This window comes from Nelumbo lutea, chromosome 8, assembly GCF_056320005.1.
Source record: "Nelumbo lutea isolate HS-2025 chromosome 8, American lotus-T2T, whole genome shotgun sequence".
NCBI lineage: Eukaryota > Viridiplantae > Streptophyta > Magnoliopsida > Proteales > Nelumbonaceae > Nelumbo > Nelumbo lutea.
In genome coordinates, this window is record NC_142691.1 from 30565956 (window position 1) to 30638044 (window position 72089).

The following is a 72089-nucleotide window of genomic DNA, read 5'->3' on the forward strand; positions in this document are numbered from 1 at the left end:
CTTCAGAATTCATACAATAAAAGAACAATGACTATCATGCTTCAAGCTGAGTTAGGCCCAATTAATCTCAAGGGTCCATGGTGGGATCCATTGAAGGATCAGTCCTAATCCAAGTAATCATGCCCATGTAATGCAACAGTGCATGCATATCGACTTCTGAGAAAGTTAAAATGGTTGCATACCTTTTCGACATTTAGTAAAGCCAACAATGTTTGCAATGCTGAGGCTCAAACAAACTCCTACAACTAAGAGATAATCTGCCTGAAACCTTATGAGTGAAAATATTCCAAGGAAGATCCAGGCAGCTGCCTGCACAGTGAGTAAGAGTGATAATAATAGAAATCTAATATCCAAAAAGGAAGTTAACAAAAATGCATAAGATAACACTGCATATTCATCAGTTCTACCTTATGTTACCAGTGGATGAAACAGATACAAATGGTTCAGCCTTTTAGATATAAAATGAAATATAACACAATCACAAGTTCCATCTTGAAGCCCATACTATATATTAGTTCCATATATTAAGGTCCATCATAGTGAATGCAAGATGGTAACAAGGAACATAATTGTTGAAACATCAATCATGTTACGTGTATGCAAAAAGTAAGCACACAGATCCTATTCCTGTATGTTGTATGACACCAAATTTGGCTTAATGACACTGATACACCCTCCTCCAAACACTCTACATGTCATTAATTCCTTTTCAGTATGAACTTTGGGTTTTCCATATAATAATCAAAACATCAATGAACTTACTGCAAGATAAAGGGTCCACCAGAAAAGCCATGAATCCTTCTTATTCATTCGAGCCAATGACTGCAGTGCAGACACAATAACAATCAGCAGAAAGAATGAGAAACAGGTAACCACTAAAATATGTAGCAATCCAATACAAGATTGAACAAACTTTTGCTGACAAATAAAAGCACATCATTAATATACAAAAGACTATATGTGTACAACCTCCTGGTCAAGGCACTCAAACTTCCACACACTCTCACCCAGATCATTTATTTCATTCCACCACCTCAGACCAACTAGTATTCGTCCACTGACATTTTTCACTACCCAAAAATCAAGAGAAGCAAGAAGAACCGTAACCACAAAAATGATTACAAAGCTGTCAAAGAAAAGGGCCGAAAGAATGTAAAATGCCAAAGCCGCAGCCTGTCAAAGTATAAAAACAGATTGTTACATATCAAATGGAATTAGGCAAACAAAACTTGTCAAAAGCAAAAGATAGAATATTGGACCTTGAAGATAACATGAAAGAAACATGTCCTTGGGTTGGCATAATTTTCTCCTGCAGGCTGAACCATAAAGTAAAACTAGATTACTTAAAGAGGGAATAACAGGTGTAAACAATATCCATCAAAACCAAAAAGCCAAATATAGTTCTAAAGCGGGAAAAATGGTTAGGGCCAATTAGGACATCCAACTAGACTTATCCAAATTCTGAATCGCCAATCCTCCTTTTAATCAGGGATGGCCACCCAAATCACATCAAGGGCCCAAAACCAGATTATCTTGGCTTGATCATACTTTTTTTGCATTGGTAGAAAAATAATAGGCAGTGCTTATGACTTTCTGAACCACAATGTTTGTATGCCTAAACATCCATTAAATACATCAGACCAGCCCCTTCCGACATACGTAGGAAGTGGGAATGGAAAAATTAGGAAGTCTTTTAGCTTCTAGTAGGCACGGACAACGGAGACATCGTAGATGTCCTTCTATACAACAAAAAATCGAACTCCCATGCAATGACATTGTTAAGACATAAATCCAGCCAAGAAATAAAAGCGAAATACAATCCTCAGGGAACAGATTTATAAACCGTGAAGCTCACATAATTTAACAGGACAATACTCGAATGCCTTAGAATTAATGATAATTATATCAAAAGTGTGAACTACAACCCAATACAACGTTCAAAACCTGATAACTTACAACAATTATACCAAACAGTGTTAAGTGAAACATTTGGTGGTCTCAGAAGTCCTAACTACTAGCATTTTAACATAGCAAAGAACATTCAACTGCTTCAGAGTTTACAAAAATGAGATCGAACTGTAAGAACTGGGATACCAAGCAGCCTTAATAACCCTAATTCATAGCGTACCGAAATTGATCATTAGTGAAATTGAAGAGAACTATGTGAGTAGAAACAGATAGGTTGCCCTAATACAAGAAAGTTAGACTCTGCTACATAGATGGAAGTGAAAATTATACTAAAATTTGCAGCAAATGGAGATGTTGGTGACAGATCTGCTTGTATGGTTCACCTGATTTAGATCCATAACGAGAGATGTAAACTTGTCCTATCAATATTCCCTGGGAATCTACGAGTTCATCACGGACCGGACACAGGGTTTAGATCTCCCCCTCCTCCAACGCCTGCTCCGCAATGACTTTTCTTTTCTCTGAAGCTTACTGTATTCAGAGCACGACTATATCTTCTAATGGGAGAAATCCTGTCACGACGCGCAATTTTAGCGTGTTAGCGAGTCACTGACGGACTTTGGGCGTCGCCAAACGGCTCAGTGGGACTTTTTAGCGGTTTTTTATTAGTTTGTTATAAGTTATTATTAATATCAATGACTTAATTAACAATTTTTTTTTAATTTAATATTAATTATTTATAATTTTTTTCTTCTATGATTAATTATTTATTGTAATTAAATTATTAATTATAAAATAATTATTTATTTATTGATTTGTTAGTAATTAATTAGTAATATTTTTATGATTTATTACTAATTATTAATTTGATATTAATTAGTTAATTAATTATTAACATTAATTAATATTTTTATTTTATTAATACTTATGAATTAATTAAGAATTTTAATATTTTATTCTGAAAATAATATAATTATTAAATTATTTTTTATTATAATTATTTATATTATTTGGCAAAAGGAGGAAGAAGCAGCTTCATTGATAGTTACTAGCAAATATTTGTAGAGTAGGAGCCTTAATTTTCATGGCGATAGGTTATGGGTTATGGCCAGATGGCCTTTGCATGTAGTATATGCAAGTACATGAGCAACTCTCTTGTTAAGTTGTTAGATGAGATGTATTTACATGGATAAAAGATATATTAACAAGAAGTTCGCTGATCACCGATCAGAGTTGTGTTTTGCCCGGTGCAGCTGCTCTGCTGACCAATGTTTAGATGTGGGAGCTTTGAGAAATTGACATAGCTTATTAACAGAAAAGGCTATGTCAGGTCGTGTAAGGGTGACATATTGCAGTGCACTCATGACACTGCGAAAGAGGGAAGGATCTTCTAGAGGATGACCAAAATCAGCAACCAATTTAGTAGAAGAAGCCATAGGAGTAGGCATGGATTTAGTTTTCGTGTAGATGGGTGCACATCAAGAGATCTTGCACATATTTGTTCTGAGATAAATGAAGTCCAGTGGTAGTATGATGCACCTCTAACCCAATGAAATAATGGGCCTCACCAAGATCTTCCAAAGCAAATTGGGAGGACAATTGAGCAATGAGAGAAGAAAGCAATGAACTCCGATATATAGTTATTAAGATGTCATTCACATAGACAAGTAAGATAAGAATGTCACCCCTCTCACGCTTAAAGCAAAGAGAAGTGTCAGCCTGGGACTCATGAAAACCCAAGGACAGTAGATAGTCTCGCAACCATGTGAACCATGCACGAGGAACTTGCTTTAACCCATACAATGATCAATTCAATTTGCAAACATAAGAGGGATGACGAGGGTCAATAAAATCCGCTAGCTATTTCATATAAACTTTCTCATGTAAAATGCCATTGAGAAAGGCATTATTGGCGTCAAGTAGACAAATGGGCCAATGGTAGGAAACAACATGAGAGAAAATAGTCCTGATAATAGTGAGTTTAACTAACAAACTAAAAGTCTCATCATAATTTAGGCCTACTTCTTCAGTGTACCATTTTGCAAAAAGGTGGGCCTTGAAGCGCTCAATAGACCCATCGGGTTTGCGCTTGATCTTGTAAACCCACCAATTTCCAACAATATTCCTATTTAAAGGTGGTGGGACTAAAGGGATGAGAGATCCATCATATGGATGGTCGAACCCTGCAGGAAGGTAGGGCAAAATTTTCAAAATTTCTCTTTCCCATCTGGGAATCGCATCCCCTGTTTTAGAAAATCTGCATTTTCAATGATCAATCTTGAATCAAGAACCGAACCAGATCTGTAAGCAAAAGGTAGGAGAGAGAGATACCTGATACGAAGAAACGGTATCCTCCAATGAAGGTGTTCACGCCCAAGGAAAGGTCCAAAGACTGCTTCCACTGAAGATGACACAGTGCAGGATGGAGCAGAATCAGTAGTATTCTTCCCAAGAACTGAATCCTTCAGCAAGAATTCGATGGAGGTTGTGAGCACGACTTCATATCAGCCTTTCTCCAAAGACTGATATCAAGAACCTTTCTTGATCGCTCCTACAAAAATGGAGATCGAACTGGCAATTGGCGGCAACTGGAGAACGCAGGGAGAAGATGACGCAGTCACACTGTTGTTGTCTTCTCTTTGTGTGATCTGAGATCAGATTTCTGGGGTGTTGTCTAGAATGGTCCGCCCCCTCCTCCTTACTTAAAGAGAGCTCATAATCTCATTAGGAGTTTCCTAATCCAAATCTGTATTTGGATTAGGAGTTCTCTTTAAGAGATAAAGATAAGCCCTTATCTTATCTGCAGATTAGATCAGCCCTCCTAATCTTATTAGGAGTTTCCATATCCAAATATGTATTTGGATCTGGACTCTCTAAGTGGATAGGGACAACTCCCTATCCTATCTACTGATCCAATCCCAGATCCGCCCCTCTCTTTAACTAATCAAATTAGACCAGTTCGAATTGGGCTTTAGGCCCATTAAGTTTATGTGCTCACTTACCTTCCAGACTGCTGCCCAGTTGGGTTTCCTTGTATGGCGTGAGACCCAAACATTGATCTACACATCAACCACATGGGTTCAGCCTAGCCCCTGTTACAAGGCCTGGCCAAATTCACTGTTATGGGTAGTGAACCCCTGAGCCCATCACCATGGGCTCTTAACGGGCCCAACACTTACACTAAGTGGTCCCTAGGCCAATCCACCTTATAAAAACCCAGGGACTGTGGGCAGATGCAAGATTAGCCCATCAGGCATTACTTTCAATGGTCTTACACTTAACCTCTCAGCCCATAATGACCAAACACTGTCCGACAAGAGAAGACCTCTCCCTTGGCTGCAAAGAATAGTGTTGCACTCTCTACTCACATGGATACCGGGAATTAAAACATTCTGCAAATATTTTGAAACCATAATATATATGTATATCCGTATATAAATATATTTTGCAAAACAAATTTCAACGATTGAAATCGATTGTCGGCAGTCTTGGTTTCCATCAGAGAGAGTGCATCCCCAATCATTACATTTGTCCAACAAAGGGGCTGATCCTGTCACTATGATCACCCACTCAGATGAATTCCCGGACTGTCCCAACATACCCAGGTTTTGACCCCCTCTAAGGATCTCACTGATTGGCATATCAAAGACGGTCCAATCCGACACCTAGTGTAGTATCATAATCGAGTCTAGGGGTCAGGTGTAACATTCCAGTTTTTGCCCACTAATCACCAAGGTCCAGGGCAATACTGGAATTCTGGTTTGGTTCAGGGTTTCAAGTAAACCTACACTGCATGTACCTCGGGTCTCACCCTGGCAGCTGAGACAGGCTACCCCAACCAACTTGACGGCACATCAGTGTCAACCTTAGCAAGATTAATCTCCCCATACTTATCCAACGGATATGAACATTCTAAACTAACATGAGTCTCATATGTGTCCAGTTTAAGGGTATTACACAGAAACACACCATAATAACATGAATCAAATATGTACTTTATTCATTTACAATAAATGTCATAATGCACATCATTCCGATTGGAGCTAAGGTCATACACTATCTAACAGGGACCAAAGTCCAAGTATTGTTACTAATGAGGGCTTTGAATTCGTCAGCCATGGCAAGAACCCATTTAGGGTCTTTAGAAGCCTACATATAACACGTGGGTTTTGTCTCACAAAGTGGGCTGACAGTAAGGGCATACCAAGGATTGGGCTGAAATACCCCTTTCTTGGCACAGGTTACCCTGGGATGAGTTAATGCATGGGTCATGGATGGTATTGTAAAAATATTAGTAGTAAAGGAAGGCCCAACAAGAATAGGTGAAGAAGATTGTAGAGGTGCTGATGAAGTGGGGGCCAAATCAGAAGCACTTGACCCATTATTAGTTGTAAAAAAAAAGGAGCATCAATGAGGCCCAAGGTAGATGAAGTAAGCCCAATAGGAGTGAAAGAGCAAGGAAGAATAGTAGTGGGGCCCATACTAGAAGAAGTTTAACCAGCATTTGTAGGAGAAGGTGTGGATGGGCCAATTGGGTCCAAAGCTGAAGAATGTAGCTCATTATTAGTAGAAGTGCATGGATACAAAATCGGAGGTGCCCCTATAGCCAAATACGACCCAGGTGGACGAGTATCATATATAGCATTGGTAGAAGAAGCCCGCTCAGCATACGGGAAAGATTTTTCATCAAAAAATTACATTATAGGAAATGTAAATCCGATTAGTTTTCAAATCCAAACACTTGTAGCCCTTGTGATGCCTACATTGAGTGGAGCAGGGGTCTAGCTTGTCATGAGCATAAGGACGTAAATGCGGGCAGCAAAAGCATCCAAAAACCAGTAAGAAGCTATAATCAGGGGTGTACGATAAAGTTTCTACCAATGAGACATCATATGGAGAACTGGTGAGGGAATGCAGTTAATGAGAAATGTAGCATTATTATCTCTGCAAAATTGGCTAACAGATAACAAGTTGCCTGTAATATGTGGAACCCGTATGATATTTTGCAATAAGAATGAACCAGAATGAGAGTGAATCATAGAAAGACCCAACGTGAGAAATTCGCAAGCCTGTTCCATCACCAACAGCAATATGATCATTACCAGAATATTCATTGGAAATTGAAAGTATTTAAATCTAAGGTCAGGTGATTGGTAGCCCCATAATCAGGGTACCAATTCAAGTCTCTATGTGAACCAGTAGAGGTTGTATAGGTTGTACCAGTAGTCTTCTACGGACCACGTCCCATTAGTTCCAAGTATTGACAACACGTTACAGTTGTGTAACCAACGCATCCACACAATTGACAAGTAATAGAGTAATCTTTGCTTCGTCTATTATTGTTTCCAATGGCCTGATCAGAACTAGAAGAATTGTTGCGCCAATTATAGCGATCGATTTTAGGTAGCCTGTAATGATTAATTGATTACATGAGGTCGGTGGGCTAGGTTTAACTTTATTCAGCGGGTTCATTCTTGTCTACCCATGCATGGTACCTGTAGATTGTGCGGGCATACGAGCAAGTAAAAAATAAATTGTGAACAGATTCTATACTTTGCTTGTAGAACGAACAGGTCTATTCTTCAATAGATAGCCATGAAGCACATTTATCTTTGGTAAGAACTCCATCCCATAGTAGTTACAAAACAAAGATTTGAAATCGGGGAGGAATGTCTTGTTTCCATAAGAATTTCCAATTGAAAAGAGCTCTTGAAACTTATGGTGAGCCGAGGATTCCATTAGGTGTGTATGTAAACCGATGACACTGTGAGGATCCCTTTACTTTATGAGACTTCTTCCATATGATGAGGTCCAAGTCAAGTTCTAGGTTGGGGTGTAATTCCAAGACATGAGAGAGATATAACCCCAAGTATTTTGAACCCACCATAGGTTTATTGACATGTAGAGATACAAATTAAGATAAATTTTTGGTGTTGCCTAAGAGGGCTTTAAATTCTTTGACATGAAGGACATTCACTTAGCAAAAGAGGATTACATCATCTGCAAAGAGAATATGGTAGATTGTAGGACCATTACGGCTGAGTTTTATTCCTTAAACTTCCCCATTTGAGATATCTTTGTTAAGCAATTGGCTTAGGATTTCCATTCCAATAATAAAGAGGTATGGTGAGAGGGGATCACCTTGTCGCAGGCCTCCTCTGCTTAGATGAAAGTGTTCATGGGCCTCACTCCCTAGATTGATTGAGTAGGTTGGTGTGGAGGTACATTGAAATATGATGTTATACCATTTTTTAGGACTTCTCTTATGAAGTTCCACCCCATTCGATCAAAAGCCTTGGATATGTCTAGTTTAGCTGCCACATAGTCTTTTCCCTTCTTTTAAGTTCTCATGTGATGTGTGATTTCTTTAACTAAGAGAATATTATATGTGATTTGCCTATTTTTTCAGAAGCCAACTTGTGAGGGGGAGATTAACTCCTACAAGATAAGCCGTAATTTTTGAACTAGCCACTTTAAGATGATTTTGTATGAGAGATTGCAGAGATTGATTGGCTTGTCATTTGAAACCTCTACCGGAGAGCTACACTTTGGGATGAAAACCAAATTTGTGTTATTGATTTCCTTGGGGAATTCCTGCTTAATGCGGAAAAATTCCTTTTCTATGGCACATAGCTTTGTGGGGATTCATATGTTTTACAACTTAAAAATAAAAGAGACTCAATCTGATGTGATTGCAGTTGGGGGAGATTGAAAGTTCTAGAGGTGTAGGTTCAAAAAGTTTAGGGATATATGCCTCCAGTTTGCACAATGGATTGCAAAATTAGCTTAGAGACTTCTTTTTTGTCAAAGATCCAACTGCCATCTTTCTTTTGGCTACCTGATGAGAAAATTTAGGATTTTCGTCATCGTATTTAAGCCATAGATGTCTAAACTTGAGTCACCATAATTGCTCTTCTTTCTATAGCCAATAATGATACTAGTGTTGAAGAGATTTCAACTCTCTTGCATTTAAAGGTCAGTTATAGGACATTTGGAGAACTGAGATATGTTGTGATAGTCTTTGGAGGTGTTCATGAATGTGGGTGAAGCATTCTTTGTTCCATTCTCTAAATGCATTTTTCATTCTTTTGAGTTTGGTGGTGACTTTGAACCATGGACGACTCTAGAGTGGGTTAGACCAGGCTTCAGAAATTATTAAGTGACAATCTGGGTGTTCAGTCCAAAATGGTAAAGAATGGAACTGAGACTTGAATTGAGACTAGGTTGGATTGATATTTAGTTTAATGGGCACATTATCAATGGAAATTATTGGGAGATGGAAAAGTACTGCTTGAGGGAATAATTGCACCCAATCTAGAGTAGCAAGAGCTCAGTTTAATCATTTGAGAACTTTGGTTGAGCTGATTTGATAGTTTGTCCATGTGAACAGAGGGCCAATGTAGTCAAGATTGGCTAGTTGATAGAGCTATGTATGAACTATTGCATGGACTTAAAGAGTAGCAAAAGCTTTTTGGAAGCTTTTCCATGGTTCATGTGAAAAAATGGTAAGGTCAGAAACAAATATGAGAACCCAAGAGAGTTGATATTAAGGGGGCATTCTTTCTTTGGATTTTGAGAGTGGGGGAAAGTTGGTTAATTTACCCACCCATCTCCTAGGTGGGTAAACTTTCCCATCTAGAGGAAATTTGTCAATACTTGGATGGGACAAAAATGCCCCTTTTAATAATGGAATTTTTATGGCTAAGATGGTAATTGCCTTATTTACATGGGAAATAAAAGAACATGGATAAATGCACTTACTCGGGTAAGTCTTTTTTGGGAAATACTTACCTAGGTAAATGCATTTACCCGAGTAAGTGACTTACCGAAAAGCGAACAGGGCATAAGAAAGAGAGAAAACTACAACAATAGCAAGATCGAGAAAAAAAAAAAAGGCATAGTGGACCATGCACGACTACCCTACAGCAGGGTATTCAGAAGAGCATTGTTGCTAGAATGGATTGGAAAGTTGTTCATAGGATTATAGCATCAAGTGGACAAAAGTAAAGGACACAGATACTGAGGTTGAAAGAGATTTGCAGAGATTCACATTTATTTATCCTCATGGATCTAATATTAACTCTTAGAAATACTACAAAGAAGGTTTTTCTTTTTTTGTAAACAAGTTTTCCCCACATTCCCACTTGTTTCCTATCAAAATGGTGGAATTCCACATCCCAACATTGGGATCTATGATACCACCTTCTTCCCATCTTATCTCATGACATTTCACAACCCTTTTTCCCATCTTATCTCATGACCTTCCACAACTCTTTTTCCCATCTTAGCACCATGAGAACGAATCAATCTAACCTTTGGCTTCAAACACATTCGATACAATTGAAATTATAAGGAACACAATGAGCCTCAATGGCTAACAAAACACAACAAGCTCAACAAGCACAACAAATTATTGTTAATGAAACAGTTAAGCAAAAAGGATGACGCAATAGGATATCAAACACACCAGCCCTCTTATTCAAACAGAATTTAATTTTTAAAGTAAAAAAGAAAATGAAAACACAATAAAATAAAGGGAAAATCAATGATGCCAGAAAGGCATCATATCATAAAAGCTTAGATCAATCACAACTCCCATGAATTTTGGTGAAAATCAACCTATTGGTTCCTACTTCTATGATGTTGGTTGATTGGTTGTAAAAAATTCCAGCATCATACTCGAACCCCTAAAATGAATAGCAATGTTATCAACAGCAACATCAATAGAGAAAAAAATGATAGCTGAAAATGAAAAGAAATAACTAGACTTCTCTCTAAATAATTACCAAGATGCCCACCTCTCTAAATCCACATACAGTAATTCCATTACCGTCTCCAATACCTAATGATAGAGATCCCATTATCGCCTTCAATGTTGACCATAAACTTAAGACTGCGTTTGGAAACAATGCAAATGGAATGTAAATCTTGGTTCAGGGTCAATTTGCACTTTTTTTCACTTTTGCCTGTGTTTGGAAACATTACATTTATGCATTGACAAATGATAGAAAACACATTTTTCAATGCATATTTACATTGATAATAAGATGTAAAAGTACAATAAAAAAGAAGTAAATTTGCATTCAAGTTAGATTTTAATAAAAAAAGCATATGATTTATTGGAATTTGTGTTTGCATCCATTACAGCTAAAAATCTATTTGGTAAGAAGGTAAATTTGTCAGTGCAAAGCTAACCCAACTTTCCAATTTATATGGACCATTTTACACTCTACATATTTGTATTCACACTTATTTGCATCATTTCCAAACACAGCCTAAAGAAAACAGCTCTGCAGAGTTTCACTACCGTCCCCAATAACCAATAGCCAGGTGGAGAAAACAAAATCAGAATGAAGAGAGAAAGTTACAGGTAAGAATAGGATTTACCTTAATAGCATTTTAGCCTAAATTCGAGCGCCAAAATAGGGGGTTCCGAGCTACTTTTGTTTTGGATTGTTTTCTCCAGCACAACAGCTTCATATGGATTGTTTTCAAGAAGAATTGGCAAATAAATTACAACAGTAATCAAATAAATTTGAGAGATTCATTCCTCATGCTAGATACATTGCAAATACATAGGTAATCTGAAATGAAGAAGATATAAATAATTCAAAGGTGAGGTTACCCGAAGTCCAATATGGGTTGGCAAGAACAAGGAGAGTGTATTGTTGACATGAACAACATTTATATATACATATAATTACATATACATATACATACATACATACATACAATATTTGGGTTTGACTAAGGCATCAACCCTAATCCAATAATTCAAAGTTAAGTTAAGTTGATACTTTTCAACTATAACCCTAACCAAATGTCAATCCATCCCAACCCAATCCAACTTTTTCATGTTGATTTTAGGGCAACCAAACCCAAGTTGCGGCAATACCACTCTTAATTCCCATGTAAGGCATAATATGAAAACCAAAAAAAGAAGATATTGATCATATCCCTTTTAATTTCCTTAGGGTAACTATAAGTTTTCTTGGCATTACCCTTTACAGATATGGATACGATCAACCCAATTTATTCCCATGTTGTCATACACATAAAACATCCAAGCATGAGCACAACCCAAGTCTTGTTACACTAACTCAAGCTACAATTGTCTGGACAGTTTGAATTTGAGTTAGGTTAGACTTGGAACCAAAATACAAGTTTAGGTTAAGGTTGACCCTAAACTTGGCCAAACCAAGGTTTAAAATTTCGATACAATATGCCTGATACGGGGTGTATCGTATCGTATCGTATCTTTGAAAAATAGATATGGGATACGCATGGAAATTAGACAATTTATTTTTTTTCATGCGTATCAAACTTGTATCGGGGTGTATCGAAGCATACCAAAGGCGTACCGGGGGTGTATCGATAGCGTATCAACAAAAAAGATATGGCCAAAAACTAAAAAAAAAAATTAAATGGGGAAAGCAAGCTTCTTTTCCCCGAAATAAGCTCCCTTTCACCCTAAAATGACTCTAAAACTTTCCAAAAGTTTGCAAGAAACAAGTGTGAATCATTAATTTTTTAAAGATTTTTCAAATTTTGAAAAAATATGGCAAAAATAGGTAATTTTTTTTCAAATTTTTATAATATCTTGTGATTTATTTTTTTCTTGATTGTTTAAATTTATGTTGATCTACATTTATTACATTCAAAATCACATTTTTTTTGTGATATCAGTAGATTTATGAAAATTTCATGAAGATATTTGGGGAAATATAAATTAACAAAAAATTTTAAAATGTAATTTTTTATCTGCCTATAAAGATTAAATATGTTTTAAATCTATGGATTTATCTATCATATCCATAGAGCAATGAAATTTATTCTTTAATATTTTTTATTTTTTATATTTTTAGAATTAAAAAATAAATGATAATTAATTATATTTTATCATTTGATCATAACAATTGAATATATTATAATTCTATGGATGATCTATCATACCCACAAAGCAATTGAAATTTATTATGTAATAAATATTTTTTGAATATATTATATAATATTTATTTATTTTTTATAATTTTTGGAAATGAATAATAAATAATTATTAATTATATTTCACACAAAAGCTGTGCCAATGCATGTTTATGGTTGGATAGGAGAGTTGTGTTTTTCCCATCCCATAAAACATTAAAACTTAAGAATTATAATTTATAAATTATAGGTAAGCATAGGATTTTTAATGAAATTATAAAACTACAATATATTTCTTCATAAAACCATTAAAATATAATTTAATGTATATACACCTCATTGAGGCTTTTAATTTAGTGTTGTTGATGTATTTTTATGATTAATTAAAGTATTTATAGTCTTTCCAAGTGTATCTTAGTTTTTCTCCGACACACATGCATATCCAAGGAGCATCCCGATACGTCTCTTAAAATTGCATTTCTGATACATTTGGCGTTTCCGATACTTTGAACCTTGGGCCAAACCGCCCAAATGCACATTCTATTGATGTAAATGCATATTTGGCCAAAGGTTCACTTTTGCATTGATAAAGTTTTGTATTGTCTTTGGTTGTGATGGATTGATCTTTTTAACCTACCTATTTTTAACTTATCTTCCTAGAGTCTTGCTAGCCCAACTATGGTCATGACTGCGGTTGGCATCTAGGCCTTCATTTCTGGTCTGATCACCTCTTTTAGACACCCTACAAAGTTCCCAACTACAGCCTTTTTTGATCAGCTGATGGCCCCTGTAACAATCTTCTCGAATTCAACCCAGTGATAGGAGTAGTGAGCCTGTTTGCCTGAGTTTTGATAAGGTCTCATCAAAGTATTCAAATGTCATTGATCCAAATCTGGTGCACATAGTACATTTGTAAAATTTGCCCAGTTGCATTGAGAGTGGGATATTCAAAACCACTGAAGCCATGAAATTGCCTCTCCTTCCATATAAAGGGATGCAAGTAAGACACTTTGAAAACTAGGGGCTTCATCTTTCATGGTATTTGAAATATCTTTTAGCTTAGGCTCAGTTTGGAAGGAGTACAAATGCAAATATGTAGAGCGCAAAACCTTATATTTTGCACTATTTTGTATGTATTTGCACAATACATATTTGCATTTGTATTCTTTCCAAACTCAGCCTAAATATCCAAGACATGGGGTCCTCACTCCTCACCTTAGAAACAAGGAAAATCAATCTTCGAAAATTTAACTGGTGTTCCAATGTTGCACCCAGAACTGTCACAGTGTCACTGCTTAAGGCCTCTTGTTCATTCTCTCAGCCTGCAGTAGGTAAGGCTGTCCAATGCTGGTTGGTTTCAATTCCTAAATTATGATAAGTGGAGAGTTCGGATTGGTTTAGGTTAAGTCATGTGTAAATTGGCCAATGGTTTGACATCTAGGATCTTCCACAAAAAAATGGTAAAAACATTAAAAAAAAAGTAAAAAGAGTATGAATATCATAAGTTAAAAAAAGGCTGGCATTGACATGTTATTCAATTATATCTTAATAAAAAGAGAAATTGTCTAAAACTCACCAAAACTTTTCAACATTTCTCTTAAAATTCACCATAACTTTTCAAAATGTCTAAAACTCACCATGTCAGTAAGTTTTTATTTTCTAAATCTAACTTTCCATTAGTGCATTGTTAATGCTTCTTAACAGAGGTGTCCATGTCAGCATAAATAACAATTTTCATGACCAAATTACCCTTGAGTAGTGAGTTAGAGGAAAATTGGTCTTTTTCAGTTTTCAATTTTCTTTTTTTTTTTTTTGCATTTTTAGTGTTTTGTTATAATTTCCAATGTTTTTTATAATTTCTGTTTTTTTACATTATGATCTATAAATTTTCCTGTATTTTTTTATATATTTGCAGTTTCTGCGTTTTTCTATAATTTTTGGTGTTTTTTCTACAATTTTTATTTTCTGATTTTGTTTTTCAATTTATATAGTTTCTATAATTTGAAAATAATTTTTTATTTTGTTTGAAATTTCTATAATTTTTTATATTTTTTATAATTTCTATGTTTTTGTGTATTTTATATTTTAAAATATTTTTTTGAACTTTTTCCTTTTTTCATGTCTAAATATTAAAATGGTAATATATTAACACCCATTAATTTATTTTGTATATATTTTATATTTTTCTATGAAGGTTAAAATGGTAATATATTAACACTCGTTAGTCTACTTAACGTCAAATTAGTGACATGGTGAGTTTTAAACATTTTGAAAAGTTGTGAGTTTAAGAGAAATGCTGAAAACCAAGGTTTTTAAAAATGAACCAAAAACAAAACCGATTAGGAGACCGGTTTCCGGTTAAGCGGTTCAACTGTCCGAGTCGAACGGTTCGACCGATGATGTCATAAATAAATTAAAAATAAAACATATATTTATAAATAATAAAAAAAATATCATAAAATTAAATAAAACAGAAAAAATACAGAAAATAAAACTATCTAAATACAAAAATAATACAGTACAAACACATAGAAAATATAAAAATAAAATACAAAAAAAAATCTAAAAAATACAGAAATAATAGAAATAAAACTATCTAAATACAAAAATAACAAAATACATAACAAATAGAAAATACAAAAAAGTACAAAGACATTCTAAAAAATACAGAAAAAAACACCAAAAATAACAGAAAAAATAAAACAACAAAATACAGAAAAATAAAACAGAAAAGTGCATAATATAAAATGAAAGATAAGTAAACTGATTTAAAGAGGGCAAAATATGAGATGAAAGATAAGTAAACTGATTAAAATGGATAAAACTGAGGATTTTCCCTTTCTTATAGAAACCACTTGATCTTTTCAAGTAATGCTGGTTTAATGGCTTTGTTTGAGGATTTCTTTTCAAGTAATGCTGGTTTAAGGGTTTTGTTTGAGGATTTCTTTTCAAGTAATGTTGCTTTAAGGACTTCGTTTCATTTCACTTTAGGTCTACAAATCTTGAATCATGGACTCCAGAGCAGTTGAAGATCATGAGTTTTGGGGGAAACAACCGTGCGCAAGTCTTCTTTAAGCAGCATGGATGGACTGATGGAGGCAAAATTGAGGCCAAATATACTTCAAGAGTTGCTGATTTATATAGGCAACTACTTTCAAAAGAAGTTGCTAAAAGCTTTGCTGAGGAGTCTGGTTTGCCCTCATCTCCTGTTGCTTCTCAGTCAGCTCATGTATCTAATGGACTACCTGATGTCAAGATTAATGAAATCTCAAAAGAAAATTCTTGTGAAAAGCGTAAAACTCCTGAAGTGACTGTATCACCTAAAGCTTCTACTCATACAGTTATTACCACCATTGTTAAGAAGCCTTCTGGCGCAAAGAAGACTAAAAAGACAGGAGGGCTTGGAGTTCGACGGTGGGCTCGGGCTTGGTCGCAGGTGATTGCCGCTGCAAGTGTTGCTGCAAGCCTGCAATTTGTTACTGCTGCTAGAAAATAGAAACCCCCGCAAACCGCCGCTGCAAAATCGCCGGCCGCCGCTGCAAGTTGGTCATCGGACCTGTTACTGCCGCAACTATTACTGCTGGACGGCTGGACTGCTGCAAAATCAATGCTGCCACCGTAGATGAATCTCACTGCCGTCGCTGGTCATCGTGAATTTCCATCGGTCGTTGTGTATCGTCATCAGACGCCGTAGGTGTGGCTGCCGTAGGTGGTCGGTTGGGTGTGAGGGCTGAGAGGAGGGAATGGTTAGAATGAAAATGGGGGTCGTTCTAACCCTAAGCATGTAAGATTTGGGGTCGGGAATATGGTAGTCATTTAATTTTTTATTTTTTTTTATTTTATTGAATCAGCGAAAATAAAAAATTACGGTTTAGCGGTTCAACCACCTGAGTCAGCAATTTTCTGACTTTTTCAATGCTTTTTAAAGAATTTTCGATTTATAATATAACCGGACCTGGGGGTTGACCAGTTACCCATTTTTCCGGTCCGATCTTCTGGTTTGATATGATTTTAAAAATCATGCTAAAAACTCATGATGAGTTTTAGACAACTTCCCTAATAAAAAAGAGAGGCTACATGTCAGAAGGCTGACAATATTCAAAGCTGTTATTAATAATATTTTACTTAAAAAAGAAAACTTGCTAATATTACATCAGACATTGTTTTTGGATGGTCTGGTGCATGTGAAAACTGATAAGTGTCTTTTTTTTAAACTTGGGCTAAAAAACAGAAGAATTTCAATTTGATTTCAAAACTGATTAAGCCGACCTCTAGTGCATCAAATTTTTGCTCAATTTTTATTTGGACGGGTTAATTGCTAGTGGTATATGATTTTGCTTTAGATTTTCCCCTAATAGCAGGCTTAGTCTTAGGAACCATTAATAGCAATGTATACTATTGATAGTAAATTCCATTTATAGCGGGTTATACACAAGACAAGAGGGTTGTGTCTGGACCACTCCACTCCTACTCATCCAAAATATTTTACACGAGTCGTAGCATAAATACCTAGATATTCTCCTGTGAGATGGAAAACACTGAAAACCCAAGAAACTAAATTTGCATGTAGAAGATTAATACAAAGCTGGCAACCTCTGATTACCCTCACCCCTTCCTCTTCTCCAGGTTTTCAATGTTGGATAGGATCCTGAATCATGACATTCGAAATATTCCTTAATTTGTTGAAAAAAGTGATTGCCCTTGCATTCAGAAGTCGCAGCTCACAACTAATACCAAGGAACACACCACAAGGTTGATCCTTGCTAGAGGCTTATGATGACTAGGGCAAGCCCTGGACTGCCTCAAGAATCAGGATAGAGGTGCAAACGGGCCGGCACGGCAAGGTCCACATGCGGGTCGGGCCATCCTGAGCCGTGCCTCTCTCCTTTGGGATATTTTTGGGGTCAGCCTGGCACGGCCCATGGCCCAAGCCCATACAGGCCCATGCCGGGCCAGGCTGATCCATGGCCAAGCCTTAGGTCAGGTCGAGCCGTGGACCAGACCAAAGTTATTTATTTTTAAAAAAAATTAAAAAAACTTAAAATTTTAATTTTATATGAATTTTGATGTATACAATTACTTATATATACAATAATTAAATAAATTAGTATAATAAAATTGAAAAAACTTGTTTATTTTATTAATATATTATATACTTTATATTATTATATATTATATATATAATTATTATAATTATTATATGTAATATATATAATATATATAATACATATAAATATATATAAAATATATATGGGTCGTGTCAGGCCGTGCCAGCCCACGGGCCACTAGTGGCATGGCATGACAGTACAAGCCATGCCAACCCGACCCGCTGACCTGAAACTCCAAGTCCAGCACGGCCCATCGGCCCATACAATCGTGCTAGGCCATGGCACGGCCCATGGACCATTGGGCCAGGCCGCGGGCACCACAGCCCAATTTACAAGTTACAAGTTACATAAGACTAATTTGTGCATACGAGTCACACCAAAACCATGCTTTCTCCTGCGAAATGGTCCAAGCCCCTAAACAATTCATCCACATTTCATTGGATAATGAGAAAAGATTGATTAATTCCAAGTATGATAATTGCAGTTACCTTATTACAGTGTAATTCCCACTTGAACAACCAAAAAAGAAATGCCACCATTGTCTGGGAACATAAAATCTTACCAAAAGAAGAATAAACCCAGTGTTCTAATAGAAACAGGAAGCCCCATTGAGACACACAACCCTCCACTCCAGCAAACAGTTGAGCCACCAGCTGCCTCCGCTCATTCTTCAGGTGTATCTGAACGAATAGCTAATGAAAACCACATGAAAGGATTAATAACGGAACTATTGTATCAAACAAATGGTAGAACACAATTAAATCATAGACTATATATAGAAGTACCAAGAATAATAGAATAGAACATGCATACATTAAACAGAGGTGTACATGCATTATAATGGTATTCACATAGTACATATGCTGCCAATGAAGGAAAAGAAAAAGGGATCATAAAATTGATAATCAGAGTCTACAAGCTTCATCCCTCCTTCCCTTCTCTGTGTGGGTGAAATAAAAGGCAAATGCTAGCTTTTGTGATTATCAGGATGTATGGTAGCACCAAATGATCCCCATGTTTTTGCCTCACCCCCCCCCCCCTGTCGGAAAAAAAGAAAGAAAGAAAAAAGGAATCCTAACTGGAAGATTGGTGATTCTGTGCAAATCCACAAAGCTTATGGGGTTATGAGGTGCTCAATTTTGTTCTTTTGTGATTTAAGGCCTTTGCAATGGACAAGGCCCATAATGCTAGTATTGTTTAAAAGAATCACTTAAAAACTAAAAAACATTGGCAAAACTATAGCTATAGGTAATGCTTTTATTAATTGATATGGTATATTTCATCCAAAAAGTGTACTTTTGTATAAAATGAACCCATGTGTACAAGACCATACATTGAGAGACCACATATGCTCAAGTACTGAGAAAAAATTAGTTCTCACTGTACTATCCATAAAAGGTTGTGATTCAAAAGATCTGTATATGACACTTCCCTGAACTCCTTTTGAATTGATAAACACCACCAAATGGTAGTATCTGCTTTCCATAAAATAGTTGTGCTTTTTCCTCAACCACTCCACACATTCAACATTATGTATCCATTTGCATTCCTCTACACATAAGCTACAGCATTGATAAGCAGTTCCTATGAGTTTCCACATACACCATGAATGCCACACTGACTCCAAATCTGCCTTGATGAAAAATAGTCTACTCTAGTTGTTAATTGTAGCCACCTTAAAATAGAGTGAACCTGAACTGTGAAGATTCCATCAGGTTCCCAAATCCAAATTGTGTTCCCTCTACTGTAGTTTAGGGATGTATTCTTTAATCTTTTGCATCCCTCAGTCATTAAGGATGCACCTAAACCTTGGTGCCCATGAAATACTCTGCTTCTCCTCATAACCATCTCTGATAGCTTAATCGCTAATAAACTTGAATTAATTGAAAAAATTAAATGGTACATGGCTCATAGCCCAAACCAACCCCCACATATATCTTATGAGTACAAATTGTCCTAAAATAATTGCTCCCTTGTCACCCCTTGCTTTGCTAAAGCATCTGTCAGTGCATTTGCTCACCTGTTGACCCACTTAAAAGTGGCCTCAACTCTCAACCTCTTTTGCTAGCCTCCTAATTTCCCTTATCGCCTGTCTGATTAAGGACCCTCGCTATTGTTTACTATCCAGCACATACTAACTTTGATGGAGAGCTGACACTTCCACTGTCAACAATTCTGCTACCCCTATTGGACCAGAGTAGAGTCATTATCACTCCCTTGCCATCTCTAAAGACTCCCCCTATAGCATAGGGGTCAGGATTGCAGGAGCTGCCACTAAAGTTCAATTCAATTTTGCTGTAGCTGGACATAGCCCACACTTCTTGCACTGACACCTTTAATGTAGATGATGCTGATATTCCTCCCCACCCTCTAGAAAGTCATCCACAAAATAGTCGATAAAGATCTCCAATGTCTTAACCCAGTGAATTATCTTCAGTTTAAATCCATGCATAAACAAATAATATGTTTTTTTTTATTCTTAGCAAACAGCACAACCATGTACCAAATGTACTTCTACCATATCCCACCCCTATTTCTCTACCACCATTTTCCAAGCAATAAACTACAACATACTCCACAAGATATTCAAACAGGTAAATTACTTAAACCACCCCTCAGGTTTACCTAATAACTTATATCCCCTTTGACCACAAAACCAGAGGGGCTTTGTTAACAGAAAAGACAAAATTAAGGGGCCACTTGTTAACAGATGAAATGACTGAACTGAACAACTTGCTACTTTGTCTTTTAGTGAAATTAAGGAGGTTGTAAGCTCCCTAATGGCTGAAGCTGAAGTTGGATTGATTAGGACACATTCTTCTTTTTTTTATTTTTGACCAGCACAGAAAATTCATTAATTAATTAAAACGGAGGTTTAGTACAAGAGGGTGGGCCTTGGTGCAACAGTTGGGTTGCTCCATTGCAACCTGGGTGACCAGGTTCAAATCTTGGAAACAGCCTCTCTGTATGTGCAGGGGTAAGGCTGTTTACATCTGCCCCTCCCCAGACCCTGCATTTGGGGGGAGCCTCATGCACACTGGGCTGCCCTTTTTTGTAGTACAACTGTTGGAATATTCCCACCAGCCTTAGTTATATCAGATTACATTTTGGCCCAGAATAAAAGAGGTCTGTCAACTCCCCTGTTTTGCAGCTTTTGCTAATATATCTGCCATCCTGTTTGCAGTTCTTCTCACCCGGCTGAACTTAGAATTAATTCTCTTTCCTAGGAGGTCAGCTTATCTGAAATGTCTATAGTTCCATGCTGAATTGACTTGTTTGGTCCAGGATATGACTAATTGTGAATCTGTTGGGAATCTTCCCAACTCATGCTCCTCAAGGTGGAGTTTCCTCCAAGAACAGAGAAGTGAGAATGAGAGAAATGGCACAAATGTTTCCTTATTTCAATTCAGAATACAATCCTTCTTTTATACATTTGCTCAACTACATGTAACCACTGTAACCTATTCATATCAGCTTTGCAACTTGACTAACTAATTCATTCACAACTTGCCAACTTGGCTAGTCAGGCTGTTATGCTGACATGGCCTTCTCCATCTTCTTCTAGAATAAATCTTCATTTTCCCTGGCTGATCTTTTCCATCCTTAACATCTCCCCCCATCTTAGGATGGCACTCATCCTCAAGGCCCAGCTAAGGGAACTGCTGTCTAAGGCCTGACATGGTTCCCAAGTAGCTTCTTCTGCTGGAAAGCGCACCCAATTCACTAAGGTCTCTTTAGTGAAAGTCGCCCATTCTTCACCCAGCAGTAATCCAACACCGACTTAGGTTGCAAGTGGATCCATCCATCTTCAGTAAAGTCAGGCAGCATGGGAGAAAGCACACTAGGTGGACTCACTTCCTTCTTAAGGAATGACACATGGAAAACCAGGTGAAGATGTGAGTTGGCTGGGAGGTCTAGCTTGTATGCCAAAGGCCCGATGCACTGTAGGAACTTAAAAGGGCCAATAGAAACATGAAAACTTACGGCAAGACCAAAGGGCCATTGAAGATTGCTTGTATGGTTGCAGCAGCTTCAGGTAGGCAGCGTCTCCCACTTGAAACTCAATGGGCCTATGCTTCTTGTCATAATGCTGTTTCATAAGCTGTCAGGCCCGCACCAAATGGGCCTTAAGCTCCCTAAGAAGATAATCGCTGGATGCTAGCCATTCATCTACTGTTGCATTGACAGAAGATCCCCTTTCATATGGTAGGACTGGTGGTGAATCACAGCCATTGAGGGCCCAAAATGGAGACATGCCAGCTGTGACGTGGAAAGAAGAGGTAAGTCTCAATGCACCTATTACACCTCAGTTTGACCATCCAATTGAGGGTGGTAGCTCGTACAGTGATTCAGCTCAGACCCCTGAAGTTTAAAGTACTCCTTCGAAAAGTTACTTGGGAATGCAGGATCACGATCTGAAACAATTGCTTTGAGTGTGCTATGAAGTCATGTGATTTTGCTCACAAATTATTCAGCTACCATGGTTGTCAATTGTCATATATGGGTGGATGAAGATGATGAAATGGCCATAGTTTAAGAGTTGGTCCATGACCATAAAGAGAACAAATTTCCCTTTTGATACAAGTAACTCAGTGATAAAATCAATAGATGTGGTAGGATGTAACAAAGTCCCTAATAGTCCGCTGCATGCCAAGTGCCAGCCCGGCAGTAATGGGTTGCCAATCTTTTAAATGTTTTGAAGACCCCAGAATGGCCTCCCATGGGAAAACTATGGAAGAGAGTGAGGATGTCATGCAAATACGCTGACGTGGCCAAAATAACTAGCCCACCTTTATAAAAAGGGGAGTTAATGACTGAATAGCCTGGGACTGAAGATAGGTCTTGAGCCCACTTCTCATGGATCCTGCTGAGAACCGGGTCTTCTTGGGCTTCCTTCTTAAGACTGTCAAGCAATGGATAATCTGGTATGCACATGGCAAGCTGGGCAAACTCAGCAATGCATGAGAGTGCACCGGCCACCCATGTTAACCACACCAGGTTAGTATTCAAATATATAATCACACCCCAGCAGTTTATGAGCCCAACGTTGTTGCTCTGGTGTATGGATTTTTTGCTCCAACAAAAATTTCAGAATCTTGTGATTTGTACGTATAATGAATTGATGGCCTAGAAGGTAGGCTCAACACTTCTGCACTGATAAAACCACAACCATGAGTTCCTTCCCATAAGCTGACTGAGGCTGGGCATGTGGGGAGAGAAACTTACTGAAATAGGCCAAGGGTTTTCCGTCTTGCATTAACACTGCCCCAAGACCACCCCCTGATGTGTCAATTCCAAGACAAACTGCTTTGAGAAATTGGAAAGACAAAGTGTTAATGGTGTAGACACTGCATGTTTTAATTCTTCAAAAGCCCCTTGGGCCTGGGGGAGACCATTGGAAGCTATTATTGTGCAACAATTGTGTAAGGGGTGCTGCTAGGAGCCCATATTGAGGAATCAACCATCTATGGTATCCTGTAAAGCCCAAAAACCCCCTAAGTGCCTTCAAAGATATAGGAGTGAACCATTGTCTGATGCACTTGAATTTGTTAGGGTGTCATGACCTGACCCGCCCCCACTATGTGGCCCAAATACACACTTTTGATTCCTTAGAGAATAATTTGTGTTGGTGTAGTAAGACCAGTGTGATGGATAGATGTTGCAAATGGGAGGTCCAATCTGCACTGTAGACATGTATACCATCGAAAAAACAAAAACAAAGCAATACAAATGAGGTTGAAATACTTCATTCATGATGGCCCGGAATGTGGATGGCACATTTTTCAAGCCAAACAGCATGAACAAGGAATTCAAAATGCTCGTCATGTGTTTGGAAGGCTGGTTTGGGCACATCAGCTGTGTGCATTCTTATTTGATCATAACCTGACATCAAATCAAGTTTAAAGAATACTATGGCAGCTTGCAAATCATCCATAAACTCATCAATGAGAAGTATTGGGAAATGGTCTTTAACCGCACTCTGGGTTAAAGCCTGGTAATCAACACAGAATCTCCATGATCTATCTTTTTTTACTAGGAGTACTGGCGCTGAATATGGACTGGATTTGGGTTGGATGAATTTCTTGTCCAGTAACTCCTATACAATCATCTCCATTTCTTCTCTTTGAAAATGTTAGTAATGATACGGCTTAACATTGGTTGGTGGTGCTCTTGGCATTATTTCAATACAGTGATCCATGGGCCAAGATGGTGCTAACTCCTTGGACTCTTCAAAAATATCTGAATAGGATTGCAAGAGCTTGATGGGCCTCTTGATTGATTGCTTAATCAGTGGCTGTTGTGAGAAAGGGGCTGGCTGGGTCCAAGCCCAGGTGCATAAAAATATGCTGGTTACCCCCTTAGCATGACTCTTGAGTAATGTCTTCCACCCTTCAAGTTGTGGAGCCCCTGCTACCAAGCCCTCCAATAGGTATGCTACCTCGTTTATACAGAAGTCCATGGTCAGTTGTGACCAGTCATAAATCATGGGTGCTAACTGCTTTAGCCACTAGACCCCTAAAACCTAATTAGCTTCACTGAAGTCCAGTGGATGTAGATCAACTATGAAGACTGTCCTTGTAGCTTGAGGGATAAATGTTTGCACACACTGTCACACCAGATCTGGTTGCCACTTGCCACGTGGACAGCAAGTAGGGTAACATCTTGGATGACTAGGCCACTTGTTTGGCTGTGAGTTGGGTCACAAAATTTACTTCTACCGTCTATCAATACCAAAACCAGTCCACCCAATAATGGTCCCTTCACCATCATAGTTTAGAATGATGTAAGGCTTGTAAGGGCATGTAAGGATATCTGAGGTGGGCTTAACCCATTTTCTGTTACATCTGCAGTAAAACAGTTGTTGGACCTTACACTTGTGGCCTGGACCAAACTTCTTATTGCAATTGTAACAGAGAATCTGGTCTCTGTAGGCCTGTAGTTTGACCCAAGATAATTTCCTGAAAGGTACTGCTGCAAGGATTAAGGCGTTTGACTTGGGCTAGATGGGCCCTTCATCTCACGAGTTAGGCCTAGGAGAGTTTTTAAGGATTGGTGGTTGCCTAGTCTGGTTCAGTCAAGGGAGAACCAATTGGTTCAGCTGAGTTCTCAAAAAGGGTGGATCAATTCATCCTTTTAAGACAGTAAAGTCTTTCTTCTTGCAACCTGGTGAGTCCCACTATCGCCAGTTGGAAAGCTTTGACCTCAACTCTAATTTCTTCCTTTAGGTCATTGATAAAGCAACAAGGGCTTTCTCAGGCCATCCTTGCACCCTCATCGACAACTTCTCAAACTCCAACTGGTAGCCCCTCACAGACCCAATTTTCTTGAGTTGGACAGAGCTTCGTCATGGTCATCGAATCATGTCGGTCAAAACCTAACACATAGGGTTTCTATAAAATCAGCCCAAGAAACTTGGGGATGGGATTGATAGAACCATTGGAACCACATAATGGCCTCACCTTCCAGGTGAAAGGAGGCTATGGGGACTCTTGGTTGGCTAGGCGTTTCATGATATCCAAAGTATCGTTCTTCCCTAAAGATCCATGGGATAGGAACATGACCTGAGTAATTTGGAAAATCCAATTTTGCTATCATTCTCCCTACCAATCTGCCTCATCAACCGCCATGGCGCCATCTTGTTCCCGACTACTCCCTTCTTGCTCACTTCCACGACTTCCTTTGATGGATTGCTTCTCCAATTGCACCATCACTGCTGCTATTGCCTGTTTGAGCTCCAGAAGATCATTAAACATTTTGTGGAGTTGCACCTCCATCCAATTTACTCTATCATCCAGCATCCCAGCTCACATACTAGACATCTTAACTACTTCAGGTATCCTTGCACTGATTCCAAAATGTTGGGAATTTGCCCAACTTAGGCTCCTCTTCGAGGTGGAGCTTCCTCCTTCAAGAACAAAGAGGTGAGAATGAGAGAAATGACACAGATGTTTCCTTATTTCAATTCAGAATACAATCATTCTTTTATACATTTGCTCAACTACATGTAACTACTGTAACCTATTCATAACAGCCTTGCAACTTGACTAACTAATTCAATCACAGCTTGCAAACTTAGTCGGTCTGGTCGTTAGGCTGATGTGGCCTTCTCCTCCACCTCCTAGAATAAACCTTCATTTGACCTGGCTGATCTTGTCTATCCCTAAAAGAATCTCCTTCAATTCCCAAATCCCTAAAACCATTTACCGAATTCCTAACAGCAATCCGTATTGCTATTCCTTGTATAAAGCCATTATTTCAGCCTTGACTACATAACCACCACCACTCCTTGGTGGTTTATCCACTAAAAGACAAAGCAATACGCCATTCAGTTCTACCACTTCAGCTGTTATCAAATAGCCTCGTAGACAAAAATAAGCATTTTACCAAGTTGTCCTTAACAACAAAGCATTAGCTTTGCCTCCAAATTGATAAAAGTGCCATCATTTATAAAACACAAAGTACAGTTTTACCATCTCAATTTTTTATTTTACTTTTTCCTAAAATTACCAAAAAAAAAATAATCATCACCATCTAAGCCTTATCCCAGCTATAGGGCTAGATGAGTCCTGTTCCGCCATTCCATTCAGTTCAATATTATTTCCGTTGTTAAACTACGGACCCTTATATCATTTCTCACCACTTCAGCCAATATCCTTTTTGGTCTGTCCCTTGTTCCTCTAGCCCCTTCAATATGTAAGAGATCACTTATTATGGCTGTTGCTATAGATGCTCTCCTCTGACATGCCCAAACCATCTTACTCTACTTTCCCTCATTTTATCGCCTACTGTAGCTACTAGTAGGTTTCTTGGAATAAGTTTACTTCTTTCTTTTTTTAGTCTCATGAATAAGTTCATTTCTGATCCTATCTTTTCTAGTTTTTCCACTCATCCACCTCAGCATCCATATTTCTGCCAACCCCATTTTTATGGCAAAAAAAATCCCTTAACGAAATACAAATGACAGTATTTTCTTATCCAGTAACTGAAAAGTTTTTATTATAAATAAGAAAGAATGTAGTATTTTCTATGTGTGCATCCCCAACAATGGCCAGATCACAATAATGGCCTCCTTTTCTTCCATTTACATTACGTTTGAGGCTTTGAGCCCAAGATGGATGTTCCCTCTGCACCCCTTGCTTAGCTAATGTGTCAGCTTTCTGATCATTGTACCCAAGTAAAAGTAGCCTCCAACTCCCCCATCAACTGTCTTATCTCCCTTATTACATGTTTTTAGATATAAGTTTTTTTATTTCTGCTGTTAGAATGCCGTCAGCATGTTCTTTTCTTTATTTTTAGGTGTGCCGCCAGGCACCTACTTGTAATTTCTTTATTCTTTATTTTGTTATAACACATTAAGATAAAATAGATGCTGAGCGCCGCCAGCACAATACTTTTAACTTTCACATATTTTTTTCTTCCTCTTTTCTTCTCCTTTCTTCTCTCCTCTCTTCTTCCTCTTTTCTTGTAAGATTACATGGTACCAAAGCACAACTCTGGGCAATAGGAGTTGTGTTTTCTGCTGAGAAGTATCCATTCAACCCAGGCATCAGATTTCTTGGACTGTGAAAAAAAAATCTAATCGGACTGATCAGAAATACCATTTGTCGCTTCTTTTGGGTCCTTCCTTGGTCGTAGCACCAAGGTAACCCTAGTTGGAGGAGGCCGATGCTGTGAAGCTTCCTTTTCTACCTTTGGGCTGATGCTGTGAAGGCCTAGTTGTGTTTTTGTACCTTCATACAGGGGTGTGTGATCCCCTTTGTCCAGGTATGTACTGTTTTTAAATTGGTATGTGAAATGTGGAGTTTACAGCAGTATACTTCTTCTTTCTGGACTGTTTATTTGCTGCAAGTAGCCCTTCAGTAGTGTTTACATGTTTTCAGAAGCAGTGTGTGGAGTTTTGTAACTTAATTGTGACTATTAGAAGTAGTACTGGTGTGAGGACTGGTCTTGTGCACCTGCAGTCGTTCAAGACATACACGTGACACATGTTGGGGGGGGGGGGGGGGGGGGGGAACAGGTAGCATTAGCTGCAATGGGTGGAAATAATATGGGAAAGAAAAATGATTCTAGGAAAGCTGATGATAAGGATAAGTTGTTCTGCACCCACAGCCGTCGTTCAAGACATACACGTGACACATGTTGGGAGCTCCATGGGAGACCAAAGTGGGCTGTAAAGACCCAAGAACAGGGTAAAAAAGTCCATGTCCACATCTTTCCAAGCTCCTAGGCTGGCACTTTCTTGTACCAACAGAATGGTATTAATGGTTATTTGTTTAAAAAATGGAATGAGATTGAGAAAGGAATTTTGATGGCCAACATTTTCTCATTCTATTGGTGTAAGAATGTGCTAACCTAGGATCTTGGAAGGATGCATGCATGGCAATACCTGGATAAAACTCCTAAACAATAAAATACATATGAATAAAACCAATTAACAAAGAAGTTGAGAAATATGAATAAGAGTTAGAGACTTAGAGTTATATGACACAAGGGTTTCATATGGAGCTCCCACAATAGATAAACCTTTCGTAATTAGAATTTCGGAATCAATCTTACTTAGTTTCTTACTAGGGGATACTCTCTTGAATGTATGCATAATACTGACCTGCCTTTTCAAATTTATATGTAAGGACCAACTACTCTATATTCTAGAAACCTTGAATAAGTACAACTCTACTCTACTGAATGTCATACTTCAACTTCCTATACTCAATGGAACCAAGAAAGTATAGATCTATAGTCAAATTCTAGAGCTAGTCCCCAGAACTTTAGAAATTTACAAATTTGACTAAAAATTCTCTGTTCTAAAATAAATCTGACAGAAAGAACCTTTCAAGTTTTTATAAATTCCTGAGTTCCTAAGGACCTAACTGCTTTTTACTATCCCCCGTTAAAAAAAGGACTTGCCTATATCTTCAACAAAAATAGAGTCTTCTTCATTGACAAACCAAGAACTCAGCCCTTTGAACCATGGACTTCAATTTTGGATATGATCTTCATTGTGCGCTTTCTTCCATTTTGTGTATTGAAACTCCTTCCAATCCACATCATCAACCTTAAAACTTAAACAAACGTTTATCTATTTAATGCTCGCTTCACTGTATTTTGCTCTATTTCTTTATTGGAAGCCACTTCATGACTCACAATAGTGATTTTATCCCTTAAGTTGATCTTCATAGTTGTTTGACAACCAATAATGACTACATTGAATAAAACATGGTAACAACAGCTTCAAAAAAAAATAGTCAATCTCCATAGCAGTTTGAAAACTAATAATGAGAATGTTAAATAAAACATATGGTAATGGCAATTCAAATTTGCTGACCAATTCTTTGAGATGTTTTTGAAGGACATAGGCACTTCAACAGTGTGGCCACATGGGCCATAACTATAAAACAAAAAGAATTGGACAAGGCCTAGAAAATAATCCTTTTTTACAGTTTTTTTCTTTTTATCAGCCTCAATTTAAATTCTTCACCAAGTTGCTAGTAGGATCACATTTGGAGACAGTTCCCATCTAATAGTATTTTTATGTTAGTTGAATCCCATTCGGGGTTGTTGTCCAACTACTGATACTTTTGCACTTTTATGCACATGAACTTTTGTCAGATGGCATGTTCAGGTGTCAACACTTTATGAGAAAATGTTGACCACAGAAGTTTTACTCTCAATCTCCTTCAATTTTTTAGATAGCCAACAATAACAAAATTGCGGTCAATAGACATGGGCAACAATAATACACACAAAGAACCTTTTTCAAAACAGATAAAGTTTGCATTTTTTTTATTTTTAAAGAGAGGGGAGGCAAAATTAGGATGGCATATATGTGGCATAGACAATTTTTGTTTGAAGAGGAAATGCTGATTGTCCTTTTTCAAAACAAAATTGGGCAAGTCAGAAAACATAATGAGGTGCATTTACTAGCTCTGACACCATTCTGTTGGTATAAGCCCGCAAGGAAGCACCATTTCAAGATCTTGGAAGGATTCATGCAGGTTGGAATCAACTAAAGGAAAACGCATATTTACTAAAAAGATAAAAGAAATATGAAAGAGAAGAGTTAGAATTGTACATATAGAATCCCCACCACTTATTTAAGAGAAGCCTTCGACAACTAGAACTTTGGAACCCAATTTTACTTAGATTTCTTGCTAAAAGATACTTTCTTGCATCATGAGTCAAATCCAAAGAACTTCGAAACCTCACAAATTTGACTGGAATTTCCTTTCATACATAAATAGGCTCAGACAATCTACAGGAAGTTCCTATAAATTTGCATCCTATCTCAGACAATAATTTTTCCACGACCAATACACAGAGTAGAATCACTCCTTTCACCAGAAATATGCCACAATATCATAATAACAGAAGAGCAATTCAACTAATTCAAACCCCTCAATAGTTTACTATAAACTCGTTCCAAGTTTAATCAGTATGCTAAGAAAAGCAATCTCTGTATAATGCCATCAACTGAAAAGACCACATAAAACCATTGAAAACAAGAAAATCAGAACCCATCGACACAATCAGGAATCTCGCAATTCAGACAGCATGAGATTTTCAAAATGATCTCGGGTAAAACTAAAAGAGAGATCCACAAACAGAACATTAGATTTCATTCCGAATACACACTACACAAGAATCAAGAAAAGAAGAGGAAAAGAAGGGATTTGAAGAAGAAAGTGAGAATGGATCTTACTGGGTTTCTGGGGTTTGCCGTCGGCCCACTTGGAAACGGCGAAATGCACCTTCTCCCGGGTAAGAGCTTCTGTCTTGTATGGCTCTTTCAGGCAGTTACGTACTAGTGACGCGCAGATGTTTGAGTACGTAATGTACGTCATACCCGCTGCTCTCCAGAACGGCACCGCCGCACTTGATCCCGCCGCCGACGCCATTTCTCCCTCTTTCGCTCTCTCTCTCTCTCTATCTTGAAATAAAATCTGTCCCTCTCTCTCTCTCTCTATCTTGAAATAAAATCTGTCCCTCTCTCTCTCTCTCGTTCGCTCTCCTGTATTTTTGTCATTTATTTGCGATTTATGTGTTTTTTATAATTTTTGATATTTTTCTACAATTTTTATTTTTTGATTTTGTTTTTCAATTTCTATAAAATAATTTTTTGTTTTATTTGCAATTTTTATAATTTTTTATATTTTTTATATTTGTATGTATTTTATATTTAAAAATATTTTTTAAACATGTTTTTGTTAAAATAGTAATATATTAATATCTGTTAATAAAGTTGTGAAGAATTTAAGAAAAATGCGAAAAACTTGTGATGAACTTTAGACAATTGAAAGAGAGGAGAGCGAAACAGAGAGAGAAGAAGGGAATTCGCATCTCCGCCCCACCGCCTCTCGCCTCACACGCCGAGTGTCCACCATCTGTCCTTCCACACGTGATCGGCATTCCCGCGTGTTAGCCCAAAACCGAATCAAAACCCCCCATTTACTCATTTCTATATTTCCGCATGCTTGAACTGGCCTCCGCTGACTCCGCTCTTCTCCCCTCACTCGAGCTCTCCTTCTCCGGCAGCGGCGACTGCTCCGGTGAGCTCAGCTTGACCAGATATTCTCCTTCGATGTCAGCATCTTGACGACAATCGACAATGGTGTATTCAAGGTGCTCGCTACCAGCGGAGACACCCACTTGGGAGGAGAAGACTTCGACCATAGAGTGATGAACTACTTCATCAAGAAGTATAAGAAGGACATCAGCAAGGACAACAAAGCTCTGTTGGGAGTGCAAACGCTCCAAGCGAGCACTGAGCAGCTAGCACCAAGTCCGCGTCGAGAACGAATCCCTTTTGATGGCGTCGATTTCTCGGAGCCATTGACGAGGGCGAGATTTGAAAAGCTGAACATGGATTTGTTCAAGAAGACGACTGCAAAATCCATCTTCAGTACGATCCAGTTCCAAAGATTCGTCAATGACACGCTCCAAAAGGTGGTCGACGAGAAGCTTCTACCCCTGCTAGCTCGTGCGGCCAGGGAAGTCTCTACCCTTGATTTGCATGAACTGATCATGCGGTTCACCTTCGACGTCATTAACATTACCATCTCCGGCAAAGATTTGGGTGGGGGGTCTTTATGAAGATTTCCCTTACGACGTGCTTTCGCAGGCCATTGATGATGATCAAGAAGCCATACTTTTCGGGCTTTCGACGCCAAAGTCTCTGTGGAGACTGCTGCAATTGTTGAGGGTTGGGCCAGAGAGGAAGTTGGCTAAGGTATGGGAAACGGCGGATGGCTGCATTGTGGATCTTATCTTGCACAAGAAAGAGCAGTTACTTAAGGGTATAGAAAGCGAACCAAACTCAATTCTCTCCAACTACATCAGATCTTAGGGAGAAAACAGCAATTGGTCCAAGACTAGGGTCATGTTCCTCAGGGACATGGTGCTGGAGTGGTTGGACGATAACCAGAGTGCGGAGGATGATTACGAAGAGAAGTTGAAGGAGGTAGAAGCAATGTGTAATCCAATCATAAAGCAAGTATACGAGAAGAGTGAAAGCTCTTCACGTAAAAGCAATGAGGGTTTTGACTCGGTTTTGGGCTAACACGCGGGAATGCCGACCGCGTGCGGAAGGACAGGTGGCGGACGCTCGGCGTGTGGGGCGTGAGGTGATGGGGTGGAGATGCGGACTCTCTTCTTCTCTCTCTGTTTCGCTGTCCTTTCTTTCAATTGTCTAAAATTCACCATTAGTTTTTCGCATTTCTCTTTAACTCTCCATAACTTTTCAAAATGTCTAAAACTCATCCTATCACTAACTTAAGTTAAATAGGCTGGCATGTGTTAATATATTATTATTTTAATAAAAGAAAGGAAAAAGTTTAAAAATTATTTTCAAATATAAAATACATAAAAACATAGAAATTACAAAAAATATAAAAATTGCAAACAAAATAAAAAATTATTTTTAAATTATAGAAACTATAGAAATTGAAAAACAAAATCAGAAAATAAAAATTGTAGAAAAATATCAAAAAGTATAGAAAAACACATAAATCACAAATAAATAACAAAAATAGAAAAATGTAAAAAACAAAAATTATAAAAAATATTTGAAATTATAACAAAACACTAAAAATGCAAAAAAAAAAGACAAAAAAAAATTAAAAACTGAAAAAGACAAAAAAACTCAAATAATATAAAGATTGGATAATGGTGCACCCTTTTCCTCTAACTTGCCATTTAAGGGTAATTTGGTCATGAAAATTGTTATTTATGCTCACGTGGAAGCCTCTATTAAGAAGCATTAATGGTGCACCAACGGAAAGTGAGTTTTGGAAAATAAAAGCTTACTGACATAGTGAGTTTTAGACATTTTGAAAAGTTGTGGTGAGTTTAAGAGAAATGCTGAAAACTCGGGGTGAATTTTAGAAAATTTCCCTTATTATCTTCTTCTTCTCCTCCTCTTCTCTCTTCTATCCTCTATTCTTAGAAAATTCATGATATGTAAGTTATAGATACCCGTTGGATTGGAATAAGTAGTCAGTGTTGAACCGACTTGGACCCTGGTTTCAAATTGTTGGAATTGGGCTACACTCAATCCATTTCCAGGTTAAGGGTTTATCTTAGCTAAACCAATCGAATGACTGGTCTTAATTGGCCTTGGTGGAATCAGTCTTAGAACCCAACTTGCCTTGAAATAAATCTTAAACTATTTTTGAGGATGTGAAGATTTGAACCTTGGCATTCATGGTTATAAAGGTTATGATCTCACTTGACCATTAAGTTACTTAAATGATTTAGTAGGTGTTTAGCATCGTTGTTGGGAAAGTTGTAAGCACCATTTTTGCTTTTTTTATTTTTTTGTTTGGAAACAAAGTTGCTAGGTAAGATGTTTTCCCAAAAAACAGCACCGCCTTCTATTTGGTATTAATGCTTTCATGTCCATTTTCCGCCCCGGTACCCATTATCTAGTGCTTCTCATGTGTATATGCTATCTTCCTCTAATTGATGATACAGAAATAGCCATAATAGAAACTATGACGGCTAAAAACAACAGTAGAAAGAAGTCTGGCCTCCAACGGCTGAAAACGACAAATGGTCTAAACACAACAGCTTGACCTTGGTGATTCCAAAGAGAAGACAAAATGGTCTGAACATAGTAGCCTGACCTCTGGTGGGTGAAAACAATAAGAAGTCCGGCCTCCAACGATGAGTTCGACGTTTACTACTGACTGGGAGAACAATGACAACAGCCTGACCTCAGCGGTTCCAAAGAGAAGACAAATGGTTTGAACATAGCAGCTTGACCTCTAGTAGCTGAAGACGAAGAAGTCAGGCCTTCAACGGCTAAAAACGACACAAGTCCGACCTCTAGCAATGAGTTTGACGTCTGTTGCGGACTGAGAGAGCAATAGCAATGGGAAGAAAACAAACCATGTTAGGGTTTGTTTAATAGGTGAGAAACAAATTTTGTGGTGCATTAAGATGCACCATATCAGTTCAAAGTTGTGCCACATTAGATGCCATGTAATCACCTCATCATGTCATTGTTAGTAACAAGGGTAAGTAATTTGGGAAAACGTCAATTTTCTCATTGCTTCCAACAATGTCTTCCCGATTTCCAAGGCGTGGTCGTTTTGTCCCCATTTTTTGGAAAAACATAACCAAACGGCCTTTCGTTGTTCCCAGCACCGTTTTCTCTGACATGGCGCCTATATGGCATCATTTTCTCAAAAAATGACACTAATGCCAAACACTGCCTTAATCATTTGTTTTATTCTAATATTTGAATGTGTATAATAAGTAATGTAAAAAGTTAATATTTACAAAATTTAAATTATAGTGATAAGTTTTGAACTATATATTAATATATTATAATAATCTACATACTGTAGTACATAATTTATTAATAAAGATAACATAAGTTTTATACCATATATTATATTTATTAAAAATTAAGTTTTTCCTAAAAAATAAAGAACTTTGTTTGAAGGGTGAGCAAAGAACAAACAAATTCTACGGGTTGACCCTAAAACCGTGAAACCGCCAAGGCTAGAATGTAACCGACCCTTACATTCCAAGTTATGCCATGGTACCAAACTAAACTGACCCATGCTCACCCATAGGAATAACAATTCTTAGTATCAAGATCTTCGAAACTATGGAATCAAAGGCTTACATTTGCCCACGTGTAAGACATAGTTGTTTGGTAGGAGTGCAAATAGTTGGATCGGATCATAAATTAGAACATAGTATATTTGAATTTGATTCAATAAAAAATTTATATAATTCAAATTTGTTAGATTCTTCCCTGATTCGTGTACTACTCAGATTATTTTTCAAACATTCTTTAGTAAATATTCAATTCGATTTAATTGAAAGAGTTCTGAATTGAATATCTAATGATTCAATTCAATTTGATTTCATTCAAACTAATATGGTACAAATTTACCATGTAATTCAGCAATTTGGTCTAGCACAAATTTACTAAAGCCTTATCTATTTTGCATGACTCGAGTAGCGTGTTTCCCCGAGCAAATGATTCCTAGGGAAACATTGCTCAAGTACTCATAAATATAGCGTTTAGTTGGGCAAAATGTTCCCCAAATAAGGCATAAGAATCCATGTGATTTGAGTTTTCACAAGGTGGTTTACCTAGGTAATTAACCAATACTCTCTTAAAAAATGTTTTTCCATGGGCCCCATTGTACCAGTGGCTGAGTGCAAGATTATTGCAATTCCATAGGATCCACCCATTTACCCCCCCCCCCCTTCACCCATTTTTACCAGAAAAGAATGAGGCCTAATTTGTATGGTCACAAATACAAATGAATAATTCAGAAAAAAAAACAATGCACACAAATGAATATTATCACCAATCTGATATAATACAAATTTTAACCTCTAATTTCCTTAGTCACAAATGAATTATCATAAATTTGATCTGGCACAAATTCTAACTTGTAATCTATATAACCATATGATCACAACATGAATATTACCATTAGTCTGATCTAATTACCTGTAGTGATCACAAATTAAATAATTACCCAACCTATAATTTGTATGATCAATGGATCAAATTTACAAATGATTACCATGGACACTTAACTATTATCCATTTATCCAACTTGTATTATGTATGAACAATTGATCAAATTTATAAATGAAAAGGACTATCACCATTGACACATAATTGATTATCCAACCTATAATTTGTATGGTCAATTTATCATAATTCACAAATGAATATTAACATAATGGATAATTAACCAATTATTCAAATCAAACATAACTAACTATTAGGTTATGTTTTGTTTGAAGGAAAAAGTAGGGAAAAGAAAGGAAAGGGAGGAAAACATTTACAAACCTTGTATAGATTTCCTTACATTTCCTTTCCTTTCCCTACCTTTTCCTTCAAACCAAACATGGCCTTAAAGGTCATCAAGTGTTCAACCACCATTATCATCTAATATCTTAACTCTAAAATTAATAAAATTATTACAAACCAACATGATCAAAGTTCAAGTTCTATTGTTCAAAAGATTCTAAATGATCAACAAAAATATCAAACTTTAAGTCCTTAAATAGACAAAGGATTAATCTTAGAAACTTTGCATCCACTAAGTTCTCATGAGCAATGATTATCCATCTTAACAAACTCCTACAACAAAGAAGGGAATTCTTGACTTAGAAGTTAAAGTTGTAGGGAGAGGGATTTTGAGAAGAATTGACCATTTTTAAAAAATTGAAATATTAAAATCCTAAAAAATGTAAATTAATTACCACTTATGTAGTCAAGTGATCCAGAATCCCAACTTGATTTTAATTGATGAAACTTCTAAACCTACCAAATAGCTAACTTGAGACACTTGAGTAAGTCTTCCTCTTGTTTAAACTTGAATAAAGTTGATAATTAAGGACTAAAGAGTAAGAGAAAAAGCAAGAGAGTATGTACAAGGCTAATGTGGTTATGTTGGTCTTTGCTCTAAAAATGTAAGTAGGTAGTAGGAGAAAGGGATTAACAAAAAGGTTTAGAAAAATAAAATGATATCAGAACATAAAAATGGTAGTGTCTTTTTTGTTGTCCGGGACCCCTATTTATAAACAAAAAAGAGAGTTGGTTTTGCATGCACATTTACTAAAAGATTTAGAAATTCCACTAGTCTGTTAGGAATGTAGATCTTTAGGCCATTAAGTTGATGGTTACGAATGTAGATCTTGAGGCCGTTAAGATGATGACATGTGTCATGCAACAATTCACATAACACACTACAAGAAAACAAACATATAGCTATAAACAACACAATTATAGCTATAAATGCCAAAAAAAAAAAAAAACATAGCTATAGGTCTATAGCTATGAATTAGTTACATAAAAAAAAAAAAAAAAAAGTAGCTAAAGCCATGGTGGCTATAGGCAATAGCTATGGATAATAGAATCCATAGCTAAAACTAACCTATAGGCTATAGCTACAATTTATATGTGCACTTTTAGCTATGATTTTTCAATTATCCATAGCTACAAAATTGACTTTATATCTACAGTTTATTTTATAACCGTAGCTAAATGTCACTCTATAGTTACAGTTTTGAGATGTCTATAGCTATAAAATTTGGATCTATAGTTATGATTTTGGGATGTTCGTGGCTACAAATATGAATCTATTGCTACAGTTTAATCTGGTCGTAACTAAAAATATAAATCTATAGCTACGGATTTAGGTTGTCCATAGCTAAAAATAGACGTATTGTGGAAGTTGCAAGGAGTATTCTTTTTGCTACTTATGCTTCTATGCAATTTTGGGGTGATGAGTTTTTAACAACTACTTATCTTATTATATGTATACCTTCCCGGGTATTAGGGTTAAAGTCTCATTTTGGTGTCCTCTTTCCTGGTGTTGAGGTCTTTTCTATTTTTCTATGGGTAATTGGTTATATGTGTTATGTCCACATTCTTAGTTTCAATAGACATAAGTGTGAACCCAAGGCTTGGAAGTGTATCTACCTTGGTTATACCTCCACAAGTGGCTTTCAGCTTGTTTTCATGAATGTCACATTTGTAGAGTCAGTTCCCTTTTATAGTCATCATTTTGAGGGGAAGAGTTCTCTTAAATCATTTTCTTCATCCCTTCCTTTGCCATCTCTGGTTGAGTCTTATGTTGAGCCTTCCACAATTACTCCCATTCTCATGCAGAGTTCTTCTCCTTCTAAATCTCCTATTCTTGTTCCTCCCCCTCCTTCTACTAGTCCTCCTATTTTTTCCACTCATCCTATTCTTTGGAGGTAGTACCAATGACAAAAACAAAGGCAGGCACAAATTGTTCCCACATCTTCAATTGAGTCTTAGATACTCCCAATCATTAAAGAGATGACAGATTTGACATTTCTACCACCAACACCCCTGTTTTCAAACCATAACCTTCCCATTGTTGTGAGAAAAGGTAAGTAAAAATGTACAACTCATTGTATTTCCAAACATGTTTCTTACAACCTGTTGCCCCCATCCTACTATTCCTTTTTAGCCTTCATTTCCTCTTAACCCATCCGAAAGTTAGTGACCGAAGCCCTAGCCAAACCAAATTGGAGGGATGATATAAGGGCTGAAATAGAAGCACTTTATTAAAATAATATGTAGGACATTATTAACTTGCCATATACAAAGGAACCTGTTGGGTGTAAGTGGGTTTATACCATCAAGTGTCATGCTAATGGGTCGATAAAGAGATATAAGGCACACCTTATTGCCAAGGGATGTACCCAAGTATATAGGATAGATTTCACTAAGACCTTTTCTCTAGTTGTTAAAATGACTTTTGCGAGGGTTCTTTTATCTTTGGTAGTGAGCTATAATTGACCCATTTTATCAGTTTGATGTTAAGAATGTATTCTTGAAGGTGACCTCACTAATAGTCCATTTGGTGGTTGAGAAAGGATGGGATGGGATGGGAAGAGAAAATTTTTTTTCTCAATTTTGTCACCTGTGTTTGGTTGTTGATACCAGTTATCCTGCTAAATCTGTTTTCTAGTGTTTGATTGATAAGAAAATTTTACAGGATTGTTAGATCTATCCCAATTTGACAAATCCATGCATTCTTACAATACTTGTTTTGGGGACGACATGGCACAATAGTATTTGAACAATGAAACATGTGAGGTTGAAGAAACCAAAATCCTGGTTTCTAGAGAAGAAAATATACATATTTCCTGCTCTTCTCAGTTTCATTTCGAGTTATTGGCACCTTAATCTAGCATTCTTATCAATATACTACAGCTAAAAACCAGAAAATTAATATCTCAAGATGCCTGTAACCATTAAAAACTATCTTACAGTTCCACAAAGAAAACTAGAAAAACTAGAAAATTAATATGGTAGAAGAAATTATACCTAAACAAAGAATATGGTAAAAATTGGGTCGAACAAATACAATAAGGAAAAGAATCAGCTAAATATGTATTAGTGTTCAGTAGAAAAATAAGAAACAGGGCAATAATAAACATCATTAACAGAGTAAGAGTCAATAGAAAAAAGAAAAAAAAAAACTGTTGTAACCTTCAGTAGCTCAAAAAAAAAAAAACCTGAGATGACTTGAAATAGAGCCATAATAAACATCAAACATCAAACTGGAAGATCTGAACAATGAGTTCCCAACAATAATCAAAAATAGAAAACTAAATATAATCACAATTATTGCAGATTTGGAACAAATAAACAATAACATTAATGAGTTCCCAACAACAAAAAAATGGAAGATTTATTTCCCAACATAACACCAGAGAGTTCCTAACTACAAAAAACGGAAGATCTATTATAAACACAACAAAAAAGCCAGATATGATGAGTTCCAATGTTAAAATGAGAGATCTGGTGCTGAGATCTAGAACAATGGTTAGATGGCACTAGAGATGCTAGATCTTGTGTTAGGATCTGAAGGGGGAACTCGCTCAACGAAAGAAGACGATGGTGAGATGAAGGGGGAACTCATAAAATGAACGAAGACAAAAACAATACCAAAAAGAACGAAAATCTCAAACGGATGTCAGATTTAAGCTAAAAGAAATTGCTAGAGAGATGACTGTTGGACGGCGTGTAGGAAGAACATGACTGTCTTCAAGGTGCTCTCGATAATATTTTCTCACAAATGGCCAAATTTTCTTTTCCCACTGGGGTCTCACCATTTTGGTGCGACCCCGCGTGTCGATTTTTGGGAACCCACGTCCCACCTCTTTCTCTCTCAATCCCATCTTTCCTTTCAAAACAAACACATGGAAAATATAATATTCTTTAAAGATGCTTCCCATTCCATCTTTTTCTCAGCAACCAAACGGACCATAAAGGATTATATATGTCTCTCCCCCTAGCATGTATGGTGATGAAATGCAAGGCAATGTGTTCAAATCGAATAAGTCACTTTATAGTTTGAAGCAATCTCTACGTGCTTGGTTTGACAGGTTTAGGGTTGCTCTTGTTCAGTTTGGATATACTAAGAGTTAATGAAATCATACCCTCTCTATTAAGAGGATAAATACTTTTGTCACATTCCTTATTGTTTATGGATGATATTGTTGTTACTGGTAGTGATACACAAAAAGTCAATGATCTCAAGAAGTTCCTTAACTCTGAATTTTAGATCAAAGATTTGGGAGAACTGTAGTATTTTTCTAGGCATTCAGGTTGCTAGATCTAAAGAAGGTGTCTTCATTTCTCAACAAAAATATGTGCTAGATCTTCTTACCGAGATTAGGAAACTTATGCTAAATCTGCCTCTACCCTTATTGATGTGAATCGTAAAATCTCAACTAGTGATGAAGAGGTTTTAGTTGACAGGAGAGTGTTTCAGAGATTGTTGGGGAAATTTCTTTATCTTTGTATGACTCATTCAAACATTTCATATGCTGCCAATATAAAAAGCCATTTCATCCATGTTCCTAGACACACAACTGCACTATCTTAAGGGAACTCTTGAGAAGGGTATACTATTTGCTAAACATGGTCATATGAAAGTAAAGGCATATACAAATACTGATTGGGCAATAATGTTGATGATAGGTGGTCCACATTAGGTTATTGTGCTATGGTAGCTGGGAATATACCTGTTCATGGGCTGGGTATCCTAACAGACTGACTTGGCCCGGCCCGATCAAAGTCGGGCTTGGACAGAATTTCAAGCTTGCAGGTTTGGGCTCGGGCCTAAAACATCAGGCCCAACCTTTCTTTGGGTCAGGCTTGGGCTTTCTCTAAAAAGCCCAGCCCAAGCCCAAACCCAACTTAATAATGTATTATATAATAAAAATACATTTTATATAATAAAAAATATATAATATATTTTTTCTTTATTATTCTTCTTTTTTTTGCAAATAAAATAGTGAGATATTTCATTATTTTTTAGGATTTGAGGTCTTTTAATATAAATAAAACAATTTTTTATTGAATAAAAAAAATCTTCTTCTAATTTTCTGGTTGGGCTAGGGCCTGGGCTTCAAGCTCAAGACCTAGGCTCGATGGTCGGGTTGGGTCAGGTCGGGCTCAAGCTTGAGTATATTCTAGTAGATATAGAGGCAAAACCTGGCTTGGCCTAACCCATGAACAGGTCTAGCTGGGAATATTGTTTCTTGGAGGAGTAAAAAGCAGACAATGGTTGCTAGATCTTCAGTTGAAGCAGAATATAGGGCTATGGCCCATGAGGTTTCTGAGTTGTTATGGCTTACATCTCTTCTTGATGATCTGAGACACACGACAAGCCACTGATGTTATATTGTGATAACCAGGCTGTTATTAACATTGCTTACAACCCGATTCAACATGGTCAATCTATGGTTATTAAAGTGGGTTTCTTAGTTAAAGATTAAGTAGGTGTTTGGAACCAATGTCGTTTCTTTATGACACCACATTAGTGCCATGTTTGAAATCCATTTTTTTTTTTGAAAAATACTTGATTTTTGGTTATGAGTTTTTCCAAATAAACATTTTCTTAGACCATGCTTTGGAAATTGGGAAAGGTGTGGTCTAAGAATATGCTCTTTTTGGTGTTTTCTTGTTTTTTAACTATTGCTAGCAACAATATGTTGATATGACATTGGAAAATGCCTATATGGCAACAACACTAATAGTACCAAATAGAAAAAAAAAAAAGAAAAAAAACATTTTATGAGAAAATGGCATGCCAATGCAACACCATTTGCTCAAAAAATGCCCCTCTAGCATTGGTTTATAAGATGGGACGGTTGGGTTTAGGCGTGGAACTTGGTGGGCACGCATTGGTCTATTGTCAAATTTTGAATGGCCCTAGGTAGGGGTGCAACTTGGGCGGGCCTAGCCTAAAATTTTATATGGGTTGAGTTTCGGTCCTTGGGCCGGGCTCAAGCCCAAGAAGTCAGACTTTTTTATTTTTTGGGCTGGGATTGGGCCTTCCCCTTAGGTAGCACGAACTTGGCTCGAGCCTGACCCAACTATACATATTTATACACACATATGTATATACTAGTAAGCATGCACATGCTTTGCATGTGGTAATTCTAGATGATGATATTGATAGTAGTAATGTACCCAAACATTTATATAAATATATTTTTATTTTTGTTTTTATTTGTTTTTTGCTTTTTATTATTAATCGGATTCATATTACAAAATCTAAATCTGATTACATAAATATCTCATCTAAATATGTGATAATCGAATCGAGTTGTGAAGTTTCAAGCATCATTGATAGGTCTACTTACTTGGTTAGATTCTTTTTTTTTTAATATTTTATTTTTTTGGTTTTTTTTTCTGTTAATTTATCAAAAAATGTAAGATTTAAATAAAATGGAATTGAATGAGGTGAAAAGTAGTAGTTCAATTTACAATTTAAACCTCACAATTAAATAGAGACTGGATTCAAAAATTAGTATTTTAATCAAAAGAAAGTTCCACAATCTTATTTATATTTTTAACAGTAGTGTAAATATAGAATTATAGATGTGTTCAATTTTTCTATATATATATATATATTATATTTTTGTGTAAAAATAATTCCGTTATGTCACACTTACTTTTTCTTTAATATGATAATTAATTAATATTATACATGTTTTTGATTTTTTTTGCAACATGTATGTATTTTTATATTTTATTAAATTTGATTATTTATTTATGACATTAAATGTTAATACATTTGACCCAAAAGTTGAACTATTGATTTTTTCCAAATAGTAAAAGAATTTCACTTTTAGTTAGTTATAAAGTATGTATTTCATTTTCATTATCAATAAAAATTATTTTTTATTACACTTATTTTTTTAATTTGATTAATAAAAATATCATAAATGTGTCTATTTTTCTATTTTTGTAATTTTATATATTTATTTCTATTTAATTTTTTTTACCTAAGTATGACTTCATAGGTTTATTGATTTGATTCGAATGGTTGAATTACTTATCCATTACTTGGATAAAGAATCTTTTTGTTTTTTAGCCAGTTTTAAAATATATGGGTTTATATTGTTAAAAATATTGATATAGATCTATTTAGTAGCATTTATTAGTGAAAAATAAATTAAATATATGATTTAATAAGAGAAAACGAGAGTTAACACCTTTAAGTATAAGACTTAATGAAAGAGAATTAAATGAGGTAGAAAGTAGACCTGGCAAAAAGTTGACCCAACCCACGAACCCGACCCAACCCAACCCGAAAAAATAGGGTTAGGATCTCATATTTAGCTACCCGAATGTGAAAATGACCCGACCCGATCCAACTTGAAAAAAAAAATGGGTTGGGTTGGGTCATGGGTCAACCTGCTGACCCGATTGTCAAGTTTAATTGGGATTATTTATGCATAATTAGAAGCTTCCACTCTTTAATTTTTTCTATTTAGTCTTTACTTTTTATTGTTTATTCTTTAAATTGTTAAATGTTCAACTTTTTTATTTTATATTTGGAAATTTAAGGTTAATTCTTTTAATTTCGATATTTTTTATGTAAATTTTCTTTATTTTTTTTTAATTTCAATTATTTTTTTGGGATGACCCGAATTGACCCATGGGTCAACCCTAACCTGAACATTTAGGGTTAAGGTCTAGCATTTGACAACCCAACCCGAAATCAACCCGAATTACCTTGACCCAACCCGAACCCAACCCAATTGCCAGGTCTAGTAGAAAGTAATAATTGAAGTTACATTTTCAATGCTTACAATTAGAAATGTAATAAATAGACAAATATGAGCATTTTAGTAGCCATCAAAAGTTGGCATTAAAGCTGTAATAAAATGACTTTCATACCCTTTATCAAACAAAGAAATAAAGGGTAATTTAATCCAAAAAAAGTTCCACTCTACATCTGCACTTTTATATATAGTATATATATCTTTTTTGTTTATTTATCAGAAAAATGTAAGATTTAAATAGAGGGAATTGAATGAAGTGAAAAGTAGTAGTTTAATTTACAATTTAAATCTTATAATTAAATAGGAACTAAATTCAAAAAAGAGTATTTTAGCCAATGTTTTCAAAATCGGATTAGATCAGATAGTCAAACCGTTTTGGCCCGGGAACTGGTCAAGTCGTCGGTTTTGTTTTGGCTATGAACCGCTATTTTACAAAAAAAAAAAAAAACGTTGAAATGGTTAAAGAACTATTGATCAGGAAGTTTTAACTGTTAAAACGCTCGACTCGGTTGACAGTTCTCGAGTTGCTTTCAATTCCAAATTTTTTATTTATTTTAAAATAAAAATTAGAAAATAAATAAATGACAAAAGAAACTTTCATATCTTTAAATCTTATTGGATTGTTCCCAATGGCCAAAATTAGTTAGGGTTTTTAGTTATTCCACTTTGATTTTGAGTTTTCTCATTTCTGTGATTCTTTTTAAATTATAGCAACAAAAAAAAAATTGCAACTCCAATGACGAAGTTGAAAAATTGATGCAGAATATGAGAGATCAAACGCTGGTCTTATATTAAAATATGAGATACACCAATGAATCAAATGATTTGGGATTTGGGAAAGATTTAGAAAGATGAGAGAGATGTAAGAAGAGGGTAAGCGGTGTTGTAGCGACAGTTGAACTGTTGACTCGGAAACCAGAAGCCAAAGTGGTTCCGTTTTTGGGCCGGTTTTTAAAACATTGATATTAACCAAAAGAATGTTCCACAATCTTATTTATATTTTTAATAGTAGTGTAAATATAGAATTATAGATGCGTTCAAATTTTTGTATATTTGTTTTATGTTTTTGTGTAAAAATAATTCTGATATGTCACATTTACTTTTTGTTTAATATGATAATTAATTAATATTATACATGTGCTTAAATGTTTGAATGTTTTTTTTTTTGCAACATTTTTGTATTTTTTTATTTTTTGTATTTATATTTTATTAATTTTTATTTGTATTTATGAGATTAAATATTGATACATTTGACCCAAAAGTTGAATTATTGATATTTGCCAAATAGTAAAAGAATTTCATTTTTGTGAGTTCTAAAGTATGTATTTCATTTTCATAATTCTTTTTATTACACTTATTTTTTTTAATTTGATTAATAAAATTATCATAAATGTGTCTTATTTTTTCTATATTTATGTAATTTTTATATTTATTTATATTTAAAAAAATTTAATACCTAACTATGACTTCATAGGTTTATCAATTTGATTCGAATAGTTAAATTACTTAGCCATCACTTTTATATATAGTATATGTATGTAAATTTTGCATACATATTTACATATATACATACATATTTGTATATATACATTTATATACATATTTACAAATATACATAAATATATGTATAATTTTAGAGTGAGTTCATTGACCAACCTGAGCCCTAACCCAATCCGAGTGCATCAAATTATAGTGCAGGTTGGGCTTGGGTTGGAAAGATTGGGCTTGACCTCAGGCTTGGGCTTTTAGCCCAAATTTTAGGGTCAGGCTTGGGTTGGCCGTAAATCTAGCCCAACCCGCCCAACTTGCACCCCTATCCTTAGGGCCCAAGTTTGATGCAATGTAAAATGTTAACTTCAACAAATAGGGATGGCAATTTCTACCTTTCTTGTCCTATTGCGATGTTTTTTTTTTTTTTTGCTTGAAAGATAAGTTTTGGGATTCTACAACCTGTACTAGTATGAGTAGGTATAATATTAGGCTAAATTTTGGGATTCTACAACCTGTCCTATTGTTGGATTGCATATAAACTTTAATATTATATGTTGAATTTAATAATCTTTTAGATTTTATGCGAAGAATTATTGATAATTTATATGCCTTTTTACATGTCTTAATCAAATAATTAAAAATTTTATTGTTTATTTGTATTATTTTACTTATTTATTGCTTATATATAATAAAAAATAATTTTAAATTAGATACGGATTCTAAACCTATCCTTAAATGCGAGATGAATAGGATTAAAAAGGATTATGCATTTTCATGAATTAAAAAATTTGGATTTTCAAAATCCAACCCACTACGGATTTTGAGCGGGTGCAGATGGAAGTTGGCCCGGATTTAGGATTAGGGTTGGTGGTTCAGAAGTCCTCGTTGAGCTAGCCGGCTAGGGCTGACGTCTACCCGACCAAACCTGGCCCGACTTGCATCCCCTATATATGTTCATCCTCGACGTCTCAACTCAAACCCTAGAAAGTTTGAACGGCCGCGGCAGAACAGACGCCCCGTCTCGTCCAGGTTTCTCTCTATACCTCTCTCACGCCATCTTGAATTCTATTCTATTGCTGGTCTAGGGGGCAAAGTTCAATTCTTTTGAAATTACATGCGTCTATATAGTATCTTTTCGTCACTTCTGTGTACAAATTTGATTCAATGTCGATACTAGTCTAGACAGTTTAGTTTCTTTTGTTTTGGTTACTTTGGGACTTGACTGTGTAGGTACCCATATATATCATTCACTATTTACTGTTCTTTTCCCTAATTTTCATCTTCATTTTGGTTCTCATTGCTTTTGGATCAATGCGAATGCTTGTCTTGCTCGAAATCATTCATCATTTGTTCAAAAACATTCCTCACGTTCGAATATCAGGTGTTAAGAAAGGTAGAGTTAGCTACCGTGAAATCAGGGTTCCACTGCAAACGGGGCATTTCATGAAATATGAGGGCCTACGCATAGTTCAATGGATTCTGGATATATTCATTTGCCAAATAGTGCTTGAAATCTCTCGTAGTACAAGTAAAATACTTGTTATCTGTTTGGTTCATTTGTTTTCCTCTTATCGTTTCCTGTACAATTGGACTGTGATCCATGAGGTCATACGCTTAAAGCATTTTAAATAAAGAAAGAAAATATGCCACTATATCCTACGTTTCTTTATGGGCTTCAGAGTTTCCACCAGTTGATATAATGCATAGCTTAGATTTTTTTTTTTGATAAATGCATAGCTGAGATTTCTTTCGAAAGCCTTGCAGTTTGGTAGACTAAGTATTGTATTCTGGTTGTGTTTTGCCAGGTTTGACTACTTCGGGTGGAGGGAGTTGCTTTAGTTACCAATGGCGCCTCCTGCTAAAGGTAGGAACGTGCCTGTTTCATATTCTTGAAGTAAGAGGATGGTTGGACTTGTAGATTTTCTTTAGTCACTACCTGCCCTAGAATATCTTTTGTCTTTATTATGAATTCATTTTAGTTTTAAGAGTCGTTATGACTAGGAAAACTGGGGATACCATGTTTTCCCAATCGAGTGCTTTATATTTTTTACCATGTGGCATTTCCTTACTATTTGATGGATACTGCCTGGTTAATATGTTCCATCATGTATTGATATGTGTGTGTGTTTTGTTTTGATTTTTGACACTACTTCTCATTCTCAGATCATTCAGCATTTCTTTCTCCTCTTTCTGGACTATGGAGAACAACAAGGGATATTTGATGGTTATAATCATCTGATTATTTAGGCTTCTTTTAGTTTCAAGATCATAGTCAATCCCATAAAATGTTTAATGTTGAGCTTCCAAATCCTGACTCAACTCTCATGCGCACCCTGTGTACATTACAAGTACAAGATAATTTTATGCCATCAAGTATAAGGGAAGTTTCTTAAAACAGAAATATGATATCTACCACAAAAAATGCATTAAGATTTTGATAAATATTTTCTTTAGTAACATTTGATGATATGTGACACCATGAGAACTAAAAAATTTAGCAAATTTTAAAGCTTTAAAGGGGATGGATAAAACGTTAAGGTAAAAGCAACTTCCTTTTTCCTGATTTGGAAACTTTTACCTTACCCAACATGGAAAACTGTTGGCTATAGCATATGCCATTTCTTCTTTCTCTGGTCGTCTGCTACTGGTTCTGTATCAAGTTAATCTGTTGAGAAGAAATATGGCAATGGCCAATTAGTCATTGCTTGGAGCCTACCACTGATACAGTGATACTATATGTCTGTAGTGTTATATTCATATGTCATTACCATTCAAAATAAGTTTCTTCCAAGCATACAATATAAAAATACAATGTGGGGTTTATAGACTTGCATATAATAGTATATTGTGAATATAAATAATAGATGAAAATATCAATATTTGACCAAGTTCATCTCTAAATTTTATGTTTGGCAATTCTCTGACACATGATTGTGGTTGGGGAGATAATTAGTAATCACGTTAATCATTAATATCTGCAGGAGCTTGTAAAACTTCTCTCATGGGTGGGCTGGATGCTCAATCCTCTGAAGTACCCACCGTTTTAACGTTTATAGACTTTGAGGTGCACAGGGTTGAAGTCTGGCCTTAATGAACTTAAAATCCTTGAAAAAGATTTGACAACTAGCAATGATTTATCTTCTGAAATCTCTTTTATTTTCTCATGCCATGTCAAATCTTAGCAATGCATTTTTCTCTTTGTTTGCAATCTATAGTTTTAAGAATTTGTCTCTTGCACAGCTGCCACCACTAAGAAGGCTGATCCCAAGGCACAGGCCTTGAAGGCTGCCAAAGCCGTGAAATCAGGTGCTTCATCCATAAAGAAGACAAAGAAGATTAGAACATCAGTTACATTTCATCGGCCAAAGACATTGAAGAAGGATAGGAACCCTAAGTACCCTCGCCTTAGTGCACCACCAAGGCACAAGCTTGACCATTATCAAATACTCAAATATCCCCTAACGACAGAATCTGCAATGAAGAAAATTGAAGACAACAACACACTGGTTTTCATTGTTGATATCCGTGCAGACAAGAAGAAGATAAAGGCTGCAGTGAAGAAGATGTACGACATTCATACCAAGAAAGTGAATACCTTGATCAGGTTAGCTATCATTTTTACAATGTACTCTGTTTTTCCCTCTTCACTTAGTTATGTATTTATAATTATTTGAATAAACTTTAAGTTGACTTTGTTGATATTTTGTCATTTACAATGTTTCATGATAATTTAATAATGATTTTTTTTTCTGTTTTCCCAAGTTTCAATGCTGTTGCTAGAATTTGGACTTTGGCTGCAAAAATTAACTATTTAAAAATCATTAAAAATATTGATTTTTACTGTGCATGATTTTATTTTTTCATTTTTTTATGGTATGATTTTGCTGGCCCTATTTATCCAATTCCTTGTGTGATATTTCTTAGTGCGATTATGGCATATATAAAGACTTCGTATTATTTCCATTCTTCAGGCAAATTAGTGGTTTATATTCATTCTGATTATTCTTGTGGTTTCAGGCCTGATGGGACTAAGAAGGCATATGTGAGGTTGACACCTGATTATGATGCACTGGATGTGGCAAACAAGATCGGTATAATCTAAGTATTTTTTTTTCTATCTTTCCATCCTTTGTTAAAGATTTGTTTTGATTTAAGAAATTCTAGTGATTTTGAGAGCAGTTTTGTTTGAATTGCCTAGTATACAGATGGAACTACATTTCTTCTATTTTAGCCTTCTTGATTTAGTATTTTTCCTCTGAATGATATGGTAATTTTAGATACTTTTACGATCTTGGGAGTTTCGGTTTGGACATTGGTCTGCTATTAAAGTACCCGATCCGTTTGTAGCCCTACCTGGGGAATCTAGTTTTGAGTTCGGTACTGTGGAAATTTTGTGGGTTTTTTCTTTCAATCCACACTTCAGTCAAAGACTGTTCCTTTGAGGGTGTAGTTCAGTTTCAGTCTGATCTACACTATAGACTATATACCGTGGATTGTGCTGGGCTATATCACAGTTTAACATGCCACCGTTTATTGAATGAATGACAGTTATTTATTTTACTGATAATGCATCCAGTGAATAAAACCATGTTTCATATTTGATCTATAATGTTGGATTAAACTGTGCTATGTCGCAATTTCTATGGTTTCAACCACACCAATGGGCCCAATCGAGATTGGCATGTTAGCTGGGTACGTTTTTCATCTAATGTATTAGACTTTAGGCCCTACTATTAAGGCCCTGTACGTTTTTTTGGGGAAATAAGAGGGGGGAGGTGGTCAACGCAAAAGTAATTCCTACTGATCGATTTACAGTTTGTTTTTATGGTAAATTTAGTTTTCTTGGGTATTATTAACATCTTTTAGATGGGTAACTTTTACATCTTTAGTAATGTTTACAAAACATAATGGGATGAGTTTGTTATTTTATTTTTCATCATTTGACTTCACTGGAATTGAAAGAACAAGGGTAAGTGTTACTCAAGAAAGTTGGAAACATTTGAAAAACGATCGAGGCCTAAAGGCCTAAATGATAAACATTGCCATACTGTTAAAATGGCCAATGACTCGTGTAACATGGGAATGGATTTAATTGCTGCATTTTTATTTTATGACCAATGCGGTACGATACGTATCAACGATTTGAGTGGTTAATTTAAACCAACCTACCTACGCAATGCGTTGATGATTCATCATTCATATTAGGAATTAATAACGCAACGTGTTTATGATCCATCATTCATGGTGGGACGTAATAAGACGGAATAAACTTGTATGCATAACAAGTTATTGGATAAATCATTTAGAACTGAACCGTAGTAAACCTTCAAATGACATGGTTTAGGATTTCGTCCGGTTTCATGTGGTAGCTAAACTATTGCACCATGGGACACTGAAATTCTTTTTTGTAATTCTAGAGTTTAGAAAAGGTGCACTAATTTCAAAAATGAATCAAAACAATCTGGTTTGAAAATAAATTGGTTGTGAGTTTCAAAATCGAAACTAAAACTAAGAACATGTTTTAAATAAAACCAACATTTGCACTGTTTCCAAATTTGATTCGAGTACTTTAACAGACGTAAAAATACAAGATTCAGCTTCACATGCAACCCATTATTTTCTTCTGTCTTAATCTTATTGATCAAGCCAATAAGTTGGAAACTTCTTCTGGCATAACTAAATTATATCCTCAGCTATATGATGTTGATCTGATCCATCTTTGCCCAGCTTCGATGTTACAAAGGCGCAAGGCAACTCTCCTCACCTCTCATTTAGCCTTGCCACCAGCCCACCTCAGCCACTTCTAGGCTGGCTGTCGATGGACAAGTTATTGATCCAATCCAACTATCCAATCTGTTCGAATTGGTCTTAACTCTGATTGAATCCAATTAAAACCCGGCCCATTAAGACTCTGTTCCTATCTTCTGTCAATGAATTGAATATTGGTTTAATCTGGTCCAATCCAATATAAATCTATTACAGATGAATCAGCTCCAATCCATCCAATAAATACATTTTTTTTAAACGACAAAATTTAATTAAAACTAAAACAAAGAGAAATTACATAAATAAAGTTCCAACTATCTAGGTGGACAATGCCACCCAACATCTGTCCCCAACAGAAAATTTTGCCCTCTACGCTACAGAGAATGGGCAGCTAAAGTAACTTTTCTACTTCTATATACAATTTTTTTGATAGATCAGGTGTTATACAAAACGGGGTAGCAACATGGTTTTTAAAACTGATCTGGAGACTGAACCGGTCAGGGGTCTGGTTATAGGGTCGAATGGTTCAACTGTTCAAATCGAATGGTTGGCTCGTTCTGACAAAAAAAATGGTCAAAATGGTTCGAACGGTTAACCGCCCAAATCAGCGGTTTGCTGACCAAAATCAACGGTTTTTAAAAAAAATCCAATTTTAGGGAAAACCAAAACCAATCACCTGACTGATTCTCAGTTTTTCCGGTCCGGTCCATTTTGAAAACCATAAATAACACAACCCCAAACATCAGAAAAACAAATAAGTGAAATTTAGATACCACAACAAACAGTTCAAACTAACTCTATCGCCAGATATATTATTATACGCATGACGAAATGTGATACCTGAACTTAAGCAAGCGCAAACACAATGACACTCCTCAATGATATTCTTCAATCTTCAAGACGGGTCAACAGTAAAGCAGTTGATCGATGACGAGCTTTGACTATTAAACAAAGATTTTAGCTAAGTCTTATTCAATAAATACTTTGGACCATTAAATTTAGATAAATCCAATTTAATATGTTTTATTGGACGGCCCAGTCCATTCAAATTGATTTTGATTTAGACAGAATCCAGCCCAAACACAACCCATTGACACCCCTACCTCCAAGGCCCCAGGGAGATTCTCCACCTCCCTCCAAGTAGCTAATGTTTTCACCTCGAAATATAATTAACGATGTCCTTGGCCTTGTTGAAACCATTCACTTCCTCTGGATTGTGAATGGTTTCAACAATAGCATTGTCTTCATCACTCACCATATACAAGGAATGACAGATAATAAATCATTATCATCTATCACCTACTCATTCCCCAAAACCTTCTCAAAATAAACCCGATTCCCATTCTCATATCTTATTCTATGAATAAAGTCTCACCAAAGTATGAAAGCTTTGGATTTTCTATCTTCTTCTAAAAGCCATCTCACATAAAAACTGATCCTTTCTTCTCTCTTACAACCCACCGAGACTCTGGTAACTTGCAAGTGAGTCAGCTGATCTACTTCCCACACATCATCTACTTTAGGCTATGTTTAATTTGAAGGAAAAATAGGGAAAAGAAAGGGAAGGAAACCTTTACAAATCTTGTATAGATTTTCCTACCTTTCCATTTCCTACCTTTTCCTTCAAACCAAACATGGCCTTAGTGAATGATATAATATTAATTAACATTATATATATGTATAATTTTTAAAAAGGGGTTCCCAAAGACACCTGTAAACGGATGTATCGAAAACCAAAAGATACAATATGATATTCTCGGTATCGGGTTCTCATATTGAAAATTTGATCCTTGTAGTATATTAATATTACAATAGCAATATTACAATATTGTAATTATAATAGTATATATATTTACTATTACTAAAGTGTAGTAAAAGTAGTCATATTGATGTATTCAGTTCAATTGAGCAATAACCCCTAACCAAGGTTTTTAAAATCGAACCGCATAACAAACCGTTCAGGGGCCCGGTTCCCAGGTCAAATGGTTCAACCATTTGAACCAAATGGATGATCCGTTCTGACAAACAAATAAGAAACGGTCAAAAATCATTGGATAGTTCGAACGGTTTGACCACTTGGGTCAATGATTAGCTGACCAAATCAACAGTTTTTTACCAAAAGACAGTTCTGGGGTAAAACAGAACCAATCAGGTGACCGGTTCCTGGTTTTTCAAACCATGCCCCTAACACAGCCTTCTGCATCTTGAGAAGAAGTCTTACAATATTTTAGATCCAACCTAAGCAGACTTGTGGTGCAGGAAGTGGTAAAAAGCCGTTGAGTCACCAACAGCTTTTTGAATGCCAACCAAAATGAGAAGGGGTCTATCCCCCAACTTTAGAAAACCTCTACATTCTCTCTACAGTACTGCCACATTTTCAACCTCCTCCAAATTTCCCAAAACTTGCATGAATCCAAGCCCTTCTGTTTTGCTTTAACCTCTTTGCCATGCTCCGAGCTGAGGTAGTCTTGATATGGGTCTCTTGTTCAGTACTACTGCTCTCCGGCCATCTAACACAGGAAATTGGAGTGAATTGGGGGAATATCATGTCCCAACCCTTACACCCAACCACTGTTGTCCGAATGCTTAAGGATAATGGGATTAAGAAGGTGAAGTTGTTTGATTCAGATTATCGGACTGTTAGTTCCTTGGCAGGGAGTGGTATCCAAGTCATGGTGGCAATACCGAATGATCAGCTTCAACTATTTAGCAATGACTATGATAGCGCCAAGTACTGGGTGGAAGAGAATATCACATCACACTTGTACAAGGGAGGCGTTGATATCAAGTAATTCATCAACGAATTTCCTCTCTAGATCTCCACCCCTAACCCTAACCCAGCTAGAATTATATTAAGCAATTCTGGGTTGTTTCATCCTCTCTCACGTTCCTTAATTTACAGGTACGTTGCAATTGGAAATGAACCATTCCTCAAGAGTTATCATGGTGTTTTCACCAGACATACTTTCCCAACATTGAAGAACATCCAGAGAGCCCTGGACGAGGCCGGCGTTGGGAATAAGATCAAAGCTACCATCCCCCTAAACGCAGACGTCTATGACTCTTCAACAGGGAAGCCATCAGGTGGGAGCTTCCGTAAGGACATAAGGGAGCTCATGACCAAAATAGTCAAGCACCTCAACAAGAACAAAGCACCCTTTGTTGTCAACATCTACCCTTTCCTTAGCCTCTACGCCAACGATAACTTTCCCATGGAGTTTGCTTTCTTTGAAGGTGGGAGTAAACCAATCTACGACAATGGCGTCAAGTACACCAACGTCCTCGATGCCAACCACGACACACTTGTCTGGTCGTTGAGGAAGGCCGGCGTCCCCAAGCTGAAGATCATCATCGGCGAGATTGGATGGCCGACGGACGGAGACAAGAATGCCAATGTGCGCTATGCAAAGAGATTCTACGATGGCCTGTTTAAGAGGTTGGCGAGCGACAAGGGCACCCCACTGAGGGCCGGGCGGATGGACATATACCTGTTCAGTCTTTTTGACGAGAACCAGAAGAGTGTTTTACCAGGGTTTTTCGAGCGACACTGGGGCATCTTCCGGTATGACGGCAAGCCGAAGTTCCGAATGGATTTCTCCGGTGAAGGACACGATAAGCTCCTTGTGGCTGCAAAAGGGGTGAAGTACTTGCCAAGACAGTGGTGTGTATTCGATAGGGAGATCAAGAACATGAGTCGGGTTCCGGCCAACATGGACTTCGCCTGCAACTACGCAGACTGTACGCCTCTTGTCAATGGAGGGTCATGTAGTGGTTTGGACATTAAACGGAAAACATCGTATGCATTCAATATTTATTTCCAAATGCAAAACCAGGCAATGGATGCCTGTGACTTCCAGGGATTGGCGATTCTAACAACCAAGAATGTCTCTCGAGGGTCTTGCCTATTCCCGGTGCAGATTGTGAGTGCTGGTGAGAGACTCAAATTTGGGTCTATGCTGACATTGTTATTGATGATGATTATGTTCACGTTATTGTTATTGTAGGAGGAGAGACAATTCAATGGGGATTGGAGAAATGTCAACCAGTTAGTTTTTGGGTTCTTGTGGTGACGTTTCTGATTATCATTTTTAGAAATTCTCATAGTTTAAATGCCTTCATTAATTTGTCGTGGGCTGAGCCTTCTATGGTATGCATTAAAAGTGAAGTAAATTAAGACATGAAGCAGAATAAAGCAAAACCCAAAACAAAATTAAAATGAGAATTTGCATTTCGAGTCTAATGGGAATGTCTAGTGGCTTTAAAGGTGTTGGAATCATGGGAATCTGGGTTACAGGTATTTCAACTAATGATGGACTTAAAATAGAATCTTGGTTTGATGGATGAGTAAATATGGAGTCTTTGAGCTGAAATTAGATGAAATGGCATAGATTTGAATATAAGGCTGTCGGTAGGGTTTGATCATGTCAGGGATGTACAAATTATATGTTTTAGGCTTGGGAAATGTCATAATGTTAAATTCACCAAAATGGAATCCTTGATGGATGAACAGTGAATCAATGATGGAATTTGGAGTGATTGGTTGTTTAAAGGTTTTGCTTCACATGATGGAGTTTGATCGTGTGATAGGTGTGGTGATGGGGTATAATCGGAGCTATTAGAAGGGAATCTTATAGATTAAACGCTGAATTTGAGAGTATTTAAACAGATATTTGGTATCTTAAGGTTTTGACATGTTTTGGAGTGAATGGTGGGGTCCGATTGGGCATCCAAAGTGTATGAAGTGGGTTGGAGAGGTAACTGAGTAAAAATTGGGTGCTAACACCAATTACCCATCTTAGGCCTTTGAAAACCATGCCCTTACATTTTAAAATTCCCCTCCATGCCCATGAATCCTTTGTTGGTTAGTCCTCTCTAAAATTTTCTTTACTTACATATTTAGCTCTAAGAATTTTCCCCAAAGGCTTTGGTCATCCTTGAGGATTCTCCATCTTAACTTTGCTATATTAGCCTTGTTTACAATTTTAGCTTTTCTATTTTGAAACCCTCCCATTTTCTTATGGTTGAAAATGATGTCCCATGGCCCAAGTCATCTTTAGTTTGTTATTTCTAAGACCCAAAATAAGTTCCTCTAAAACTTATTAATTTGCTTTAGATTATCTTTAGGAAGAGAAAGGATCCTTTCAAGATATTGTGGGATAGTTGAGGTGACTAAGGGTCTCCTTGTCCAAAGCTCATCCTATCAACTTTGGACAAGGTCTTCTCCTTCAATCCATAAGCTTATATTTTCCTTTTTTAATGCATTAGTGGAAAGTTCCTTTTTCTTTTTTTAACAATAGAGTTAATGATCGGAGTCGCAAGATACTTCTCATCTTTATTACTTAGTGGGATTTTAAGAATCCTAGCCAAAATGTTTTGGAATCATTTATTAATATTCCTAGAGCAAAGAAGAGAAGGCTTGGCAAATTTGGATTTTTACACGTTACCTTGGCATATTTTGATAAAAGATCCCTAATTTTATGGCATTCCAAAATAGTAGTTTTGGCAAAAACTAAGCAATCACCAACAAATTGGAGAATGAGAACATTTAATCCATTTCTTGAAGTTAAGACACCAAGATCATCATTTTTAGAGCCAGAAACAATAATTAACATCCTTAATAGAGCTTCATCACAAAGAACAAAAATGTATGGAGAGAAAGGGGGGGGATCTCCTTGTCTAATGGCCATTGTTTGCTCAAATCGAGAGTTTGAAGACCGATTAACTCAAACTTGAAAGGATACAATGGTTATACATTGCATTATCCAATTGACCCACTAGTCCAAGAATCAAAATCACCTCAAAGCTTGTTCAACAAAATCCCATTCCAAGCAACCATAGGTTATATTTTATAACAAATGTATGTTAGACAGTGTGTAAGCCCTTAGCCCCAACTAATATATTGTACATGATTTATTATGATCTGGAAGACTCGACCAACCAAAGGAAAAAAAGATTTCTTCCTTCATCTAATAGCTAATACTGTGTTTGGTGAACCAAAAAAAGATTCTTTTGATGAATTTGGTCGTTTGAAGGCTTAAATGACTATTACAATGTTTGGTAATCCTTCCCACATCCTAGAGTCATTTTGAAAGATATCTAAAGATGGTAAAATCCCTCCAATGGTTAATACATATATAATATTTTATATGTATTTTCTAGTGTTTATTATATATTTATATATTTATTTATAATATATATTATAAAAATAAAAAAACAAAAAAAATCAATGAACTGAATGAGTGGTTAACTAAACCGATCAACTGGTTAATTGAGATTCGGTTTCAATTATGAGTTTTTTAGAAATTGCACTACTAGTTTGGTTTGGAAAATGGGCCCACGGTTCAGTTAACCAAACTGTGAGCACCCCTAACCTGAGCTAACATTATATATAGTGGATAGTTGTCTTTTGAGAGCAAGTTTGTAAGAGTCCATTTGTGAGCTTGTATAGTCTCACCCATCTATTGTGTGTCTCTTCTCTAAGATAAGAATCTTGATAATATACTATTGAAATTGAGTAGTTTGAGTTTGTATTGTTCTAGCTGCCTATCTTTGAGGCTTTTGTATCCTACTATTGTACTATACTTATAACATCCTTGAGTATAGGAGGTGTTCTTTGTTGAACACCATTAAGGTTTGATTGACACCCAAAAGCCAAATAAAAGGTTTAATAGACATGCAAGCTTTACCAATTTAGTCTTGTTGGCACCTGTGAGTCCAACTAGTAATGTATTGCAAGCACCAAGAAGTCCTTTTGGTTGTAAGGCTTTTGTTGCTGCCTAGAAATCTAGTTGGTTAGTGGAAATCCTCAAATGTGGTCTAAGGTAAAGGACATAGGTAGGAGTTTCTGCTTAACCCGTATAAAATCTTGTCTACCTTGTCATTGTGCTTTTATTGATTTGCCTTTCTTTACTTTTCAAGTTTCTGCAACTATCTTGCTACTAACATTTACTAACTTCTCTATGTAATGTTTAAACTTGATAGTTTGCTTATCTTGTAGAAATTGCACCTTATTTTGTTTTTCTTTTTTTCTTTTTTTTTGTCTACAAGATACAAATTTCTTGATGCAATTACTAAGCTACTAACTTTACTAACCCTTAAGGGTGATCATTCTTGGCCCGGCCTAGCCCGTAAATTTTCGGGCCTGGGCCCAAGCTGTTGTGTGTAAGCCCAACCTAGATCGGGCCTGCAATATAATATAATATATATTTTTAAATATATATTATAACATTATATTATATATGCTATATATATACAAGTATATTCTATTTTATGCTAAATGTTTATTATTTTATATAAGATATAAAAAATTTAAGTTTTAACATATAAATAAATATTAATTAGTTGACACATGTCAATACATGTGTGAACAGTTGAGCCAACTCAAGTATGTAAATTGTCTTCTTAGGCAAGGCCTTCATTTCATTATTTAAGCCACGCAGGACTTATAAGTATACTGAATGGTAGCACTCATTATTTAGTGTTGTTCCAAGCCCCACATTATTCAAGAATGGGAATGGAGGTCTTGCCTTCATCTATAAAAAGATAGGTAAGCCAAGCCAAACCAACTCTAAGAATTAAATGAGGTCCATGCCTTTTTTTGTGCATAGACCTAAAGGTTAGCGAAGCCCAATTTACCTTGAGCTTGTGTCATACTTTTTTTTATGCATATAATTTGATTTAAAAAATAAAATTTAAATAATTATTTTTTTATTATTGGATGTCATTATGCTCGGAAAGCCAGTAATCCCAACCTGGGCTAGCAATTTATAAGTTATGCAACTTAATGAACCCCTTACCTTTTAGGAAAGTCATGGTAGGGTACTATACTATATTTAGGCTTAAACAAAATTGGATTTCCTTTATTTTAAACAAGTAATACAAAAGGTGTAATTTGGTAGAGCCAAATTTCCCTCTTTTTCTTTGATTACACTTAGGACCATTCAATTCTAATAATAGGAATTACTTCCCTCTATTATTTTGTTAAAATATTTTTTTTGTAGATATGTAGGATAGTTACTTGATTAAGAGGAGATTGCATCGGCAAAAGTGGAGATAGATAGGCCATGAAGGTCATAATGACTAGAACTTACCAAAATGAACTAAATGAGAATGTTTTATGCTATTCTCTACAACAACTAGTGGATCCATATATGAATATTGATTTCCTAAATAGTCAAGTAAGCTAAATTCTGTCATTTTATTGTAGTACTATAGGTACATCTAAGAATACTTAAAAACTCAAATCAAGTCAAAGGAACACACAAAACTAACGATTGGGATGGAATGAATACTTACAATATCCCACCAACACAGTGTTCACAGGCAAACCCTACTATTTGGGTAAAGTTAAGCAATAATACCAAAAGATCATCAATTATTTTCCTAATTGAACCACATGATACACGAAAAAATATATCTAAAAAATTAAATCTTTGCAATTCCCACATATTTCTCGAAAAAAAAAACTCAGGGATTCTAAGAAAACACATGAAACAACTTACCTAATAAAAACCCTAATATCCAAGCGCAACCACGATTTCCTCTTCCTCTATCAAGACGAAGATTCCAAAAGGACGAGCTTTGACACTCTCTCTTTGTTGCCTCTTATTCTTGAGAGAAACATTGAAAATGATGAACTAGAAGGCGACTGACAATGGCATATAACAGTCGGGATCAAAGCATTTTCAATTAGAAAACCCAAGAGGTTTTGATGTTCAAATTGAAAAGTAAAAAAAGATGTGATTATTCCTGCAAAATCATAAATTAGATTCAAAAATCTTTTCCCAATGAATGAACATATTGTATCAAGATAAAGATACCACAAGCATGAATTCTCTCTCTCTCTATTGCCTCTTGTTCTCGAGAGAAATACTGAAAACAATGAACTAGATGGTGGTTGTAAATGGCATAGAATAGTGGGGCAGTTAGATTCGAACAAGAGGGAATTAGGCGTAGAATAGTGGAACTTAGGCAGTTAGCTTTTAGACGTAATAACCCATAGAGATATGGATTGAAAGAGTTGGGGGTAATTTTATTGTTCGAAAATATTCTGGACAATGACATGGAATGTCAATCGAGTGGGGGATGCACTGGGATTTTGAAATAATGGGAGGATTGCAACATCTCCCCATTTAACATATAGGTTTTTCGGTGTTCAAAATTTGTTAAATGGGTTGTGTAAGGTGTGGGAAAGACGGTATCTTTTAGACTCAAAGGGGAATAAAAAAGGAGGGGCGCGTATAAGCTCAAGGGTGTCTTCAATAAGCTTTTTTGGTGTCTCCCCTAACTATAAAGAGGGTTCCCGTATTTATGGAGGAAGCGTTGGGGCTCCAAAAGGTAGGAGCCAAGCGTATTCGTCCTATATCGGGGAAGGAAATATACAACTTGCTAGTAATTATTGGATACGCTACGAGGTGTCGTCACGTGTATCATGAAGATACCCTTGGGGATTAGCTTTCCTTATCCCTAAGATCTTCATTACTCACGAAGGCTACTACCTTTCCTGTGTACCATCATTGATCCTACATGGGGGATACTGACGTCACCGTCCGAAAGTTGATGTTCATTGGTGCCATGCGAAGATTCGCGAGGCACTCCTTTGTAATGGTTCCGTGTGTTTGGGTACACACTCAGATTTCGTCGCAGGTTCGGTTCATTGTCCTTCTGATCTGTTGTGGGTGTGACTTCATCGCATAGTTAGAAAAATCTTTCTAATGTCCATTTAGTGTCTGAGTATTCTTTGAGGGTCTAGGTAAACTGTATGCACCTACATTAGCCCCCCTTTTTATTGATAAGTAGGATCTTAACAATAAGCATATTGCTTTGTTGGGTTTGGTGTTTTTGCTCACAAAGTAGTTTTGCACATATTGTGTATTCCTTATATCCGTGTATGGTAGCATGATACGGTATAGGGTTGATTAGCCCCCCTATCTTTTGGCGAGTTGCGTCCTAACAGCATTTGGTGTTATATGGATCGCGTGTTATGATTAGTCCCCCCCCCCCTTTTGGATATTGGCGGGAAGTAAGTCACCAAAAGATAACGAGGCGGTTGGTTATAGGGCTAGTCACCCTATGGTGGTTTGTTCTAGTCACCCTAGTTTTGTTGGCTTTTCACAGGCTGATTGGTGGTTGGGTCATAGGGCTAGTCACCCTACCTCCTTTTAGTTTTGATAAGACAACTGCCATGTGTGGCGCTTGGGTTCCCGTTAGCTTAGTGACAGCGTCAGATACTTCATTATTTTTAATGCCACGTTTCGCGATGTGGTGTTCTTTGCTCGGTGTACTGAGGAGGCGTAGTGTTTTGTTTCTTTGTGACGATTCTTCTGGATGTGCCTTCTCGGCTTCCCATTTTTGGGGTGGTGATCGTCTATAAAAGGTAAGGGGACGTCTTATTGTGTATCACAATGCTTTGTATTGACTTCGTGTTTCTATACTTGGAAATAGATCTTGGTCAAAATGGTGCACAACTGCCTGATTGTCACGGGGATAATCGTTGGGGCCCCGTGCGGCACTCGAAATGGGCGAGTAAGCCTACGAAACAAAGCAAACACACACAAAGGCAACAAGAAGGCACACGAATTAGCAAAAGGCTACTTGTATTGCATTAATCAGTGGTAAGCACAAGCACACAGTACAGTGTCGAGGGGATCTCGTGCTTAACCTTTACACGCTTATGAACTCACTCGACTACCTACCTCCCCTCAAAGAGTACGTTAAGCTTTTGGGGGAGTGACAATAAAAAACATCAAAAAGGTGAAAGAGCATACTACGGTATTACAATAATGCCATTAGCAAAACCCCATACAAAAGTGCAAGCATAGCCCACCCATAACACGCATTTGGATGCTGGAGTGGCGGCTGTAGGCACGGTGGTTGGCGCTGCGAAGATAACACTTGTTACAGTCTCCCCCACTCAATTCAGTCTTTGTCCTCGAAGACTAGCTTCTGCTTGACGCTTGAACTTGTTGTTGGTGAAGGAAGGTTCTTCGACTGCTCCACGAACCGGGTTTCTTCCAAGGCCCAGATAGTTGGTTGGGTAGATTGCTAGTGGATGTTCTTGATGGTGGGAAAACCTATGGCTTGTCCCTAAATTAAGTCCCAGCTTGGCTGCTTCAAGGTAGGATTTTGACTTGTTCCTGATGGGGGTAGGAATGTTGGTGGCCAAGGATGGGTCAAAATTGTATTTTGGATTGTTAGGGTGTTGGTTCCCATTGATTTTTCCCCAAGAGTGACTCACAAGGCTACTACGTGATTCAGTCTGAGGGATGGTCCAAAAGTGGTCCCTAGGCAGCTTGGGTGACGCTCGCTTTCCCCTGTGGTTGTGGTAGTAGGTGGGGGCAAACTTGGACATGGCCTTGGGTCTTCTGCTTTGCTTGACGGTTGTCGACACGCACGAACTCTGTTGCTGGAGAGGTGTAGACGGTTGAATGACCTGCTACTCCCTGTTGCTGTTGTAGTTGTTGGCTTGAGGGGCGGCTTCTTCCGCCAGTGGAGTGGGGAACTTCTCTGCTTCCTTCCTGTTGGCGTTGAACAAGGCTTCTTCGTGAAAAAGTTGTAGTGTAGAAACTCGCTTCCCATGAACCTTAGTAGAAGTCGTAACTGGTACCATGCAAGGGGAGTGCTCGTCCAAGATGCACAAAGAGTTGATGTAAGACAGGAGTGCTGCTTCTGCTTGTCTCATGAAGTCCATTCCCAAGACAACTCGGAAATCATCCAGGGGTACCACTGAAAGACTAATCTTGCTTGTCCATGGCCCAACTTGGAGGTCAACCCCACGAGCCATGCCTTCAATCGCCTTTGCCCCGGAGTTCACGGCCTCGATCCACTCTGTCTCTTTCACAGCGTTCAGATTGAGTCGCTTGGCCTCGGCAACTGAAATGAAGTTGTGGGAGGCCCCTGTATCAACAAGGGCTTGAGTCGGCTTCCCGCCGAGGAGGATGTCTACATACTTCAGCCCCCTTTGGGCTTTCTTTGGCCTTCCATGATTGGCCTCTTTCTTCACCATGGTGTTGAAGAGTTGAAGGGCGCCCATTCTAGGCGCCTGCACAGACTTTTCCTCATCGCTTTGCTCGCCATCACTGAGCTTGGCGACAAGGGCATTGATCTTCTTCTTGGTTGGGCAATTGCGAACCAAGTGATTTCCCCCACAAAGGAAGCAAGAAATTGGGGACCCAGCGGTTCTGGGCTTGTAACGGTGCTGAGGGCCTTGCTCTCCTTTTGGCTTCTTCCCATAGTCTTGTCTTGCTGGCTTGTTGAAGCTGGAGTTGTCGTACGGAGGGCGTGAGGGACCTGCTCCCCCACTCAAATTAGGGGAACGCGGGCTTTCTGGCTTAGGGATTTCTTCATCTGACAAGCTAGTCTCATTGAGTTGCTCCGCCACTGCCATTGCCGTGGCGAGGTCCTGTACGTTGCGGCGTTGGAGTTCTAGTTCGGCCCATGGCTTCAGTCCGTCCATGAAATTGAACAGTAGATCCTTGTCGGACATGTCCGTGATCTCCAAGGTAAGGGCTGAAAACTCTTTAACATAATCGTGGAGTGAGTCCTCATGTTTGAGTGATTTCAACTTCTTCCGCGCCAGGTACTCCACGTTCTCTGGGTAGAATTGCCGCTTTAGTTCTCGCTTGAAATCAGCCCATGTCTCGATGGTGCACGTACCCCGTTCAATGTCTTGGCATCGCCTGCGCCACCATAGCATAGCAATGTCAGTCAAATACATAATCACTGTACGAATTTGCGTTAGATCATCATCAATGCCAGCAGCATGGAAATATTGTTCCATTTGCCACAAGAAGTTGTCAAGTTCTCTAGCATCTCGGGAGCCAGCATAAGGTGTGGGCTCCCGAATCTTCACACGAGCAGGGGCCAGTGTTATGGAGGGGCTTGGAGTGCTGGCCACTAGTCTCTTGAGGAGCGTCATGTCTCCTCTTAGATCATCCAATTGAGTCTGGAGTTCGGAGGGAGAGGCTATGGCTACTTTCATGGCCACCCATTCAGCTCTCATCTCATCCACCTGGTCTTGGATGTCGGATCGAGATGAGCTCCCTTCTTGTCGGGATTTTGTTCCAAGGACTTCCTTGAGGGTTCTATTCAGGACGTCTTGGACCTCGTTCATAATGCCATTTAAACGGGCTTCTAGCTCCACGGAGCTCTCAATTGTTTCCACATTCAAATGGATTTCTTCTACTCGGTCACGCATCTCCCCAACAGTCACTTCACAGCGAAGGATGCGTGTGTCGAAGGCAGCAAGCGTGTCAACTGACTTGTCAGGCTTGCTTGTCTTGGATGTGAGACCCCTTGGGGCCTTCTCTATAGTGGCTTCATCGCCTAGAGACTCATCAGTCTCCCTCGCATGGGCAAGGCCATGCCCAATCTCATCGATGAGTTCCTTGTTATGCTTCATTGCGCCACCACTAGTGTTGCTATGCAAGGGTCACGAGCGTTGAGGAGCAACCAGATCTGATACCAACTGTCACGGGGATAATCATTGGGGCCCCGTGCGGCACTCGAAATGGGCGAGTAAACCTACGAAACAAAGCAAACACACACAAAGGCAACAAGAAGGCACACGAATTTGCAAAAGGCTACTTGTATTACATTAATCAGTGGTAAGCACAAGCACACAGTACAGTGTCGAGGGGATCTCGTGCTTAACCTTTACACGCTTATGAGCTCACTCGACTACCTACCTCCCCTCAAAGAGTACGTTAAGCTTTTGGGGGAGTGACAATAAGAAACATAAAAAATGTGAAAGAGCATACTACGGTATTACAATAATGTCATTGGCAAAATCCCATACAAAAGTACAAGCATAGCCCACCCATAACACGCATTTGGATGCTGGAGTGGCGGCTGTAGGCACGGTGGTTGGCGCTGCGAAGATAACACTTGTTACATGATGGCGAATCTATGGGTTCTAATTCGCCATCGCCAGTGGAGTCGGCATTGTGGCTCGAGCATGCCATGATCCGCCATCAACTAGGGCAGTACTGTGAAGAAAACGGCATCGCCCCTTTGGGGTACAATATTACTGATGGGGTGGTCGTTCATGGCATCTGCCCGCGAGATCAATTCATGGTGTCGAGGGAAGTGGTGTCTTTTGCGAAGGTAGCCATTCGGTCTAGAGGGGTGCCTGTAGTGGAACTGCCCGTGGTAATTGTCAGTCCGGCACTGAATACGCTCACGTTGGTGATGTCAGAGATCGTCAACTCCTGCATGATCGAGTTTCGTGGCCCATTCTTACGCAATGAGTGAAGACTTGTGATAGCCTCACCGCAATTGGTTTTAAAGTCGCGGTGGTAGAGGAACGCGTTGTTCGATTGGCACACGTATTTTGGAGGGCAGTGCTTGGAGACACGCCGCTAGTCTGCGGTCAATCCTTGGTGGATGTGCGTCATTGCGTGGAGGCAGCGGAAGTCAGACTGGAAGCGGCCACCACGCATCTTGCGGAGTGCGAAGCGGAGGTTGCCGAGTTATAGGCTTATGAGTCTTGGGAACCTCTGCTTCGGGACATCGAGGTTGTGAGGGCTGGGTGGGTGGGTTGATCGATGTTGTACTTCATCTTGTAAATATTTTAATGGACGTTGTACAATTATAACAAATATTGATGTTGGTGTTTTGCTTAATTTTGTGATTGTCCAACTAAATCTCAGTACACAGTCTTTATCCCTAACATGTAAAACTCTTTTAGTCGGACTACTTTGTCTATGTTCACGCTACAATACTTGTGATGTTGCGATAACGCCTCGATACCCTGTAACTACCCCGTCCATCGAGCCTAAGGTGGCTTGCGGAAAGAGACCAAATCCTTGAGTTGTAGTATTGTCAATATACATCTAAATCGATTGAAGTGATTCAAGTCATTGTCCCGTCGGGTCTTAATAATTAATCATTTCTGGACAGGTGGCGGTTTGTGATAGTGTCGCCTGATTCTGCGCCTCCTAAATTATTACATTTCAAGCGTGCAATCAAAACGGAGTTAGCGCTCAATACAGTCGGGCGACGGTTACTGACGGGGTGTGTCTTTTGAATTGATGCGGTCTGCCAATCCCGCCCTGCTAGGGGTGTTTAGGGAATTTTACATTATTGCTTTCGTCCTAACTAACCCGTCGAGCTCTGAGTGGGCGTCTGTTCGTGTGCCTCGCTACTGTTTGTTTTGTGACACGTGTGACTATTGAAGGGGTTTGTTTTTATAAAAAGGTGGGAGCATACTGGGTGTACTAGTGTTCACTCCTTTCTGTGCAGAGATAATTTCAATTTCATAGACTCCTTTGAAGTTCGATTGGTTTGTCATCCATGGCTCCACGTCACCACCGAGACATTAGGACTGCTGGGCGGGAGGGGAGAAGAGAGACTAAGAAGAGGGTCGAGAGCCCTTTTGTCAATTTTGTACGGATGATAGACATGGCTGAACTACTTTCGGAATGGGAGGCAGCTTTGGCCACTACCAGGGTTTTGGCCTCCTGTTCTTGTGTTGAGAGGTATAGAGGGTATATTCGACCCTGTTCTTGCGACTGAGTTGCTATGCCTTTGCGGTCATTCAGATCAATCCATGTCCTACAAGTGTCAGGAGTCAAGGATTGACAATTCAAAATCCCCTAACAGTTATTTGACATGGGCGGAATTTGTATTTGAAAACCCCATGTATTGTCGGATGTTGTGGGACTCCGATCTACTCAGGCTCATAGACTGCTACACAGGCTTATCCGGAAGGGAGGGTGTGAAGTATGTGGGTCGTCTGGTGGAATTTTGGTGTTGTCGCACACACACATTTGATGGGGCATTTGGAGAGTTCATAGGGACGGTTGAGGACGCGGCCACTCTGTTGGTGGAGCCTTATTCGCCCATCATTTGCAGCATATCGAGTCCGTCCCCGCAGATTACATGGAGTTATGCGATTAGTTGCTTCATGCGATAGGCTCTTTCAAAGCGCAGGAGGACCAGACCTCAGCCAGCGGAAAGATGCCACTAGAGCACTGGATAGAGTTTTGGTTCGAGTCGCATGGAAGTTGCGACGTAATGGTGAGGGGTAGGGACAATCAATGCCATCTCACCGCATTTATCTTATATGTGCTATCCCGGTTTCTCTTCCTTGGTCCGCCAGACTATGGGATGCGTACTTCTTTGGTCCCCCTTGCCATCCTTGCCGCAACCTGTCACCGGCTTCCTTTGGCTTCCATGTTCGTGGAATACTTGTACGAGCAGCTAGATGACACTGTGACGCAGTTGGTGGATCCCAATTGTAAGTGTCGCGTCAGTTATGTTTATGCTTCATTCCTTTGGATGTTTCTCTATGAGCGGTTCAATCTCAAGATGACCCCGCGTCCGCTCGCGCATGTCAGAGTTCAAGTGGCGACTCTGCAAGGGGATGAATTCGAGGACAAGATCTTCGGGGTTTGCAAGGGGAAACGATGGTTACAAACCAGTCGCCATAAAAGCTTCCGGATAGGTGAGATCGACGTCCGATTGGCCTCCCTGGGTTGATTCAAGTGGAGGCCCTATTCCTAGATAGTTCCCGATACTATGTCGTTCTGTGCCAACGCACCTGTCCCCGTCGACACAGACCAACATTGCGCTTTAGATACGAGTAATGTTGCAGCGAGCATCACGCGGTTGATCGCATGGCCCGGTGTGATAGCCTATCTCGATCGCAATGGCGAATCACAACTGGCTGTGTATTGCCCGGATCGGGTGATGCGACAATTCAAGTATGGTGATCTCGGTGGGAAATTTCCATAGGCCACCGGGGAGGATGTGTTCTGGGTTCGTCGACACAATCGAGCCTTCCTGGGTTGTTCGCATTTGTCGGTTGTCGGCTTCTATCGGGAGCCGCAATGCAAGGCGCTACAATTGGCTTATCTTTGTGCATTGTTGGCGGGATTCCAAGAAGCCATTGGGAATCCCCTGGACCTCGCCTTGTCTTAGCACCTTCGAAAGATCATGTTGCCAACCAGGGAGTCGTCCCCATCTCTATCGCAACACGTCTTCCAGGAGGTGCAGGCAAACGCAAGGAGGCAAATGTCTCGCTCGGCGCCGACAACGGGCAAAGTTTGGTAAGTTGGCAGACATCTATGGATAGGTCGTGCTATGTTGTATGACATGGTAGTTAACTGTCGGGTTTTCTATACTTCCACAACTGGTACATCGTAGCGGTGCCCAACCCAATGATGATGTTGTCGGGTTTGATGAGGCGGGTCATGGGGTCAGTCGTGGTTATTTTCATATTGTCCCTCACATATTCTTTCTTCTCTAACTGTAGTCTGCTGACTGTTCGTATTTGAATTGTTATAGGATTCGCTCGTTGAACCAGTCGGCGGTGCAGCGGGGGAAGTAAGGAACGAACAACCCCCAGGTTTGAGCCTACGGTCAATGTGGTGGGTGTGGGTCCCGATGAGGACGCTCGCGACAAGGTGAGGTCGGCGATGCTTCGTGCTGGGCAAATGGCAATGAGCTCATGTGCAGCAGTGTTCGAACCGCAGGCCATTGCTGTTGTCGGCAGTGTTAACGTGTCTAATGCTGCTGGGGAGGGGACTAATGCGGCCGACGGTGGTGATGCTTAACTTCAACCGGAGGTTGCTGGTGATCTGGAACATTGTTCTGAAAGTGCAAGGGAAGGTCCTGAGTTTACTCTCCCTCCTGAAGGACTATTGTATGAAGAAGAGTTGCTTCAGATTCGACAGCAACTGTTGGAGTACTGCGATCACCACAACCTCCCTCCCTTACATTTCCCAATAGTGGATTCGGTATTGGTCCAAGGCAAGGAAGTGAAGTATAGCATATCCAGTGTTGTTGCTTCATTCGTGTCCCATGCGGTTCAGGCAGGGTGGTTGCCGGAGGGAAAGTTACATACCGATTTCGTGAGTCCTGCTTTGAATACTGTGGTGACTTTGATGAGTCGCATAATGAGTCAAGCATCGGTGGAATTGTCATGGACCGGTTTTGCTTGCTGGATGGAGGCCTGTCGTGCTTTCTCGTCGATGGGCTTCCGCATGGGGCGGGATATTGTAGTGCTTGCGCATGCTCTCTAGAAGGCGGGCTCCGACATCCCTCATGTAGACTTGTTCCGCTAGTTGAAAGGCATTTAAGGATGACGCAAGGTCGTTGAGGCCAGTATGAAGAGGGCTACCGAAAAGCTTGTGACTCTAAGGGACGAATGCGCATGACACGAACGGATCCTGGAGGATTACAAGGCGGAGTTGGACTCCTTGAAGAGGTACGAGGAGACCAGTGGGGTGATAGACGCGATAATGTTGTATGCAGTGAATGGGCCAAATAGTTTCTTTCATTGTAACACACCTTTGATGGGCCACCTTGTACTTTGCACTGTCGTATTTCAAAAAAATGTAATGTGCAATTTGCAATTTGTTTAGATGTGTTAACAATGTAAAAAAAATTCTTTGTTGTGAATGACATGGTTAACACAAATGACTGATTATATGTGTATCTCAAACGACGAGTGTTTGTCGCCGATGGCTTATGCTTATGTTGTTTGAGAATGATCCCGTTGTTATTTTACTGGGTACAGCCCCCCTGCATCTTGATAGATTTTCTTCTATCAAGAAAATCGCATGGTTGTGAACCTTTGCCTGGCGTGTGAATGTTGAGTGGTAATCAAATTGCTCAGAGTTGACCGCATTGTGTATTTCGTCATAAACAAGTATTGTCGTAAGTGTTACGAGAGTCTATCGCAATCGAACACCATTGCGAGTGTGATCAGCAACTAATTGTGGAAAGAAAACGTGTGTGCCCCCTTAGTTTGGGATTCAGTGTAAGTATTAGTCTTTGTCGGAGAGGGTTGCTAGTATCAGTAAGAGTGTCGGGGTGCCATGATTAGCTATTCCTGGGTTGAGAGCCTGTTAGACTCTGTCGTGACTAAGTATTGGCACCTGTATAGTGGACTTTATCACTGATGGAGCAACGTTATTCCAATATTCGAGATGCTATTTTATGCGATAAAGTTACATGAAATGAGTAAATATTTAACGTGTTCGTTGGGGAGAAGTCTCCCGTAGTCGCGATGTTGTTGTGTTTGAGGTCAATGGGGGCCCTCCACGGGCAATGTGGTTAGGGTTTAGTTTATATAAATAATCAGCAAAAGTATGGACTTTATTGCAATCCTACCTAGGAAGCGACTGCGCAAGGTGTGGGTGTATGTGTGTGGGTGTGAGGCACCGATGATCAGAATTAGTGTTGTGCTTTAGCAAAGTATGCTAGTTGCACGAGACGGGTGTAGTTTGTCGTCCTTGGTTCATCGCAGTTAGACATCAAATTTATGCCTATGATTTGAATAGGAGTCATACCTTCTGTTGTTGAAAACCCCCCAATGGTTACGTGAGGGTGTGGTCGTACCTGGGGTTGCCAGGGGCCTTCTCATGGAGCATGCGGCATCGTGGAACCGGCCACGAAATCAAATTGCACCCGGGGTTATCGGGGCCTTCGAATGGAGTATGCGGCATCGTGGAACTGACCATGGAATCAGACTGCGCCTGGGGTTGCCAGGGCCTTCGCATGGAGTATGCGGCATCGTGGAACTGACCATGGAATCAGATCACGCCTGGAGATGCCAGGGCCTTTGCATCGAGCATGCGGCATCGTGGAACAGGCCACGAAATCAGATCGCACCTAGGAATGTCAGGGCCTTCGCATGGATCATGCGGCATCATGGAACTAGATATGGAATTAGATTGCGCTTAGGGATGCCAGGGCCTTCGCATGGAGCATGCGGTATAGAGCGCGCAGGGTTTCCGGGGTTTTGAGTTGCGCCTGGGGTTGCCAGGGCCTTCGCATGGATCATGCGGCATCATGGGACAAGATACGGAATTAGATTGCGCTTGGGGATGTCAGGGCCTTCGCATGGAGCATGCGGTATAGAGCGCACAGGGTTGCCGGGGTTTTGAGTTGTGCCTAGGGTTGCCAGGGCCTTCGCATGAAGTATGTGGCATCGTGGAACTGGCCATGGAATTAGATTGCGCTTGGGGATGTCAGGACCTTCGCATGGAGCATGCAGTATAGAGCGCCCGGGGTTATCGGGGTTTTGAGCTATGCCTGGGGTTGCCAGGGCCTTCGCATGGAGCATGCGGTATAAAGCGCCCAGGATTGTCGGGGTTTTGAGTTGTGCCTAGGGTTGCCAGGGCCTTCGCATGGAGCATGTGGCATCGTGGAATTGGACATGGAATGAGAGTGCAATCATGGGGTTACCAGGAGATAAGAGTATATATGTATATGTATATATGAGAAGTGTAGTCAATATTCATTGCATTAATCGAAATATATCCATTAGCGATAATTATATCATGCTATCCAGGGCGTATTGTTGTGTCCTGATTTTTTTCAAATAAAACGAATGCACATGTGTATAAAGGAAAAAACATATTTTGTATCTACAGAGAGAGAGAAAAGAAGGGAGCAATATCACATATTCGTGCAAGTAAAAAGTTAAGAATGGTGTACATATGATTATTCAACTGCAAGATCATATTGTGAAAAGTCAAAAAGTCAAGATCATTCGTTGTATTTGGGCTGCTTCCAAGATACCGTTGATTTCCTCACCCGCCAAACATCGCAAGGGTCTACCTGTGTGCGATCTCCTGTACAACATGCCGTTCTGGAGCTAAAATCTCTTGATCTTTGATAGTAATTTTCTCCTTATGTTAATGTCGATCGGACGTATGCACTTTTGCAGGTACTCTACGTATACCTTCCTCCAGTCTTCATTGCAGATCACCAAGCATTCTTTGCTATCTGACTGCGGGATGCACTTGCCACATTCCCGTTGTGTTCTATTTTAGTCAAATTTCA

At 38.2% G+C, this 72089-nt stretch overlaps 4 protein-coding genes and 1 long non-coding RNA gene across 6 annotated transcripts in view; 2 read left to right on the top strand and 3 right to left on the bottom strand.

Moving 5' to 3' along the window:
• Positions 1-3012, bottom strand: part of LOC148843673 (Golgi apparatus membrane protein-like protein ECHIDNA) — a 10011-nt gene extending 6999 nt beyond the window's left edge. The window contains exons 1-5 of one of the 2 annotated variants that reach the window (XM_088958372.1): positions 2292-3012; positions 1260-1316; positions 970-1173; positions 763-822; positions 183-309 (exon numbers count right to left, since the gene is read on the bottom strand). In XM_088958372.1, the coding sequence (XP_088814498.1) occupies positions 183-309; positions 763-822; positions 970-1173; positions 1260-1316; positions 2292-2306 (463 nt within the window). In that variant the 5' untranslated portion in view covers positions 2307-3012. The remainder of the gene's footprint in view (positions 1-182; positions 310-762; positions 823-969; positions 1174-1259; positions 1317-2291) is intronic. The other variant, XM_088958371.1, reaches the window with a different exon arrangement.
• A 12657-nt stretch (positions 3013-15669) lies between these two features.
• LOC148843674 (uncharacterized) lies at positions 15670-16773 on the bottom strand. Its single transcript, XR_016103370.1, has 2 exons — positions 16180-16773; positions 15670-16076 (listed from the first exon to the last, which is right to left on the bottom strand). It is a non-coding gene; the product is annotated as an uncharacterized LOC148843674 (long non-coding RNA).
• Positions 16774-18354: 1581 nt separating this feature from the next.
• On the bottom strand, positions 18355-30956 carry LOC148843675 (ATP synthase subunit epsilon, mitochondrial). Its single transcript, XM_088958373.1, has 2 exons — positions 30640-30956; positions 18355-18631 (listed from the first exon to the last, which is right to left on the bottom strand). The coding sequence occupies exons 1-2, from the start codon at positions 30833-30835 to the stop codon at positions 18603-18605; spliced, it is 225 nt and encodes a 74-aa protein (XP_088814499.1). The 5' UTR covers positions 30836-30956; the 3' UTR covers positions 18355-18602.
• Positions 30957-46328: 15372 nt separating this feature from the next.
• LOC148843676 (large ribosomal subunit protein uL23-like) lies at positions 46329-49777 on the top strand. Its single transcript, XM_088958374.1, has 4 exons — positions 46329-46559; positions 47336-47394; positions 48771-49134; positions 49548-49777. The coding sequence occupies exons 2-4, from the start codon at positions 47376-47378 to the stop codon at positions 49630-49632; spliced, it is 468 nt and encodes a 155-aa protein (XP_088814500.1). The 5' UTR covers positions 46329-46559; positions 47336-47375; the 3' UTR covers positions 49633-49777.
• A 3900-nt stretch (positions 49778-53677) lies between these two features.
• Positions 53678-55358, top strand: LOC148843677 (glucan endo-1,3-beta-glucosidase 8-like). Its single transcript, XM_088959349.1, has 2 exons — positions 53678-54084; positions 54199-55358. The coding sequence occupies exons 1-2, from the start codon at positions 53744-53746 to the stop codon at positions 55298-55300; spliced, it is 1443 nt and encodes a 480-aa protein (XP_088815475.1). The 5' UTR covers positions 53678-53743; the 3' UTR covers positions 55301-55358.
• The last annotated feature ends 16731 nt before the right edge of the window (positions 55359-72089 follow it).

What these genes read in the sequence shown, in the direction of transcription:
- LOC148843676 (XM_088958374.1), top strand. An exon ending in AAAGTGAATACCTTGATCAG is followed by an intron (nt 49,135 to 49,547) that starts GTTAGCTATCAT and finishes TTGTGGTTTCAG; the next exon opens with GCCTGATGGGACTAAGAAGG.
- LOC148843677 (XM_088959349.1), top strand. Translation starts at nt 53,744, where the DNA reads ATGCTCCGAGCTGAGGTAGTCTTGATATGGGTCTCTTGTTCAGTACTA. An exon ending in AAGGGAGGCGTTGATATCAA is followed by an intron (nt 54,085 to 54,198) that starts GTAATTCATCAA and finishes CTTAATTTACAG; the next exon opens with GTACGTTGCAATTGGAAATG.
- LOC148843675 (XM_088958373.1), bottom strand. Translation starts at nt 30,835, where the DNA reads ATGGCGTCGGCGGCGGGATCAAGTGCGGCGGTGCCGTTCTGGAGAGCA. An exon ending in CGGCAAACCCCAGAAACCCA is followed by an intron (nt 18,632 to 30,639) that starts GTAAGATCCATT and finishes GGTTTTCATTAG; the next exon opens with CTATTCGTTCAGATACACCT.